The following is a 72,089-nucleotide window of genomic DNA, read 5'->3' on the forward strand; positions in this document are numbered from 1 at the left end:
TTTTTTTGCAAGTTGTTTTCTTGCTACTTCTTTTTATTCACTCTCTAATCCAGCCAAAATGAACAATTTGTTGTCCTCCGAATATGGACACCTTTTCATACTCCTGTTTTCCCCTGTTCCTGTTGGTTAGAGATGCAATGCAACTCCTTCTCTGTCCAAACATTTCACAAGCCACTTCAAACACAATCCCCTCTAAAGCCTCTAGTCCCTGTCCATGTAGAATTTCCTACTATGCCTGAGCCAGGGGAAATTATGAAGAGAGGTTAGACTAATGGTTCTTCCATGCCATGATTGGATGAAAGAGAGTGAACAGGAAGAAAATTCCTACAATCTCCCCTTTGACTTGTTTGATATAAACCATTTCTATGAACTGCCATCTTTCAAGTCAATTGATGTCATTAGAAATGGAAGAATTTATACCCACACCCAAGGGCACATCAACTTTCTAGGTTTTAGCACCTTCTACCTATAATACTATTTTTTAAGTTTATATTCCCAATTAGGCAGTAATGACATTAGTTTTCATGGAGTTGTTCATTTATTCATTTATTTGATGCTTACTATGTGCCAGTACATCTTTGTTTTTCAAGAGCTAAAAATATAGCCATTTATAAAAAGACCAATAAGTTTCCTTTAGTCTCATGCAGCTTGCACACAATGTTCACCAATGCTATGTGAACTTCATATGCTCAATAAGATTATATAGATGTGCAATTAAAGCCAAAGACTATTGACTTATGGATTAATGTGAATTTAGGAGAAGACTTTAAATAAGATTCCAGCTATTAGGGCATTGGTATTATACTAATGAGGGGAGTTTTAAGGTCCTACATATAGATTTTTTAAAAATCAGCAACTCAATTGGAGGCCTATTTAACAGCAGTACATGTCAATACATGTTACAACAAAAAGAAAAAGAAAGAAAGAGAGAGAGAAATCGAGGGAAAAAAAAACAAGACTTAGGGCTTATTTGATCTCTCTCTACTTGATTGTATGAGTCTACCAAGAAATGACTTCCCAAAAATATAATGTACAATTTAAAGTTCATTAGGTTAAGGAGTGTTCTACAGTGTAAGTAATGAACTTCATTATGAGCTGATCACACAGCATCAGAAGCAAAATATTCAACTTTGAATACTGCATTTTAAGTGGGATACTAAAACAATGGTTCATGGTCATAAAGAATTGAGTTGTCCAGCAGGGCACTGTGCTGCACTCCTGTAATCCCAGTGGCTCGGGAGGCTGAGGAAGGGGGATCACAAGTTCAAAGCCAGCCTCAGCAACTTAGTGAGGCCCTAAGCAACTCAGTGAAGCCCTGTCTCAGAATAAAATACAAAAAAAAAAAGGGCTGAGGATGTGACTCAGGGGTTAAGTGTCCCTGAGTTCAATCCTTAGCATGAAAATAATAATAATAATAATTGAGTTGTCCAAAAAATATTTCATTTGAGAAATGGTTGAAGGATGTATAAACTTTCTGCGAGAAGAACATGGATCTTAGAGAAATTATGCTATGTTTTGAAAAATCACCTTGTTAAAGAAGATTTCCATCTTTTATGCACAATGCCAAGATGCTAAACTTGAAGAAGCAAGCCGAAGTGATAGAAATAGCTCTGATCAATGCTAGTTAGAATTGGACAGAAATAGAGCTATTCAGAAAACCAAAGTGCTTCTGAGAATAATAATGCGCTGGGTAAAAAATGTCAGGGATATAATAGATTAGTAATGGGTCAGATAGAAAGATCTGTGCATTTTCTACAAAATATCAAAATTTTACAGTTCTAAGATGTAGACGACTTTATGAATGATGTAAATAAAAGCAGATAAGTTTGCCTTCTGTCGATATTAAAGTGCCATGTGTTTGCATCTCTTGCTTCCTCTCATATTTGCCCAAAGTAACTTTCCACATATTGGTTTAGTTCATCCACTCATTGTTCCCCTCTGCAACAAGTCAGGTGAAATCTACTGTGTTCCTCCACATGCTCCAAGAATCAACAGCAGTTGATAGCTAACTATATTTAGGAAAATACATGATAGTCAATTTGTTCATCTCAATAAATATTGGGCTTCTGGCCTACCTTCTTTAAGCTTTTGATGTGGGAATTGGACAGTAACGATTTGTAAATCTTCTAAAGAAAGGTGAAAATCAGAGAAGCAAGAATTCCTAAAGTCCTGATGTTTCACAGATTAGTAGCCTGCCATTAAGAAAGTGTGGGGCATCGGGTCAGTGAGCTGGAGCCATAAACATTATCAGGTAAAAGTGAGGTTTCCTGGGGCTGCAGAAAGAAATGAGCTTGTTACTACTTCTGGTATTAATCATAATAAGTGTTTTATCTAAGCCTGTCATGTTTAGTTTCTCCATGCAATTTACCTCTCAGGCACACTGTTCACCATATCAGTTGGCCTTATCTTTTAACTTATAGTCTTCAAGTGCCTAAATGTATTTCCTCCAAAGTTCCCACAGTTAACATGACAAAGTCAACATAAGTGCTATTTTAAGACAATGCTGCACCCACATTATGAAAGACAGAGTTCCTTATGCCTGATCACCCCTGCCATCTGTTGAAAAGCTTAACAGGCAGCGCCGAATCTTTACCTAATTGCAGTTTTGCTGGGAGATTAGCAAGATTTTAAATGTGGAGCTCAACTATGTACTTTAATGCATTCGTTTATTTCATGTGTTAACTTTGACAAAGAAATAAAATGAAGAGCTGCTTTTCCTATATCCTGCTCCTCTTTTCTCAACTGACATTCATTAGCCAATGCAGTCAAGTAGCTTTTGGGGGACCAAAGGATGAAGTTCGGTTTCCAAGGTCATCAACTACTAGCAGGAACCAAACCAACCAACTAAAAATTCCCACCAATAACAATGCAGAAACAGGCGTTTTGCTAAATATGTCTGGGGTGGGTAAAGCTCTCAGCCCTTTTAAACTGGTCCACAGTTCACAGAGAAGAAAGATGGCAACCTGTAAGGAAGATGTGACTTGAGGATTAGACAGCTAATAATATTCCACTCTGCACGACCCCATTTCATTGTAGTCCTCTTATGATCTGCTAATAATCCTTTATAATTAAGCTTCCCGTATAATATTAAAATGTAATCCACATGAACACCAATCGCAGTGTATTTCGAAGGCTGAAGTGGTTACCGCTTCCAGCCATGCATGACAATCACTGTGCAGCTTTAATTTCATATTTTTTAAATGGTTTGCCCCAAGATTTAAAGAAAAATTCTGATGCATTTCTATTCATAAGTACAGCAAAATAGGTCTCATTTAAACTTAAACCGTTAAAAGTTATGTCCAAGGTATTGGCCTTGCAAAGTTACGTTTTCCCCCTTTAGAATTAAAAATTTTGCAACATTCCTACAGAGGACAGGTTATCTTTCAAGGAACAACTTATGAAATGTTTACAGTACATGAAGCTGGTAGTACCAGACACTAAGAACAGATGTCACAGAGCAATTTAAAACAAATCTTGATTCTAAATTATACATAAAATTTGTTTAAACACATCTACCATATTCCTTATGATATTCTCTGTTTCTTCTATTTCAGTATATTGTCCTCATTATGTCTTGACAAGTTTAGTCTAATAATTTAAAAATAATTTAAACCCAATAATGATCATTAGAATTAACACATTCAAAATATATTAAATTTAACTGAAGTAGTTTTATATTCCAGTATAGCTATATTATAACCATACTTTATTTGGTAAACCCACTTCAGAGAACAATTATCATTAGAATATTGTAAATGTTGATGCTTTGGTTAGTAATTTTTTTCAAACAAATTATTAGAAACAATTTAACTGTATAATCTTTTCTAATTCTGCCCTTCACATAGATGCAAGGGACCTGGGGTGATACTAAGCTTTCAAATTAAAAACATAGGCTTTGTCTCCAAAAAAAGAGAAAAAGGTGACAGTTATTGCATAATCTTTTAAAAGATTGAACTTGATTTGTAATTCACAGATAACAAGTGGCATTAGTGCAGATTCCCTTCCAAGTGGAGTGTTAGTGTTGCTATAGATTAGGAAAATAACATGTTGTCAGATAGGAAATAATGACTCCTAGCCATTATGACTATATCTAGACTCATGAAGTGCTGTTAAAAAAAAAAAAAAAGATTGCTCCTCAAAGAGCTATTTGGTGAGATTACTATCAGACATTTGACTAAATTTAAACATTTTTGTTGAGGGAAAAGGATTTGTTTATGTGTTTTTAAACAAAAGCAATAGTACTAGTTCAAAGGGAATGATTTATAAGCATTATTTAAGACATCTAAAAATGGTTTATGTCAAGGTTAATGGTAATAATGCCCTTTCAAAATTTTCTTGGGAATATTTAATTAGAGCACTTCTATTTTTATGGAAGTTTGATATAATCCTAAGCATCAAGAAGAGCAAGTGAAGACGTTTAAAAAGTCACCTTTTATGTAATACTAACTATATGCCAGGCACTGGGGCATACAGTGATGGAAGTAAAAAAAAAAAAAAAAAAAAACTGTCTTCCAAGAGCTTTTATTCTAGAGGTGTTTGAGGGGAATGGGTGAAGGAGCACAAATACAGAGGAGAACTGAACACAGTTCTGAGGGTAAACTGAACACATGATTCAGAGCTCAGAAGCAAAACCTTTTAAGAGGACAGGCAGGAAATGGTAACTCGCGAACTAGTTAAGTGTTAAGACATTAGGAAATGGTAGAATCTCTAACTGTGGAGTTCATGCCCCATTCCACAACAGGCATCAAAAAAAGAAAAAATCATTGCACCAATAAATCAAAATGGCCAAATTTAGTCTGCAATTTGCAATCCTTGTTTTAAAAAAATATAAGACAAATTTTTGCATGATAACTTTCTAAGGGCACAAGCAAAGTTTACTGAGCACCTAAAAAACATAGTGAGCAAATCCAGGTGAAGGATTGGAGAAGTATTCAGAGGGAAAGTAAGGTTTCATTGAATCTTGACAAACGAACAGAACTCCACACACAGGGAATGTTGGAGGCCATAGGATATAGTTGCTAAGACCCTGAGATTTAGAAGAAGATGCCTGGATCCAAATGCTGGCTGTGGTGTTCACCAGTTCTATGATTCCAGCAAGTCACTTAAGCTCTATAAGCCTTAGTTTCTTCATATGTAAGATGGGTACTTACTCGATTGAGTTGTTCAAAAGACTCAATGACACAATGCTTGTACATTACTCGTTAAATTTTTCTACTTATATGCATAGCTATCCATGTCAACTATTTTTATTGATTCTTTCTAGAACTTAGCAAATCATCCTATGAAATTCCACCCCAGGTTTCACCATTCCTCACTATTATGTTGTAGGGCAACTGCCAAGAGTATGTTATCAGACCGTCATCCAGAGTCACCAACGAAAGGGCAAAGGAGATGAACATTGTTATCAACAAAAGTAAATGCTAAGTGATACGCCATGGCTTGTTAACACTTCAGAATATCTTGCTATTTTAGAAATTACAAGATGTGGCAAAATAATCTTGTACAATGATGAAATCATTCTTTGAAAATGCGTTAGTTAGAAATAGAAGGCTCTGATGACACAAAAATTGTATATCATTTGCTTCCTCATGTGCCATTTGGCTCTAAAGGTGACTTCAATATTGTGAATACATTCCATCTTCCCCACTTAGAACAAGAGGTGACAAAGAGATCTTAATGGGAACAAAGTTTTGGATTTCTTCCCTCTCTGGAGATTTATGTTGAAAAGGCAAAACATTAAATAAGCAAATAGAAAGAAAATAATTAAAAATAAAAATAAAGCAAGTTTCTTTATTTCATGCTTCCCACAAATACCTTTAAATCATTTTGTGTCATGTATCTATGCTCCTGACACTGATTCTTTTTTTTGTACACAAATGGAGCACAGTTTTACATTTCTCTTGTTGTACACGATGTAGTGTCGCATCATATGTGCAATCATACATGCACCTAGGATAATGATGTTCATCTCATTCCACTATCTTTCCTGCCACCACATCCCCTCCCCTTCCCTCCCTCCTCTTGGCCCAGTCAAAGTTCCTCCATTCTTCCCACACCCCGCCCCATTATGGATCAGCATCCACTTATCAGAAAGAACATTTGTCCTTCGGCTTTTGGGGATTGGCTTACTTAGCATGATATTCTCCAACTCCAGCTGTTTACCTGCAAATGCCATGATTTTATTCTTTTTTAATGCTGAGGAATATTCCATTATGTATATATACCACCTTTTCTTTATCCATTCATCTATTGAAGGGCATCTAGGTTGGTTCCACAGTTTAGCTGTTGTGAATTGAGCTGCTATGAACATCCATGGGGCTGCTGACACTGATTCTTAAGGCCTTTCTTAATCCGACCTCTCAGCTCTTCCCAGAAGCACATTCTGCTCCAGAAATAAGACAGTCTGATAATTGTGCCCTGCACAAGTCTTGCCAGCTGGAGTTCCCAGCTCCACGTCTCCTTACACTCACACTCCTGTCTGCTTGTCCTACTCTGAACAATCCAATCCTTCTCATAAAGCCCCATTTTACTGCTAATATGTTCCCAGGAACTGCTGCAATCCAAAATGAACTCTCCTTCCTTCAGATTCCCACTTCATTACATCTATTCACACCCTATTTATTCATATTAATTATATTTGTATCAACTATAGACATTCAACTCCAAGTTGGCTTCAATTGTTTCTAAAATTTGCTAGTCTTGTGCTTTCTCTTTCTCTCCATAATAAAAGTTTAGGAAGTATTCTATTCTACTTAATTTTAGATGTTTTTATATTTTTAAATTATGTGATTTGATGTTTGTTTTTTTAAATACAAGATATGAAATGCTGGCTTCAAATGGTCAACTAATACCAAGAAATCCTTCCCTTTATATTGCACCTTTAGCGTCTCCTGTAGCTCAACAAGTCTATGTCAGGACCCTTATACATCTATCTATCTGCCTATTCTTAACATCCTTATTGAAAACTTAAATTATTGAATCTGTGTTCAGTTTCATTTTTTCCAAATGTTCATTAATAATTTTTTCTTCTAGTTAAATTTTAGAACCATTTTGTATATTAAACAGATCTTAGGATTTTATGAGAATTATCTTTAACATAGCAATTAATTTGCCAAGGAGCATACAAACTACTGTTTATTGTAAGTAATATAACATTTAGGAACCTATTAAGTTCTTTTGACCATTCATGTTCAACTTCATTTTCTCAACATTATTATTTAAGGTTTGAGCAAACTAAGCTACTCCTCATTCTATGTATTAGATTAAGTCTAATACATAGCAGAGAACATATCTTCTTTGCAGTATGCCTATAAGTATTCATGAAATATTTATTAACCAATGATTGCATGTGAAATCACAAAGAAAATAAGAAAATCCCAAAAGTAAATTCCGTACACCATTTTCTTCAGCCACAATGTAACAAACTTAGAGATAAAAAACATTAATGATTAAAATACAAGAGGAATATTTGTAATACTTAGAAGAAATACATCTATCACATAAATATATTCTTATGTATAATAAAATAGAATATAGTTCCTATGCAAAGGAACTATATTTATAAATTCATAAAGGAACTATATTTCATAAATAAATAAGAAAAAGTTTTACAACTCAATTGAAAAGTGTACAACAGCAAATAGAGAAGTCAGAAAAAAAGTAGTAAAAGGCCAACAACCTGAAAAGTTGTTCACTATCATAACCAAACAAATGAAAATGCAAGCTTCAAATAAGATATTTTTATTGGTCAGTTCAGAAAGCAACAAAATGAATCCAAAAGAGTGTTGATGGAATGTGGAAGGCACTAATGATGGGAAAGAAAGTGAAAGTATAAAATGAAGCACTCTTTCTAAAAGGTAACAAATATATTTGAAGTTTTCAACATGAATACTATTTAACCCATTCATTTCATCTTTAAAAATTTATCCTAAGGAAAAAAAAAACACTGTGAGAGCAGACAAATATGTTGCATTCCATAATGATCAAAAAAGTGAAAACTTGAAAACAAACTTATTAAAGGGGAATATTGTTTGGCATGGTGGTGCACACCTGTAATCCCAGCAGCTCAGAAGAATGAGGCAGGGGGATCACAAGTTCAATGCCAGCCTCAGCAACTTAGCAAGATCCTGTCTACAAATGAAAAAACTGCGGATGTTGCTCAGTGGTTAAGCACCCCTGTGCTCCATTCCCAGTACCCAAATAAATAAATAAACAAAGACAATTAAAACTTATCCTGGGTATCATTACTTTCATAATCAAAGAGTAATAATATTCAGGTAAGTAATGACATTCAGAAGAAGTTTTTAGGAGCATTCGTAAGTCCTGAATGATCCCATTTAAAAAGTCAGAGTACATATGTATCAAACTAGTGGGCTTTGGTCAAGGATGAAGGAACCTATTAATTAAAGTTTCCCATTTATTTACTGACTCTATTTAATTTAAACCTTTCCCTCTTCTGTTTTTAATTTATGGCCACATTTTTATTTTTAAATGTGAACTTAGAATCCATTTAGTAAAGAGATTTATGTTTTCGCTCACTGAATAATATGTGTCCTAAGTGGTAGGCAAATTGTGTCTAAAAACCTCTAGACCACAAAACTTCATTAGTAATATTTCATTTCAAATTAGAACCATCTATGTTTTATTGAGACCTATTCAAGGGTCATCCTATTATCCCTTGGCAGAAAGAGGAGGCAAAATTCTAATAGAGATTGGGTTAGTTATGTTTTAACAAATAAATGAGCATAGTTTCCCCTTCTCTAAAAAAAAAAAAAAAAAACAATGACTTAAAATTTAAAGTTCAAATTCAATTTTCATCTGTTGATTTGAACATTCTTTATTTCTGGGATAAATTATACTCTTCAGTTTACTTTCTGGACTGTGAACATTTCAAATTTCACTGGACAGTGAGACACAGTTAAACACTTCCTTGAGTGTGATCAGTCTTCTTGTTTTACTGCCTTTTGAACCCAGATTTCAAAGGTCGATGAATTAGGCCAGTGTTGTTTAGATTATGTACCAACCGCAAACATACCATACTGTGCAGAGCAGATAAGAAACATGATCAATAATCAGATAGCACCTCACAGCCGGTGCTTTAGAAAGAGAAGATGATCAAAACCAACCCAACATTTTCAGCGCGTGTTTATACCATATGGATCAATTGTACAACAGTCAGTGTATTCTAAACAGCATGACTGCTCGCGCCGAAGTTCCCTTATATCATTACCAAAAAGCAACCCAAGTGTGACTACAGATATTTTGTATTTCTCTTTAATAGATAACCTTGTTGATGCGGGTTGCCACTTTTCTTGCAACCACCCTGTAAATAATGTGTTCTTCACTAAGTAAATATGTCAAATACAAACAAAAAGTAGGTCAGCTTAAGCCTTGAAATATCTCAGAGCAAAGGAGAGTATGAGTATTTTTAAATCAATTTACTCAATATCCCAAAGGATCAAAGCTCTGTTTTAAAGCTCTAAAGCCCTGGATATAATTCTGATACGGAGATTCTAAATATTCTTTCTAATATAAACCTTAAACAACTTGATACATTCCTTTAACAAACACCAACCTATGATTCCTGACTAAAGAGTTCTAACAGTGAAATTTAAATGAGGTTTAAGTGCACTTGTACTCCTTCTACACATCAGGCTCCACCCTAAGCATCACACAGACACTATTCCATGTAATACCCACCTCACCACCCTGTGGCAGGTGCTCTGTATCTTAAAGGGGAGGAGCATCAAAGCATAAAGAAACTGAATCTGCCTTAGTAACCCACCTAGCGGAAGGTAGATCTCAGTTTCAAACCTAGACAGACAGTCCAGCTCTGCAGTTCATGCTCCTAACTCTGTGCCATCATAGAATCGAGAAGTTTTTTCTTATATTTTGTTTGTAGGCATTAAGTTATGTATCTTTAAAATTCTTCATATATATATATATGTGCTGTAAACGAACACAATTTATTTATTTTTAATTGGTGCTGAGAATCAAACCCAGTGCCTCACACAAGCGCTCTACCACCAAGCCACAAGTTTTTTTTTGTTTGTTTGTTTGTTTTTTATTGGTTGTTCAAAACATTACAAAGCTCTTGACATATCATATTTCATACATTAGATTCAAGTGGGTTATGAACTCCCATTTTTACCCCAAATACAGATTGCAGAATCACATCGGTTACACATCCACATTTTTACATAATGCCATATTAGTAACTGTTGTATTCTGCTACCTTTCCTATCCTCTACTATCCCCCCTCCCCTCCCCTCCCATCTTCTCTCTCTACCCCATCTACTGTAATTCATTTCTCTCCTTGTTTTTCTTTTTCCCATTCCCCTCACAACCTCTTATACGTAATTTTGTATAACAATGAGGGTCTCCTTCCATTTCCATGCAATTTCCCTTTTCTCTCCCTTTCCCTCCCACCTCATGTCTCTGTTTAATGTTAATCTTTTCCTCCTGCTCTTCCTCCCTGCTCTGTTCTTGGTTGCTCTCATTATATCAAAGAAGACATTTGGCATTTGTTTTTTAGGGATTGGCTAGCTTCACTTAGCATAATCTGCTCTAATGTCATCCATTTCCCTGCAAATTCCATGATTTTTAAATGCAACACAAAGGTTGCATTAACTCGCCAAACTTTTTGAAAAGCTTTGTGATTATTTTCACTCATGTGTCATATTCGTATTTAAACCTATTGCCACACACTTTTTCTTTCTTCCTTTATCTCCTTTTGTTATCCATTTTCCTTCACCTCTCAACTTATTTACACTGATTCCTGAAGTTGCTTTTCTCCCAAAAGTTTCGCTCTATCTTCTCTCTGGAGCCACTGGGTTCCTCTGACCTCTACACCCTGCCCACCTCCCTTTGGCCACCTCCTTATTTCCTGGCCTGTTATCATCCATTGCCATTCTAACATATTAGCCACAGAGCATCTTACCATGAATGAATTTACAGTCATTGCTGTAATAAAGTTGTTTTTCAAATAATGAGCAATATAATCACAGGGAATCATTACAAATAATGAATAAAAATAATCTTACAGAAGACTTTAAAGACTCTTACTCTAATGGTTAAATTTTTAAAATCCATCTTGTCTTTCTGATTTTGAATTTTATTTTTAGAGTTCAGTTTAATAACTGCTTCATTATCAAACAGAATATACACAAATTGGTTTGCTTTAAAACAAGCTTTATCTTCTATAGTGTTGTTTGACAATTAACCCCTGTTCTCACCTTAACCATGGAAGTCTGATAACTCTGTGATAAATACTGGCTGGAGCCCTAGTGAACTTTAACACCAATAAAACAAATACTGTACGAATTAAAAGAAGTAAACAAGAGAACATGAACCAGAAAAAGAGCAAAAGGAATAGGTGAAAGGATGCTACCAAAAACAAAACAAGAAGAGTTTGAAAAAAAAAAAATCCCTCTTCAAGTAACTATAAATATTTATTACTTACCGAATAGGGAAAAAAAAGAGGCAAACATTTATTTAAAGATCTATTTACTTAAGAAGCCAAGTTCTTATTTTCATTTTTATTGAATAAAAAATTTAAGATATAACTTTTTGACACAAAAATGTATCCACCACCACAATAATTAAATTTGAGTAAAATTTTTCATTTCAAAACTGGTTAGGTCAGAAGCCATCAAGTGGGTGTAGGTGAGGGTGTTTATGTATGTATAAGTCTGCTGGCTGCACTGAGCCCACATAGGGTGTTTGCTTTGCATAATGAACATTCCTCATCTTTCATCTTCTGCTCTGTGGGAGGGAATTCGTAGGGAGGGGGTAAACTTGTCCTTCTTGCTCTTAAAGAAAAGCCTGCGATTAAATGGACGAAAACTAAAGATACTCATTAGAAGTCATAGTAGTGATTCTCACCACTTGTTTGTGGTGGAGCTCAGATTCCGTCCCCAGGGACTGATGGAAGCTCAGCTCCCCCTGTACTAACCTGGATATCGTACCTGCCTATCACTAAAGAGCTGAGTGACATTTCATTTCATTACATTTTGCAGGAGGCTAAACTTAGGGAACTTTAAAGTTTTTGCCTTGGAACGACGTGCTCATGCAAGGTTTTTCTGCTGTGGACTGTTGATGCTGCAGGAGCAGATAGACTGATGTGCCTTGAATTCCAACAAGGAGAAGGTAGTATGCTGTTCTTTTTGAATAAAGAGTGCATACCTTTGAGAGGCTTTTTACCTTACTGTGTTCCATTTTTATTCTTGATCAATTCGATGTGAGTCATTTAAATGCCAGGCAACATTAATTTATATTTACTCATTTGAAAACTTTGTCTCGTTATTTGCTCATATTGGAATCATTTGAGACCTATCTGTAAACAATATTCAAATTCACTGTCATGCAACGAGAATTAACGTGTGTGCATATACATGTATTGGGAGAGGTAGGGGATAAAGAGAAGGTAAATTATGGCAGTCGTATTAGGAATTAACAAAATGTGAGCCTTTATAATAACCAAATTGGGTTTTTTTCCCCCCTTTCGTCTTTTGTCCCTACGTTAGTTTTGACCTCTCCCTGACAATTAGGAAATATTCATTAGCAATGATGTGACTCAGGGAAGTAGTATATAATTTTTACCAGGCGACTTTAAAGGATTAAGACCTTTCAATGTATCTGATCCATCTGTTTCTTTAGGGCCCACATTTTGGAGGAAGTGCCATGTGATTTCACATAGGGATGTTCATGACCTGAGTTCTTAAAGCTGTGTATGAAACAGATTTTAAGGGATCCAGGCCTGATTAAAACAGTTAGCCTGTTCACATCCCCCCTATTTACTGTGGATTACTGGAAGGGAAGCAGGGGTTAAACCAGCAGGTCTTGCTGCTTCCCCAGAGGTTAACCTGGCAGCCGGTTTGGCACCCACAGGAGGGCTGACAGGTAGCAGGATTTGTCTAAGCAGGCTGCCTGAGAGCCAACAAGGAAAACTGAATGCTCTGGATTAGTTCTGGATTATGTTGTCAGAGTGAAGGCTGATGGACAAACTGCAGAGGAATAAAATGCAATCTGTTTGGGGAGAGAGGCAGCGTGCATAGCTTTCATTTTTCAAGAAATGACAAGAAAAATCATTAATAATTTGTAAATCCATGTCCATTAACTTTTTTCTTTGTTATCCCAAGACAGCATTTTTAACATGAGTTTGCCACTGTCCTATATCTCTTCTGCCTAGTGACAGATGGCAAGATAGATATGAAATTGGATTCATAAAATAATACCCCCACCTCCAAGAAAGATAGAGATGTTATTCTCCTAACGACGCTTGGCCTCCCCCACTCCCTCCCCCCATGATGAAAGAAAAAGGTTGACATTGGTGACATAGCCAAATACTTGTGTTCTCTCTCTGGCCTCCGTATTAAATTTTAATATGATGGTATTATGTAATGAAATTTAAGCTGAAATGAAGTAAATAATCATGATAATATTCATTCATTTGTTATTGTAACAAAATGTGGTACATGATCCTTCCTTCCGCCCTCCTGTCTTTCTTTCTTTTCATAAAAGCACTTGAACATCAGTTCCAGAAACTACCTGAGAGAGTTAAGAGGTGAGGATACACAGAAGGGATATTTCCTCAAAAATAAGAGTTACTAAAATTCTTAAAGAATGGTTGTGAAATAGTTTTGATGACAAAGTTTCCATTTACTCATATATCTTACCATCTAAAATAACTTAGGGCTTGTATTTTCTCTCAGCAAATTGTGCTTCATAAAGTGAAAAGTACCTCTCATCACGTGCTCTCAGATGAGACTAAGGAGAAACTAGGATATATTTTCTAAATAGTTCTAAAATATCAAAATTTAGAATATTCAGATATCTTCAGTTTTAGCTGAATTTTCCCTATAACTTTATAATAGTTTTTAAAATGGGGCTTTGACATTTAAGGGAGTTAACAATCACAGACTCTAAAAGTAAAATAGCAGCATGTTTATGTTCTGCTCGTTGATTTGAGAAACAAATTCTCTCATTTTCTAAGAAGAAGAGCTGTTTTCTCCTCAGGAAATAGTATGAATTAAGTCTCAATTCCTCAGGTATGGCACTTTACTATATATAATTAGGAGAGGAAGGAATTCTCAGTCCCAAATTAACATTTTGAGCCTGGGATGAATTCCATCTTGCCTACCCATTGCTCTGTCATCTCACTGTGTCTGGCCCATAGTAGGCACATGATAAATATGTGATGACAAGACAGATAAATCAGTAAAACATGTTTGACACAAAATGTATTGAATTTACTTTGTTCCACAAGAGGCTAAAAAAAAATTGCTTCTTAGAAATTTTATTTTTGACAACATTGCTCTATTGGGTAATCTTAACATATGGAGCATAAAGAGTAAGAATAATGAATAAAAAACATAGGTGCAATTGTTTATTTGGGATTAGAGCAAATAAAATTTCTTTGTCTTGAAGCGATGTGAGTCAATTAAGCCAATGTTATGGGTATGAACAAACTTTCAAATCTATGCTTACTTACAAACCAGTTTGACAATAGACCATCACTATAGATAATATTATTTTTTAAAAAAACTAACCAATTATATCATTATTCTCACTTTAAATAGTGAACTAAAAACTGCATATTTATATATTATATATACAGCTTTTTCTCACTAGTTAATAATCATTAAAGACCATTTGGGGATTTCTTAGTTTCTAATAAAATAATACTTATTTTATTGTATTTGTAATAATATAAACAACTACATAAATAAGCATCAGAGTGTTGATTTTCTACAATAATACCCTTAAGGATAAATTCTGCTTTACTGTGAAGTTGTACTTCCTGATTATTTTCATATTGTAATGTACAAAGGAAAGGATAGTACTTTCTTGGGCACTGGTTTGATAGACAAAACTGCTATTGTCTGGAGTCCACCCTACTTCCTGGAGCTATAGACCTCAATTTTTCTGAATACATTTAAACCACAGGGCAAGAAGCCACTGTGCATTGGCACTCTGAGTTCAAATTTCTAAGGTCCTAGACTCATTTTTTTAAAACCTTAGGACAAGCATGTCACAAATTTAGTTGTGAAAGAAGAGAAACATTGGTTTTTTTTTTCCTTGTTTCTGAAGCATATATGCACTAACAAATGATGGGAGTTAAAATATATTTCTTCATTTTAAATAGTGAAATAGCAATAAAAATAAAGTCATGAATAATACAACCACTTAGAAAACATTTTGAAATAAAAATGAAGCTTATGAAAAACATCATCCTCAAAGGATGTTTATAGAATAAGAGAACTTTATTTAACTGCCATTCATGTTATGTACATAGAAGAATCAGTGGAAAGACAAACAAATGGGCTATGGTTTGGAGTTATATAAAAACTCCAAATATTTACAATTTTAAATATGCTAAAAGATTGTCAGAGGAAGGAAAGGTTTTACAGATATTATATGGGTGGTAATTATTGAGTCACTTCAGTGAAACCACCTGCAGGGCAGGGTTCCAAGCAAGCCTCTATCCTTTCCCATTTTCTCAAAGATAAGAGACCACCAAGCTTTTTAGGACAAAGAATTTCTGTGTTTTTCATGACTGTGATAATTGATATGACACAAGTTTGAATAAACTATATGCACCAAATAAAGAAGGATGAAGGAATGGAAGGGAAATTAGAATTATTGTGCATTTAAAGACTCCTATGACACTTTCAACCAGAAGGCTGGCTTTCTTAATGGGATAAAACTATTGCATTACTTTATCGATCTTCTTTTCAAAAATGACAATAATCTCTACAAAACTTCTAAAGAGTCCAGGTTCAGATCGTTTCGTGGACTAATCAGTTTTGTAGTTTTTATTGTAGGTGAACTTATTGTTTTGCATCTTTGAAAGTCTTGTTTTTTATCCTTGAAAACATAAATAAGAACATCAAATTGTAGTAGATTGTTGTAGATTTGACAGTATAAAATAAAATCTCATTAAAAGTCAAATAATTCAACAACTATATAATGCCTGCATTTTTATGTTCAATGTCTGGTCCAGTAAAATGAGGATAAAAAGGGATGACTGAGTATGGAAAATTAAAATTATTAGTGTTAATTAAATTAAAACTAATGAAAGATGTTAAAATAAAGTCTTATGGAAAGAAATCATTTTAAGGAACTAATAAATGTAAATCAGTGTGAAGATTATTCTTTTGTAAAGTTTGGCTGAGAAGAAGGAAAGAAAAACAAAAGAATGATAATGAGGCAAAGTCAGAGTTAAGGAACATTTTATTAGAGTAAAAGAAATGAGCATCATTTTAGGTCCATGAGAAGGAGTCATCAAAGGCAGTGCATTTGAGGTGAGGTGAGAGCCTGAAAAGGGAAGTAAAATTTAGGAAAATAAGGAGACCATGAAACTACCCAATAGGTGAATGGATACATCTTCTATGGAATCACCCAATAGAGTGAATGGATACATTTTCCAAGTTTAGTGGGAAGACTTTGGTCTGGAGAGAGAGTTTATGATAGGTAACAATTATAATTAATTTGCAATGAAGTTATGATAGAGAAAATTTTCTGAATAAATACAGAGATCACTATTTCTTAGAAGGAAAAGTTTGAATAGGGCACATGAGAAAGATTGTAGAAGTTTATATCATTCATTGAAAAGATTGAAAGGAGTTGCTAAAAGAGGGAGTTAGTAGAATGAATGGCCAAATTGGAGACTACCTTTTTGTAATAGAATCTACAATTTTGTGTGATTATTCTTCTATAGGTTCAGCTGCCTGGATATGGAATTGGAGAAAATAAATTATGGCAATAATCCAGATTCAGGATTTGTTAGGTAGTAGATGAATAGACATACCCAAGAGTCAAGGATGTTGGTGACAGAGTAATTCAGGTGACCAGCCATGAGGTCCACTCAAGGTAGAGAAGAGGAGGAACCCAGTGACTAGGAAAAGGTACAAATCAAGGAAATTAGCACAATTAGCAAAAGTCAAAGAAACTATTTAAATTTAGATATATATGAGATGGCTTGTGGAATAGACAGGCTAAGGACAAAATGGGAATTCTAGAATTTGAAGGAACAAACAAGCACATTTTCTGTTCAATATGGAAGTATCAGAACAAATTTTTAAAATTTTCAATACAATTCTAAAAGGCAAAGTTTGGTGAACCCATCTAGAGAAACTCCCAAAAGTTTGGCCACAATTTGAAATAATTATATGGGAGAATCTAATTAACTTCAAAATAATTTTCTAATTCTATAAACAAAATTATTCAGCTTCTGAGCAAACTTTTAAGTTGATTCATGACTTCTAGGTTTATGTCATGACTTCATGAGGTCAAAATCAAAGCATATGCTGAAGGTAAAGTAATTTATTCTTTGAACAAAAGTGTTTTCAGAGTTTTCATGGAAATTTTCCACAAAATAAAAAAAAAATGTAAACGCCTGACCTCCAAAGTGACCCCCACAGCCACATTTGAAAGATCATGATTCCCGGAAGGCAAAGGATAATCTTCTGGACAGAGAGTGGACAATCCAGCCTCTCGTGTCTATAGGGACAGGTATGTTCATGAGCAGTGACAAATGAGCAAAAAGTAACCAACTTTCCAGGGGACATTTCTTTTAGCTTCCAAACCTCTGTAAGCTAGAACACTATGAAAGTACTACCTTGTATAATTATAATAATCTTAGGAAGAAAAGTATTACTGAAATCTCTTAATTAAAAAAAAATTATGAAATTCCAACCCTTCCTAGCATGTAGAATGAAACCTTCAAATTATGGATTCAGTTCAATTAAAAAAATATTTACTGAGGAAAAAACTTGTGTTTTATACACTGAAGAAAGTGTTAGGAGTCATACAAAGGAGAAAATTTTTATAGATTCAAACCATAATAAACCCAGGCTTTAATGTGCCACAGCAGGCCATAAATATCACAGAGAGTGAATCAGAAAGAAGAGGGCTGACTTAGGAAAATATACATACACAGTGCAAGGAAACCATATTTTCCCTCTTGCTAAAAGGCTCTTGGCAGAGCAATACAGTAACAGCTAAAGGAAGCTGGAGCAGATGCAATGCTTATGCAAATGTTGATGTGTGTGTTTTACCATTTTCAAAGACTTGTTTCCCAAAACTCAAGTGAAGAAAAGATGTGTGTGTGTGTGTGTGTGTGTGTGTGAGAGAGAGAGAGAGAGAGAGAGAGAGAGAGATTCCCTTAATGAGGTCCCAACTGAATAAGTATAGCAGCATATGTTGTACAGAGATAAGTTGCACAATCATGATGGTTTTCCTCCCTTTCTCAAATATCATCATCCATATTTAACAACACCACACACCACACACACACACACACATACACAAGTCACCTACTCCTGCTTTATTTTTCTTTATAGCCCTTATTATTTGGTAAGACAATTAATCTGATTTAGGTTTTATCATGAGTATTCTCACTATAATTTCTAAACCTTAGGTAATTTGCAAATCATATTAAAAATTTTAAATAATAGATAAGTAACTTGGAAGTATTTAACGCAATATATCTTAAGTGGGACATTAGAATGCACAAAGGGAGTCTAAAACCTCAGAAATGGAGAGATCTTCATAGATAATGATATATCCATGGGAATAACTTGGGACCCACTTCCAAGACCCTTGGAGCTATGCTATGACTGGGTATGTTGAGCTACATTTTGATTCAGAGGGACGAAAGGAAAATAACTGTTACTAACTGATGTGTTAAAAGAATTAGGGCCTGAGCCATTGATTTAAGCCATTCAAAGATGATATGAGAACACCATCATTATCTTTTATTTTAAAAGTCATAATTATTATTTGTTAAAAATTCAAATATTAAAGAGATTATATAAAGTCCCCTGTAATGGCATTCCTTGGAAAGAAACACTAGATTTCAGCAACCAAAATCCCCACATGTTCTATGTGAAATATGTGCACATATACAATCTCATACAATCTGATTTTCCCCAAGTTCTGCTTCATGCTCTGGGTTCTGCTTACAGGAGTTACTTCCAGACACAGAGAATTTTTACTCATTTATGACCAAACTAAGAAATTATTGTCAATATTTCTTAGAGGAAGTTTAAAATATTTTTTAAATTGTAGTAATGAATTTAGTTATTTTCTATGGAGATCAATACTTTAATGTATTTGAAATAAGAGAAATAATAAGACATATGAGCCAAAACATGTATTAATTTCCTACAGCTTTTTCCTAAGAATGGAATAAATTCTCATGGTTTAATTTAAGATCATTTTTCCTTTTATTATGGACTCCCTTATAGAAAGTCCTACTGAGGTATTCAATTTGCACCTGGAAAGCAACAAAGATGAATAGAAACAGAAGCCACAGCAAAACAACCCATCCAAATCCGTTATGTGTTCTGACTCATGGAATAGAGAGGCTAAGGACAAAATATGGGATCACCTGCTGTGGAGCAGGCACAGCATTAGGGACTGAGAATAAACAAACCAAAGAAAATGTAGTTTCTATTATTCATTCTTTTCACTTATATGCACAGAACATTTATTTGCTAATATTTCATGTTCATTATTTTCTCTTAATATATGTGCTAGCAAACATTGCAAAGCTTAAAATAATCATGTATATTTTGAAAACATTCTCAATTTAAATTTTCATAACATATAATTACAAGGTCTTACAATCATATTCCTCTATTCTTATGCCTGAACTCATATCTACAGAGAGAAACAAAAATGCCTTGAGATCAAGGACTGTGTAGTTGAAAGTGTGAATCGTGGTTTTTGATTGTTGGTAAAGGATGATGATAAGCACGGACATGGTGATGGGCTTGTGGGCTGTAAAACCTAAGAGTCCCATTGGCTAACAGAGTGTACCCATAAAACCTTGCTGTCTTTTCACAGTCAGACACTGCCCTGAAACAGGGAGATGTGGTAAAAGGGGAAATCTGTCCTGGTATCTATATCTCCAGTGAACAATTTTTCTGAGCCCAGCAAACATGACAAGTTGAAAATATCTAGATGGAATGCTGGGGGGAAGGCAAGCTTAATTATTGATGTTACAGACCTAAATTTGATAGGTGAAGTCAAGAGAATAAATGAGCTCACTAAGGGAGAGGTATAAAAGAAGTAAAAGAGAACAACTGAAAGAATACAAAAACAAAAAACTATGAACAGAAAGACTGGAGAAAATATCACCACAATACAAATAGAATAGGAACAATCACATCTCTGGAAGCTGAAGGAGAAGAATTCTAAGACAGAGGTATAAGTACAGAATCAGAAATAATTCACAATCAAAACTGTGGACATGGACAGAAAAGGTCAATGGGATTACTTTTCTCACAATTCTTTCTTGATCTTCATCATATGTAACTAATATAAACATCATGGACCACTTACCCAATAAATTCTGCTGAATTAAATAATATTAATAGTATAAAGGAACAAGTTCAGTCAGGAAAAACAAGTTTTCTGTTCTTTTCTTTGGCACGCACTATTAATTTTGTGCTTTGTACAAAAGTAGAACTTTGTACCAGGACAAATTACAACTTTGTGCTTGTCTGCTTTTTTTTTTTTTATAGCAAGCACTAATCATTTCATGAAGACAATTGCACACATTGACAGAAAGATTACAACCTCTTTTACCTTTTAATTTATTTTGGCCCTGCTGAAAGGCAAGAGTGGCTGAGAGTCTTTATCTATAAAAACATCTGAAGTCTAAGCTGCCATATACGCCACAGTCAATGGATTGGACTAATGGGAACTCTGACAAAATAGCACTTTCTTCTGTTATTTCTTCTTTGAATTTTGAGTTTCTATACTTGAAAAACAATGAAGACTGGCTCCATGTGCTAAACACTTGTGGAGATAAAATGGCAGAACTATGTAGACTTCAAAAAGATTTTGAGTTACTTTTGAATAAAAAACACTAAAAGACAAGGAGAGGAAATGAGTAATGTACAGAAAGAATGGCAGGCAAGAGACTGCTGAAAGAGTTGTCTCTGACCCTTCATTTAGAATGATCCAGAACCCCTGGTGATAATTTTTTCAAGTATTTTTGAATATGTATTGAATTACTGATGAAAGCCATTAAAAGTTGACATAAAATCCCATCATTTTTAACTATAAAATTGATAAATACTATGTGTGTGTGTGTGTGTGCACGTGCGCATTTAGTCATTGGTTCATTTTAAAAAAATAGATGTCTTTGTGCATCGTCAAAATGGAGGTGAGAGATGGGAGAAAATTTAAATTCATGAATTCATCAAGTATTTTTTGAGGTGAACTGTGTAGTAGATACATTCAAAAATTCTTAGCTCAGATACCAAGATTCTAGTTTTATAAATAATAGGAATAATATAAAGTGTTAAAATACCTTCCATTTATTAAGTACTTCATGTTTTTGAGGCACTGCAAAATGTACTTCATTACTGCCCAAACTTGGAATAATTTGACATTTATCTATCACAACGTTTTTTGTTTGTTTGTTTCCAGATGAGAAAATCCAGTCAGTAGAGAAGTCAGTTTTCTAGGACCACAAAATTTAGTTAAAACCCTAAAAGCAGAATCTATGCCTTTCTTCTTCACCATTATATCCTAGAAGAAAGAAAGGTGCAGCATCCTCACAGCCCCTGTGGGCCCAGGTAAAGTGTGTGGTTTCCATTTGGCATGCTTTCCACAATACCACGGTGCCATTTTAAATTGAAGATAGTTAAACTGCAGCAAATCAAAATGTATATTTTAAAACCAGTTTTAGCAGGCAAAAATAAAACATAAATGGATCATTATAATTGTCTTCTGAGACAGGTAGTAATCACATCCTTACTAACAACTGTGTGAAAATATTGAAATTTGCAGTCCCTTCAAAATACATAATTATGGAAATTGAACATTATTACTTAATAAGAAACACAACTCCTATGAATTATAAGAACTTTAACTCATATGAACAAAGAGTTATAATAAAAATGCAATAAGAAATCAAATGTTTCATTGTAGTTGTCCCATATATATACAGTTCTTTATTTTATAAGGTTTATTGTATTGTTTCTCTTGATCTGGAAAAAATTTTTATTCTATCTACTACCATGTGTTGACTCTCTTATCAAATAAAATAGGAACTATCAGAAACAATAAGTTAAAAGATATAAAAAGAAGAAAATGAAAGATTGCAGAAAAGCTAAAACCCCTGCCATCTACTAAGAAACACTATTGGGTATTTCGTGTGCTTCAGAGTTTAAATTAGGTGTGCTGGAATGTTATTTCTTGGTTCCTCAGAATTTCTAGGAACAGTTTTAGATAAATGAATAGAAAAGAAATGGACAAAATCATTATTTTATTAGAGATTTCACTCACGCAATCCATTGAATAAGATCTATTTGAGAGCTTCTATACTTCAGATATTTTTGTATATAAAAAGTCTCAGCTGCACTTGTTCAGCAGGGGGAAAGTAAATGGATGGAGTAAACGACATGGTGATCTTTCAGACACACCATGATCCAGTATTCTCATTTTAATTCCTCTTTAATTTTTGTGAACTTTAAAAATTTCTACAACATGTGTCTTTAAAACATTTTTAACATGTCAACTTCTTTTCAGTAAAGGCAGAGCACATTTTTGCTAGAACCTTCCAAAATATCTTTTTTCATTGTAGCCCCAACACCCAGCGTAGGATATAGTACATTATAGGAACTCAAAAGTCATTTCTCAAAGGAAGAAAGATGTGAAAAATCTATACATATCTTGACAGTTACCCAGCAAATTGACTAATTTCGAGGGCCATAGCTAAATATTACAAATGTCACTGTAAAGTAAAACAAACATGATGGGAGGTGTTATAAAATCAAATAATCATTACCTGAGACTTTTCAAATGCCTTCAAACCTAAAAGAAGGAGGCTTTCATGGCAGAAAGATTAGGAATCTGATCATGTGCTATTTTTTTATTTTTATTTTTAAAATTATTGGTGCCAGGGATTGAACCCAGGGCCACTTACCCACTGAACCACATTCCCTTTTTTATATTCATTTAGAGACAGGGTCTCACTGAGTTGCTTAGCACCTCACTTTTGCTGAGGCTGGCTTTGAACTTGCGATCCTCCTGTGTCAGTCTCCCAAGCTGTCAGGATTACAGGCGTGTGCCACCATGTCCATCTTCATTTTATTTTATGAAGGTTTGACCTATAATTTCTTCAAGGCTCACTATAAGCATCGTTGTCCCTATCTGCAAGATTGGCCCTGCCTAAGATATTCTTCTTTCACATACTTCTATATATGAAATTTTTCATTAATTTACAGGCTAACAGATTTAGGATTTTCCTAACTCTCTTCCATATAATTTACTGCACTTATACAGGCCGGGAAAATCCGATAATTCAAAATCCTATTAAAGGAAGATAGAGTCAATTCAAGAAAGCAAGGCTTGTTAGCCATTGTCTGTTTTAGTCAATAAGTGAAAGTTACATTAAGGCTGTTTTTCTTTCTCTTTCACAACTGTATTTGCATAAAATCTTTTCAAATCATTTATGCATTTCATTTGTCATGAAACCTCATTCCCAATTCCAAAGGGTAAAGGAGAGTTAACTGTAATGTATCATTCAGTTAGCCTAATGAGAAAAAGGAGTCAATTTTATCTGTCCACACTAATCAGTCAGTAAGAAGTCATTCCTAATTGTCAGAAAACTATAATCAAAATCAGAGAAAAAGAATTAAATATCAGAGTAAAATTTTTCTAGCTTCAGGGTTTTATATTTAATAACCAAATGATACTTGTAAGCAATTATACAATGTTTACAAAGGACATTTTTATACTTGTAATAAAAAATGTTTTAAGTACTTCCAGACAAGTTGTTTGACTAGGAAATTAAAATAGTCACTGGACAAGCAGAAGCTGGATTTCTAGACTACCTTCTAAATATTTTCCCTTTGTAGGATCCTGAACCATGAAGCCTGCTCAGCTGGCAGGGAAAACAGCATCTTGGGGCCTTTTGTGCCCCCATCATTGTAGGTCATCCAAACACTGCTCAAGTAGCTGCTCAGAAATGCCCCAATTGAAGAGGGCTTGGGAGGTTAATTCTGTCATTACTGCGTTGACATGAAGCATGTTGCAGCCTTCAGCACAAAATGTTACTGGTAATCTTTTAATCCCAAATTAGGTCAATATTTTATCAAGTTAATCTAGCATGAAGATTAATTGCATTAGTTACACACACATATACACATGCAGGTTATTTGCTCTAGAAATACTTTTAATCAAAGAGCAAACCCTTGGTTACAATAGGCAATTTTTTTTTTTTACTTCTGAAACTATTGCACACCTTTAAAAAATATTTCCCTTTCTCCAACAATATTTATCTTTATAAAAGAGACATTTATTCTTTTCATTGATCTTTAGTCAAGACTGATTTGGGATAAAGGATAATGGTCTTATAATTACTGAAACAATGACCATTTTGAAAAGCTGATTTAAGAGATGACTGCTGATTGAAATGGTTTTGATAGAGTATCTCATTCTCTGGCCTCTTACTTCAATTTAATTCTGCTTGTTCTCTTAAAATGGATAATTAGTCCTATAAGGACCATTAATATAGCTTCCTTTGTGTTTACCTCTTTTTATCTCTAAGTATGTTTTAAAATATTGTAACGAGAAGTAGAAATTAGAGTAGTTTTTAATGTTATCATCATTTTTTTCACTTATGAAAATTGGGATTGAGTTTGTCTTCTTCCACGACCCCCACCCCCCACCCTTTTGAATCTAAAAAGCAGAATTTAATGGGTGGGAAGGTGGAAATAAATTGATCCAAGTGACATAAATCTGCTAACAGAAGTCATTAGAGTGGACAAACACCTTTCTCTCTGAGTTTCTTAGATAAGAACTATCTGGTAGTTTAAAATTCCCAGGCATCATTCTGGGTAGTTTTACACTCCCACCCCCAAGACAGAGTTCATGCCCTGTTTCATCAAATATACAATGACATTCTCCAAGGGTCATGCTAATTATAGGAATTTCACAGACTATGTTTGAGAATATTATCTCAAAATTTTAGCTCTTGTCTTCAAATATTGGTTTTCTGGCATATAATATTAGTGAGAAATGATAAGTAAAAAGATCCAGAAATATTTTCATGACTCGTCTTCTGAATTATTTAAGACAAAAAAATCAAATCTTTATGTGAAGAATAAATCAACAATAATTTCAATATCAGCACTCTACAAAGAGTATGGTTGCCTGCATTTGAAGGTAGGGTTCACAATCCTGAGTGTCAACCTTACAGCTTCTATGAGGTTTAGACAAATTGTGTTGAAGAAACACACCATAGAATTCTTTAGTTTTCCAGTTATTACAGGGTTATGTTCTTCTCCCAGTAAAGGTAAGAAAAACTTGCATTAATTTTTTAAAAGTCAGCCAAGGGCATGATAAACATAAATGAAACAACTATTTCAGGAAAGGGCACTGTAAAGCTATCTCAACGATAAAACTAAGAGAATCCTTCTGTCTTGAGGTCTATGCTAAATGGGTGACCCTTGTGCTGATCCTGCAAAAAAAAATGGGTAGTATGTGAGATGCTGGATATGTTCATTCACTTCACTATGGTAATCTTTTTACTATTATGTATCCATATGTCATGTTGTATGGCTTTAATCCAAATAATAAAAGTCTATTTTTAAGAAAGTTTAAAAACTAAATTTCAACTTTTAATATTTCATTCTGAAATTCTAAAAAAGCTTGCATATACCTTGTATCAACTCAAATAATAGTTATAATAAATGATCTTCTTTCCCTTTAACCTTATACACCAGAAGTAATATTAAAAATTAATATTAAATTTTGGTGTATAGCTTTCACATTTTCTTCCATGCTAATTTAAATATTTATTGTAAGTATTTACATACATATTCATGGCTTTCTTTTAATTTTTAATTTAAAGTATATAAAAATAAGAGTGTCCTCAAGTTTTAAATACATAAAAGTACACATGGTTTTTATCACAGTATTTTTATATAGTACTATTTATTCTTTTTTTATTTATTCATTTGAATCAGTTCTACATAACAGCAGAATGTTCTTTGAATTATTATACACAAATGGAGTATTTTTTAAACTAATACAACCTATAAACTCTTTTCTCTTCAAGACATATAGATCTAACTCATTATGTTTAATAACACAATTAGAAACTACCTGCCCTAAGCAAATGCCTCTTTGTCTCTATTAATCAATAATTTCTCACTGAGAACTTATGTGCCCCTGTCAATTCCCAGGATCAGATTTGTGTGGTATTCAATGAGAAGTATAACATGAAAGTTCTTGATTATATATTTCAATTGTCAAGAGAAACAAAGACAAACAAAACAGAGGCAGCAGCACTGATGTCATGGTTTGGTAGTTAAGAGCTTGGATTCATGTGTGTCTAGATAATACCCCCTTAATTCTCTTTGGAAGTTTGGTATCCTCTCTATGCCTTGTTTTTCCTAATCCATAAAGCAAGAATAATGATAGCATCCTGTTGTAGGAATAAATGAGATAAGGTAAATAAAGCATTTGATGAAGTACTGATTCTAGCTAAGTGTTTAATAAGATCGAGCTAATATTATTGTCACCATATTTAGATCATCTGTGAGAGCTAAGTTGTGAGATAAAGGCAAGGGTTCTAAATATATGAACTGTAGTGTACAAACTAAAGACCTTTAGAAAAACTTCATAAAAGTAAGGTACTAGGTGAAATTTTCAGGATGGAGTGGATGAGTAGAGGGACAGGAAGGAATCCTTTTCAAGGTGGAGAACAAAAGCCAAAGGAACTATGGAGATGCCAGGAGAGGTAGATGTGGTCATGTCGTGAGGCTATGGGGAAGCATTGTCCAGAAAGAAAAATCTGTTAGACTAAAGCATCAGGTGATGCCAAACTGGAAAATCAAATTTTATCTAAAAAATTGCAGTAAATTAGACCCTTGAACACACCTTAAAAGTAGCTTGCACTGGATCCACCTGGGCAAGTGTCAGTAATAATTCAAATAATTAACTTCTCACTCAACGAAAGTTTTATGATCTCTGCAAAGAGGGAAGATAAGATTGTGTGGGTTGCTCAGGTAAGGCAGGGAGGCTGAGAATGGCAGCAGGGTTATACAAATCAAATTTGAATAAACTTATCTATGAGGCTAAAGATGTTTTTTTCCACAGGTATGTGGGATTGTAGAGTTGGAGGGGGTCTTGCGACTTAACCAGACTAATTCTGCCTAGAAGGAAATAGAAATTTGGAGAAAGACACATCCAAAGTCACTCAACTGATAAAGTCTGAACCAGGACCCCAGTCCAAGTCTCTGGCTCCCATTTTATCTCTCTCTAATCCATTCTACCTGCCAAATCAGGGATAATGTGATGACAGCAATGGTTCAGGAAGATTGATTGCACAGCCACATGCAGGCTGAATTGAAGGACGAGAGCCTTGGCGAGAGGGTGAGGATGAAGGCTAAAATAGTAATCCAATCACAAGGTGAGAAAGCCTCAGCGAAGGCACAGGAAGTAGTATGGAATATGAAGGAATACATCCAAAATGGTGCCAAAATCACAACATGGAAGCACCAGCCATTCTTCAAAATGATTCAGCGTTGGGGAATTAACATCATCTTCTATAACTTATGTTAACACAAAGTGAATAGCAGCATGAGGAACTTGAGCAAAGCTTTCAATGATGCCATTACTTTTCCATATCTTACTCCCATGCCCCAGCCCTACATACACACCATTACACCTCACATCAGAATTGCAGACTGAGGTATTTCTGCTTCATCCAGCATCTCCATCTCTGGCATCTCAATGAATATAACATTGAAAAAAATATATATGACAATTGGAAAACCTGAATTTCTACAGAATTCTTTTTCAGTTTTCCCCCCTTCTGAATAGGCATGTTAGTTACCTGTGTAATTGTAACTAGGAAAATATATTAAAACAAATTATTTTGCACTTTTTCCTTCAGAAAAAGAAGTAGCATTTCAACAGCTGACTCAAAATAAGGGAATGAAGTTGGAAAGGCCCAGCTATTGATCCACATTAGTAAATGAATTGAAGACAGTTTACAGGAAATTGACATCGTTCATATTCAAGACAGTTTAAGCAGTAAGATCTGTGGTTATCACAATTCTAATAAAAGCACTCCCCCAAGATTTTGACCTCTGGTATATACATAGTTTCTCCCAATTATTCAATCAAACACTAATCTAGACACTGCTGTGAAGAGATTTTTGCAGATGTAATTAAGGTACCAAATCAATTGACCTTGAAACAAAGAGATTATCTGGTTGGGCCTATCCTAATCACATGAGCCCTTTAAAAATAGGACATTTTCTCTAGTTGGTTGAGGAAAAAGGAAGTCAGAGGTTTGAAGATTCATGCTGCTGCAGAATTGCTGGCTCAGAATGAAGGTGGCACCCTAAGGAAGGTGGGCAGCCTCCTGGAGGTGAGAGCAGCCCCAGCTGACAACCAACAAGGAAACAGAGACCTTGGTCCTACCATTAAGAAGAACTGAACTCTTTCCATAGCTCCTGTACTTGGGAGATGATTCTGAGACCTGGATGAGAACCACGGTCCCAGGCAACCCTTGACTGCAGGCTGGTGACACCATGAGTAGAGTCCAGCTACTCCATAGCCAAGAACTACAGAACTGTGAGCTGGCAAGCAGCTGGCAAGTTGCTAAATTCTTGGTCATGTGTCACAGGGCCCTAGAACACTAATGCAAGTTACAATTTTTTGCTTTTATTTATTTTATTATTTTATTTATTTTTGGTATGAGGATTGAACCCACTGAGCCATATCCTTAGCCCTTTTTATTTTTATATTTTAAGAAAAGTTCTCACCAAGTTGCATAGGGCCTTGCTAAGTTGCTCTGGCTGGCTTTAAACTTGGTATCCTCCTGCTTCAGCCTCCTGACTCACTGGGATTACAAGTTCATGCCACTATGCACAGCTCCAACCATTGGTTTTTGAGATTTTCCAGGGTCCTAACATCACATTAATCAAATAACCAGCCCCAAGAATACCTGCATACTAATTTGAACAACATGTAGTCTTTGTAATGCTTTGTCCTCATAAATACATTTGGAAGCATAATTGGCTATTCTTAGTGGTCTGTAGTAATTAAGTTTCAGCAAGAGACGAGGGAAAATTGGCAGTTCCAAATTTTAAAATTTAAATTATAAGAAGGATCTTCCTTAAAGAGAATCTGTTAAAAAGAATATTAACCAGAAGGTAGAAAAACAATAAGGAATATACTGAAGTAAATTTGTAGTCCTTCTGCATGAGAAATTCACATAAATTATTCATATAGATACATGTCTCAATTATTTGGCCTATTTGACCTTAAGGACAAACCAAAATATGGCTGTATTGGTGTTCAGAGGTGACTTATGCAAAGATGTTTGCTCCTTCCATTGAAGACTATGGACAGTAACCTTCCTTCTAAAATAAACCCTACATTTTCCCGATTTGTCACTATTCTATGTTGCATGGGCTGCTTCCTGGGGGACTGAGAGTATGTGATAGGAGCAGGGAAGGGGTGGCAGAGCACCTCAGACAGGAATACTGCTGAGGGGAACAAGCCCAGTGGTGAACTATCACAAAATGTTCAGATGTAGAAGTAGAAACATAAAGAAAGCATAATGTCTCTCAGAAAAATTAACTAAATCAAAATAAAGACATACTCCAGGTTTTAAGTTTATTATAAAAGAAAATAATGTGTGTACTTCATAAACCTGAAGTTTTTAAAAATGTCCCTTTAAAAATATATAATATGGGTGCTAAAAGGGTATGTAGCTCAGCAATAGACTGCGCTTTGCATGCACAAGAGCCTGGGTTCAATCTCCAGCATTGCCAAAGAATTTCTTTTTTGTCAATTATATCTTAATAAAGCCGGATAAAATAAAGCATATTGGGATTAAAATAAGTCCCCCTCACCCTCGGGCTACTTGATAAGATCATTAGCAGAAAGATATTATAACCCTGAATTCCTCTCTTAGGTGGTAATACTTCGATTGATCCAAAGTAGGATCATGTTCTATTCCTCTTTATATTAAAATTCTATTTTTATGAAATTATGGTAAAGTTAGGTAAGAGCCTTATTTTTTCCCTCAAATTTTTGTTAAAATCCCACCTGACCCCCCCTCCAAAGTGGCTAACCACATGAGAGGCCCCCACATGAAATATGTATGTGGGTACTCTTTTGTGAAATCTCAAAACCTGGGAATGATTAGGCCAATAATTACTGTTTTGTCTAATAAAATGACCCAGTTCTTCCAGTTTTCCCCTAACTACTTTTTATAACTTCATTTACATACCTCCTTGTCCAGCTCACCATCATTTCTCCTGAGGTAAAGTGCTTATCCCTGGCAACCAGATTTACAAATAGTAACTAATGAAAGTCTACATGGTGGCCAAGAAAAGGTCAATATGTGTAAATTCTTTAGACAAGAATTATGTCAGAGAGTTATCTCTTGTCAAAGGAACTTTTTGCTGTATAAGATAGGGATACTTGTGGTATTAAAAATGACCCTTGGATCAGAAACTAAATGCAAAGAATTTGACTATGAAACTGAGTACAAATCCACCTTCTCATCAGGCCTTCCTGACAGAAGCCTTCTAAAACTAGAGTGTCCAATGTCTTGGCTTCCACTTCCTCAGGCATATTGTTACTACAGACCATGTAGAGCAAAGTGTGGGGAGGGGAAGGTATGTGCAGAGTGAATTGATAAAAATATGTAACGTTTTTAAAATTTGTTAAATGTTGTTTCAGTTAGTTTTTTCACCTCTGTAACCAAAAGACCTGACAAGAAAAAATTTAGAGGAGGAAGAAATTTATCTGGGGCTCATGGATTCAGAGGTCTCAGTCCATAGATGGCCAAGTCCATTGCTCCTGGTCCATTGCTTTGACTTTATAAATGGATGTGGTTGAGGAAGACAGTAGCTCCCAATAACGGACCACAGCCATCCATATCCTGCCATCCGGTTAATCCCTCTCAGGGGATAAATGCACTAAGTTAAGAGTTTCATTTGCCCAATAATTTCATCTCTAAACTTTCTCGCATTGTTTCACACATGAGCTTTAGGGATACACCTCATGTCTAAAACATAACAAATGTGTATATATAAAACAAATGACTTATATCTGTCTTTAAAATAGAATAATATGGAGAGACATTAAAGGTCATTGTTATTACTTAATGATTAACATTACAATTATAACATTTGAATTTAAACAGAGTAAATTAGTTCTCACACATAATCCTTATAAAAGTAAAAATGTTTCATTTTCATTGAAGCAAAAAGTTTAGCTGGGCTCTGTGTGTTTTCTCATGAAGTGATGTAGAAAAACAATTTTGCATTATTACTCCAAAATTATTGTTATTGGTATTATACCAAGAACATGAATCATTATCATATCTCAGTTCTAGGAATGACAGTATATAGAAGTAAATGTCCCACAATTTAAGTCTCTTAACATAGTAAAGGCAACAATAACTTAAAATGCTTCTTTTTAATAAATGTCATAAAATTTCAGAGAATATATTTGAAATATAGTTTGAATTCTTTTAACTTCAACAGTAATTTGATTTGTTTTGGATTCCTGCCAACCTTTGACTATTGTCCAAAATATCTTGGAAATTAAGTCCAAAATTTGCTCATAACTAATATAGTCTGTAGAACTATGATATGATTTGGGGGGAGGGCCCCAATAGACAATTAAAAACTATAAGTTAATGAATAACATGAGTGTTTTTCCAGCAACTTTTGGTTTAATATATATACACACACATACATACATATATACAAATGGAAGATAATATATATAGTTAATACATATATATATAGTTGCAATTATTATTATTATTTTGGATATAAGAATTATCTCTTTTGTGTGACCTAAAATTACCCTTTACCTTTCATTCATTTCACTTGCTTTGACTTTATAAATAAAACTGAAAAAAATGTTAATGCATAAACAGCAGTTTTGATAAACAAAGACAAGAACAGATAGCATTGTGATAAAACTAGTGGTAGCAGACCAATAGCACTCTTCATGCATCAAACTCCTAAAGCATTACTGTCCACATACATTCTTTAGTTGGCTGTGTTTCTGGGACAATCGATGTTTCTTGTCTACAATGCATACATGAATCACTCTTCTAAGCAGTGCACATATTGGTCAGAATCAGCTTCTCCACAGCTGCCACATTCTATGTATTCATTTAGATATGTCCACTTCTCCTTAGCAAATGCTCAGCAGTTAATTATTTTCACAAGTAAATGAGGTTTTCTTCAAGTCTTTATGGGTAATGTTATAAAATAATCATATGGAAAATGACCAGAAACTCAAGCACTGATCATTTGAATTAAGTTTATACTGTTTAGTTTGGTAGTATTTGAACACTTGAATGAGAATGTCAAGGTCATAATTCTGTTTTCCTATCATAGTAAAGTTATGTATATAGTGTTTTTTTTATTGGTTGTTCAAAACATTACAAAGCTCTTGACATATCATATTTCATACTTTAGATTCAAGTGGGTTATGAACTCTCATTTTTACCCCAAATACAGATTGCAGAATCACATCGGTTACACATCCACATTTTTACATAATGCCATATTAGTAATTGTTGTATTCTGCTACCTTTCCTATCTTCTACTATCCCCCCTCCCCTCCCCAAAAATCAATTTTGAATGAATACATGATAATGGGGTATTTATCCTTTAACACTTTGTTTTGAAACTCTTTAAACTTGCAGAACATTTCCAAGAGTAGGAAGTAAGCACCCATATAACATCATTGCCTGGATTTACCAATTGCCAACACTTTTTGGGGGGTCACATTTGCATAATCATGTATGTGTCTGCATGTGTCTGTTTTTATGTGTGTATATTCACATAGACAATATATACATGCATACATCGTCTGCAGCTATATATACATATATGTGCTTGTATGTATATGTTTATATATACATATATATTTATAATAGCCAGCACACGTACATGTACATTTATAGCTGAATCATTTGAGAATTAATGAGATGTACGTTCATAATCTTATTCCTAAGGCTAGGTCTTGTCTAGTGGCATGTGCAAAATAACATTTTTACTTATATTTTAATATTTAAATATATTGCTTTTCTCATGAAAGTTTTTAAAAGTTTGTACAATATAATATTTACAAATGAAAAGAAATTTTAACATCTTTTCCTTAATTACCACAAAGTCAAATCACATTTTAGTATTTTACTTAATCTAATGTCAATAATTGGCCTCCAGACAGTCATCTCTTCCCTCCCTTCCCCTGTTCCCCAACCCCAAACTTATTCTCTACTTGCAGCCAAAAATCAAGTAGAACTAGAATTGTCTGCTGAGAACACTCCATGATTTCCTATCTCACATAAGTGCTATACTGCTTTCTTAAACAGACTATCAGAAACTCCACTTATTCCTTGGACTCCTTTAGCATCATGTGCTGCTTACTATAGTGATGTAGCCATATGGATGTTTATAGCAGCTCAACTCACAATAGCCAAGCTATGGAAACAGCCTAGGTGTCCTTCAACAGATGAATGGATAAAGCAAATGAGGTATATATACACAATGGAATATTACTCAGCCACAAAGAAGAGTGAAAAGTATGGCATTTGAAGGTAAATAGATGGAACTGGAAAATATCATGTTAACTGAAGTAAGCAAATCCCCAAAACACCAAAGGCAAAATGTTCTCTCTTGATTTGTAGATGCTAACTCACAACAAGGGAGAATGGAGAGGGGATAAATAGAAACCACTGGATTACACAAAGGGAAATGAAGGGAAGGGAGGGAGGAAGGGAATAGAAAGACAGTAGAACTAATTGGTCATAACTTTTGGAGCCTTATATTTGTATACACAACCAGGGAAACTCCACATCATGTACGACCATGAGAGTGGGAACCTAAATAGAATAAGTTACACTCCGTGTATGGACATTCTACCAAAATACTTTCTACTATCATGTATTGCCGCAGTCTGGCTGGGCACAAATGCCGCAGTCTGGCTGGGCACACAATCACGAGCCACCACACAGCTTGTAGATTCAAACAGCAACTCTTTATTCCCGAACTCACACCAGCCGTCTACAAACACGTTCTGGGGAAATCCACGTTCTCTGCCCAAATCCACCTTCTCTGCCCAAATCCACCTCCACTGGGCTTCTATCTCCCAAAAAATACTGTCTGAATCCCGTGAGAACTCAAGGGGAACTCAGGCAGCAGGATACGCCCTATTCCCAGCAGGAATAATCTTAAACCTTAAACCTGGAACCTAAACTGGGAACGCCCTAAACACGATTATCTTAAACCGGGAACACCCTAATCCGCCTTGGTCCTTGAGCAAGGTCACCTACATTCAATGTCACTGCAACATGGGGTACGCTGGCAAGGAAATTGTCATACCTACTTGGCTAATGGCTCCCAGCAATATATTATATAACTAAAAATAAAAATACAAAATAAAAACTTTCCTTGCTGCTCCTCACAACCTTAGCCTTAGGGCATCTGCACCTCCTTTTGCCTCTGCTTGGGACATTTTTCCCTAGAATACTCAAGGCTTATCACCCTCTGCTTAGATCTTGATCTAAATACTATCTTCTCATGGAGTCTTTCCATAGTCAATCTGTTTTAAAAGTAAAAAAAAAAAAAAAAATGCAAGCAATCCCTATCCCTTACCTTGCTTAATTCTTCTCATGGGCACTTACCAGTATCTCATATACTATGTATTTTATTTATTTACCCACATCCAAGCTTTAAAAGGTCAATGCTTGCCTGTGTTGTGCCCTGCTAAATCACCAGTCCTGTAATGGTGCCTGGCATGTTGGAGGTACTCTCTAGATATTGCATACATATTTTACTTTGTGAAGCATTTTCATCTTTTAAAATTTTATCAGTGCATTATAATTATGCATAATAGTGTGATTCATTGTGACATTCATGTATGCACATAATATAATTTGGTCAACTTTAATTTTACAGTACCTTCTTTTTCTTCCCCCTCCTCCCTCCTCTGGTCCCCTTTCTTTACTAGACACCCTTTATTTTAATGATATTCCTTTTTCCCTTTTCCTTTTTAGCTTCCACATATAAGGAAAAACATATGACCCTTGACTTTGAGTGTATTGAGAGCATTTACAATAATGCCCTCAAGTTCCAAGTTCCAGCCATTGTCCTGAAAATGAAATTAAAACTCCATTGTGTACACATGCCACATTTTCTTTATCCATTCATTTGTTGACAGACAGCTAGGCTGGTTCCAAAACTTGGCTATTGTGATTTATGCTGCTATAGACATGGATATGCATGCATCTCTATAGTATGCTGACTTTAATTCTTCTGGATAAATACTGAGGTATTTTTAAAGTAAAGGAATCATACAAATACAAACAAGGCAGTGAAGTGATTATATTAAAAGTTTAAGTCTCTTTTTGCCTATATTACTTTAGGATAGCCATGAATAATATTAACTGCTCAATTTTGCAAGCATTCGTGCTCTTCCGGCATCTTCCATACCCACTAGCTTTTAAATGTACTAATTATTTGTTGCCACATAACAAGTTACTTCAAACTTAGTGGCTAAATGTAACAAATGTTTGGTATTCCAGACTCTATGATGAGGAATTAGAGTGCAACTTAGCTGGTACGTTGGTTCTACACCTCTTGCCACATCTCCCATGAGGGTGCAGTCAAACCCAGGGCTGGGTCTGCAGCCATCTAAGGCTCTCCTGGGTCTGAGGTATCTAGTTTCAGGTTCACTCATGTAGTTGCTGGCTGGCCTGGGTTCCTCATCACATGGGCTGCCTGAGTGTCCTTATGATGTGGTAATAGAAAGACCGTGGAATTAATTGGTCACAACTTTTGGAGCCATATAAATAGATAAAGAGAGCTAGAGAGAACTTCCAAGACAGAAGCCACCATCTTTTATAGACTAATCTCAGAAGTGGCATCTTAGTCCCTTTCGCATCCAAGGGGAGATTATGCAGGTGTGACTAGCAAGAGGCTAGGATCCCAGGAGGCCATCAGAGGCTGGCTAAAAGTACTGATTATTTTATAGATATAGGAGTTGAAACCTAAAGATGTCAATTTTTCCCAAGTTACATAGTCAAAGGGCAATAAAGAAATCCTGAATGCCTGCTCAGCATCTTTTCAGGATTATTGATAAAATTAAATTATAATAATTATTATTTTCAAAAACAAAAATCAAGAAATACATTTTTACCTCTCTAGATAACAGGCACAACTTAATCACTTTATGTAGGTTATCACATTTAATCCAGAAAACAATTCTATTCTTATGATACACATTTTACAGATAAGAAAAAATGAAATAAAGGTCACACAGCAAAAAAAGTGTCAGGGATGACCTTGCAAGTTATCAGTCTGGCTTGAGTGGTTGCTCTCAAAACCAGCACTCTCTACTGTATGTCTCTTAGACAGAAAAGGTGTACTCATTAACCCAGATACTCAGGAGACTGAGGCAGGAGAATCTCAAGTTTAAGGTCAGTCTCAGCAACTTAGCCAGACTCTGTCTCAAAATTCAAAAAGGACTGGGGTTGTAGGTCAGTGGTAGAGCACCCATGTGTTCAAATCCCCAGTTCCAGGGGGTGGAGGGAACTAAAGCCAAATGGTTTTCTTAAATTCATCAAAATTTATTTTAACTCATCAAAACTTGAAACAAGAGAGTTCTGGTGCTATTTTAAAGTTAATCTGTTCCCTCAACACGCAAGCAAAAACACTTCCTATTATAGATTATATTCATTGTGTATACTGTCCAGTAGTGAGAAACCAACAGAACAAGTGTGTGTCTGTAGTAAGATCTGGTCTGGGTGGAACATCTACATGCTATGATGTTCTCATTGCTCCCCTCTGGCAAAGGAATAAGAAAGCCACACACAGAATACCATCCAGTACTTGGGAAATACCTCTCCTCCTCTCTTTCTTCTTTCCAGTTTATAGAAGTTCCCCTTCCAAATGGCAATAAGTCACTCCAGAGAATGCATTTTCTAAAGGATGATTGCCCTTCTTGAGTAGTGACGCACTTAAGGCAGGCATGCAGTAATCCCCAGAAATGTACCGCCTGGAGTGTCTTATTGCTTAATTAGATCTGGCACTGCGCCACTTCTTCTTAGCCTTGAACCAGTGCAAGAGCCTTGGAAGGAGGCACGGGTATAAGAAGTGCTATTTCAGGGGGATATAAAGTGATGGCACAATGCCAGTCTGCAGAAAACAAAGCCAAGAGTTCCTGCTACGGCGATGAAATGTCAAAATGCCTGGCTTTATTGTAGTCAGAGATTAAACCCATCGCTGTACCATGGCTGGGGTTTAAACATGATCTCTGTTGTTCTAAAAGACTTTATAATCTTCACTCACAGGACCACAGGCCATAAAAGCACCCAGTAATTTGGAAAATATCACAAAAAGTTAATTGTAGGAGTGTAGAAGCTGTACGTTGAAGAAGCTTAGATAGAGATCACAGACTAGCCAATTATTACAACAATAAATGTAACTTTCCCCCAAAGTATTCATTGAACAGAAGGGAGAAGTCTTCATTTTAATTATGTAAACACAATCTCTTACTTCCTTCAACAGCCTATCATCTTTTATAAAAAATAATACAGTCATGTGTCACTTAACAACAGGGATATGTTCTAAGAACTGCGTCAATAGGCAATTTTGTTATCATAGGAACTTCATAGAGTATCCTTAAAAACCTAGATCAGTCACTAGAAATAGCCTCTTGAGACAATCTTCTGAAGCATAACACAGTCCACTCCTTTACAGTAACTTTCTTTAATAAGTAGGAGTAGACTTTAAAAATAACCATACAAGTATATACATGAGCCAATTGTATGTGCTATACCTTTGTACCACTGGCACTGCAGTAGATTTGTTTATACCAACATCACCATAGCAACATGAGAACTGTGTTGCACTGTCACATTCTGACAACCATGACATCACTAGGTGATAGGAATTTTTATAGACTTACGGGACCCTTATTTGCCATAATGCAGTATATTATGCAGCACATAATTGTATTACATTTTACCAAAGAGCAAATGTCTAGTCCTCTTCAGCTGCATTGTAAAACTCTGAGGCTCCAGGTGATGTCAACCCCAGCTTCTCTATCTGCTCAGAAGATTTCTAGAGAAGTTTTTTGAGCATCAGCAACACTATCCATTGTACAGACAAATTTTACCTTTACATAATCCCTGTATTTGTCACTTCCTTTTTCAGTTTTGAGACAGTCTACCTGGAGTCCTCATTAACTAGGTCCTTTGCTTCTTCCTCAGCAATTGGTTCTGCCTTGCCCAGAGAATCCATGGAGACTGAGTCAAACTCCTGTCACCAAAGGATATCAACTCTGTGCAATGACAGAATGATCCATAAGAACAAATCTTTGTTTTTACAATGAATGATGATGAAAAAATGTATATAATTATTCTTTATAAACAATCCTGTAAAATCATCAGACACCTATATTGTTTTTTCAAGATCTACACTATGTCTAAATCAACAATTTATTCAATACTTAGTATGTTTCCCTGAGCAATATAAACTAGTCCTCCTCACCAGTAACAATGTACCAGGAGCAGACGACGACATAGACTGAACTACCTCATACCTAATATCTGTCCAGTAACAATGTACCTGGAGGCTTAGAATCAGAAAGAAATTATTATTAGAAGTCAAGACTAGCAAAACAATACATGGGACTCAGGGCAACATGACAATTCTCGGTTCTGTCTCTAAAAATTATTGAGCATTATTAAGAATTTCAAGACAACAGTGGGCATAAAATAAACTAGGGGCCTCAATGAGTGCAGACTTTTGTGAAATGATATGTGTCACATCCATACAGCTGGCCACACCAGAAATCTAAAATGCAATATTAATATTAAATGAAAAGCATTTAAATATATATGCTCCATAGCATTGATAGATACACAAATTTTCATAAATCAAAGTAGCCTGTTTTCAGCCCTTCCTTGTCAAATCAGCAAATCAAACAGATCTTCACACCAAATTTACCAACCAAGAAACAAACAGCTTACAACAGAATTCATCTTCAGATAACTGATGTCCGTGCCCTGCTGGCAAGGCTGGTGAATATTCTGAAACTAAAATAAGAATTTTAAAAATATAATTATGAATGTGTTGTATTCTGTTAAAAAGAAGGAGCTGTGAATCTATTTTTTTTAAGTTTAAAAATGAAAAGCAGCAGTGAGACAAAAGAGCATACATGGGGCATGGGAGAAGATAATTTAACAGTGAATTATCTTCCTGGTTCCCACTGAGTCTTTCAGGACATCATGTTTTATAATTTAACTACAAGTTTGGAGTTCAGTGTTCATGGTGCCGATATCCAGTAATACTTCATAACTCCATAAGCATTTTTTTTTTGTCTTTCTTTAAACAGCATGTCTTTTTCCATCATGAGGAACTGGGAAAATAATTGACATCAGCCTTGACAGTGTTGGAGTGGTGGGTTACAAGGAGTCTCCTGGTGGAGAGAAACAAAGAGCAGATGACGACATAGACTGAGTTACCTCATACCTAATATCTGTCCAACAAGGACTGAAATTAGATTTATGTGCTGAGAAATCGAGTAATCATTGATGTTCCAGGCAAATGTCTCCAAAGTTTAGATTTTACTGGATCATATCAAATGAGGGAGAAGAAACAGATGTATTTTCCCAACTGGGAAAAAAAAAAAAAGACAGAGTTGTGGCTCAGAAAGAAACTATGTGTGATACATATGTGCCTGATTAATCTACAGTGCCTTTCCTTTCACATATATCTAGAATATGCAATTTATTTCGATGTTTATGTATCGTTTGATGTTCTATCGGCTTGAGAAAAAATGACTGCTCCTATAAATGTCATCATGGAGTAGAATTATAACTTGTTTGTTTAGATAACTTCTCTGTTTATCTCCTTGAGTTATTCTGATACCGGCAGTGACTCATACCACTCTCTTACCTCTCTCCAAACCATGTAGTTGGGAAAGTCTCTAAAGAAAGTCATTTTCTTTTTTATTTTAATACCATTTTCTCCTTTTGGCATGTTCTTTACGACCTTCCAATTTATATTTGTCTCTTATTTTGAGAGTATTTGAATGCCTTCAGACAATATTTTCCACTGAATAAGTGACCTATGAGCTTATAATATGAGAAAGTACTGTTATTGCTTCTTATGTTTAGTTGTAAGTTTAGAGTTTATCACTGACCTGCTGAATAAAAGTTTTTACACTTAAAAATAGGGTCAAAGATACCCAACAATATAAAATGAGAATATTATATCCTTGTCCCTGACCCTAGGATTGTGGTTTTCTTCATATTACAGACTGGGAAAGGATTGTGTGAATGTTTTTGTCCCATTTACCAACATTTCTAAGTAAGAAACTTCCCTCTAGTACATTCAGAAAGTTCCACACACTCTGTAAGTTTGGAGCAGACCATATATGTTCTATAAATTAAAATTTTAACACCTTTTTTCTAATATTGCAAACCTGATTCTCTTTTACTCCTACTAATTTCAAAGTTCATGTACACATACAAATTTTTTTCTACTTTTCTTTTTTCCCTCCCTCCTTTGATCTTTTCTTCTCTCTTCCCCCGCCCCTTTTTCCCCTTCATTTCTCCCTCCCTACCTTCCTTCCTTCATTCCTTCCTTATATCATGATATTTCCACATAAGTTCTTGTACAAATAAACTTCTCTAGAGATCACATGGCTTTCTGGGACCATTCTGACTTCTCCACTGGCATCTAGGAAGGTACCACTGAGATAAACGGGAGACTGGACATTATTTGCATTCCCCCTTGATTGATGGAGGTTACTGGGTTGTTTACATGATCTTTACTTCTTCAACATCCAAAGAGTGAACCACTATTACAAGAAATGTTTAATTAGATGTCAATGAAGTAAGCTGAATACATGCAGCCATAAAATTAACCTGGGAACTCTAACCTTAGCTTTTTTAAGTGGTTTATACAACTACTTTGTTCAGGCATGAAAGTTGTCAGTACATGTTCTGCCTTACATTACTACTACAGGAGGAAAATGAGTATAAATTTTGTTTGTTTTTTATTCCCCTATTGTGGCTATAAATTAATGCTGTTTTGTTTTTCCTTAAAAAGTGTATGGAAAAAAGAGTCTCAACATTCTGATTTATTTTTCTCTTTTAATACTCTCTCACACTGTTAAAAACTGATTGCTCAATATTTTTGTTTGTATAGAAGCACCAAATCCTCATTTTATTTCTCCAGCCCTTCTAACAGCTCGTGAGATGCTTCATCTACAAAACATACATGAAGTACATTTGGTTCTGTCTGTCTTCCTTCGTTTATACGTGCTACTAGATTTCTGGATTCCAGTTGGAACCACCGGAATAGAGGTATTCAAATACATCCAGTTTTTAAAAAGAGAAAAAATACTATCTCCATTCTGTCTGTCATCTTTTTCACAGTTGACATAAATTTAAAAAACCATATTAATTTTGGAAAACTGCAATCTCAACATTCGTGAGACCTAGATGAGTATTTTCTATTATACCTAAAGGTCTTAGTTATCGTACATCTGCTTTATTTCACATTACATCAATCTCAGCAATGATCTGTTATTACTTTTTTTTTTTCAGTGCTGGGAATTGAACTCAAGGCCTTACACACTCTAGGCAAGTGTCTATCACTGAGCTATGCCACCAGCTCCTGTTATTATTTTATGTAGATATTGTCAATTTCAGACACTTATCCTTATTTAAAATATATCATAACTAAATATTTAAAAGTATAGCAAGAATGACTACCTAATTTATGGGGCCAGTGCAAAACGAAAATGGAGGGCCTCTTGTTCAATGTTATTAAGAATTTTATAACAATTATAGCAGAGCATTAAGCCAAATTTTAAGTCCTTCTAAATGTGTGGCCCTATGCAACAGTCCAGGGCAGACATCTGCAGAAGTTGGCTCTGTTGCTAGTATATTTCAGCTTCTTCTAAGTCACAATTCTAGAACCACATTTCCTACCAATCTCAAAAATTTTGGGCCTCTTATTTCTATTTCCATATAACAAGTAAATACACATGTTCATTCCCAGATTACTTTAACAAGGAAACTTGGTTTTTGTTTGTTTGGTTGGTTGGTTGGTTTTTTTTAGATTTTTGTTTTGTTTTTACATTTCTTTAGTGTTTGGTTTTCTGCCAGGTTGGTTTAAACCTCAATGATATTATTTTAAAACAGAAGAATACTAGTTCCCCACGTGAACATATTGGGAATGGGGTTGAAGTAAAGCCTTCAGATTTGGAAGTTACTCATTCCATTTGGAATGCTTTCCCATCTGCAAGTTCACATGAACTACAGTATTTTTGCTGAGAAACAAACCAGGTTCACATAGTAACAAACTCTACTCTTACCCACAAGCCACTCAGCTGTTCTGTATCAGTTAGTCTTTAGTCAGCAGCCAACTCTTGGATTGTCCTCATGCAGCACCTTCTTGAAGAAGGTGATCAAGAAAAGAACAGGAGACAGTCCATAAGGCAAATGCTGCCATCTAGAGAGACGGAGAGGAGAACGTCACGAGAGGAGTAATTTTCCAAATAAAAATTGAAAAAATAAAACCCCTCAGCTGATGAGTGAGAAATTCTTCCAAGAAGATATCATTGTTCACAAGAAATCAGCATTTCACAAGAAGGTGGCAGGAAGAATTCATCTAATTTGAAAAGAAAGCTTATTTGATTAATGATTCTGTGGAATGGAGAACCTATGAAAGATCTTCTTCTTAAAATTGTACAGCAGCAAACTTCAAAGGTGATTTTCCTAAGGCTATGTAAAATAACTGCATCTCAACTAATTGTTTTACTTGTCTAAAATGTAAATAACATATAGCTTCATTTTAAAATTTCTCTTGTTTAAGCAAAGTCACAAAAGTTGGAATTATCTGTAGTAGATTGGTCAGTTTACCTTGTTTTCATGGCACATACAATATAAGGACATACTTGGGAACTCTGTGTAGATTTAAAACAGTATAAATTGAAAAAAAATCAAACAGACAAACACAAAGGAACTGCTAAAAATGCCTGAAAAACCAAGGGAAAAGGCAGGGATCTAACTTGTCTCTATATATTATATGTGCAATCATTTGAACAACTCATATTTCAAAAATGAATAGTGCACACTGAGATAGCATTACCCGAATCTATTCGGTTAGCTATGTTCCCAAAACACTTCTACTAACTCTTGTGGCCTACATTACTAGAAAACAATTAAATTCTTCTCTAAGAGAGATCCTAAATCATTTTACAATCCAAGCAGTAACAACTGAGGAGGATATACTCTTTTCCATTCAGCTACTCAGAATTTATTTCGGTGAAAGTTTTGAAATTTAATATTATATTGTAAATTCTAAATGATTCTGAGCTGTATATTTATGTGAGATATATGTTGATAATATATTCATATTATACATGTACATATAGTGATATTTTTCAAATCATAATGTGTATACATTGAGATCTGCCAGCTTTAATTTACTTAAATAGAAGGTCTAATGCCTCTGCTTATTGAATAATAAGAATAGCAACAATTATCTTGATTTAATATTACCAGCATTATCCATTCACTCAGGAAATACTTAGCAAGCACCTACTATAACCCAGAAATTACAATAAATGTGGGGGTACAGCAATGAATAAATATAGGTACACAACTCAATGTAAGCTTCATAATATCCCAAGGGCAGTAAGTGCTTCCCAATTTTGAAAAACTTGTCCAAGACCTTATTATGTACAAGTGAGGCAGTAGATTTTTATTTCAGTCACTGCTTATTTATAAATCACATTTTTAAGTCACATTGTATTGGCTCCCATTTAGTCAACCTTTCCTACTCTGATGAAAGCTTTAAGAAATAAATTTTGTTTTTCCAATGATTTGTGTAGCCATACGAGGTAAATATCAATATCATTCTTGGAAAGTTTTTGGAAAACACTTAAATCCTTCACAGGCAACATTACTAGTCATTAAGGGTTGCAAATCAAAACGATGATGAGATGCCATTTCATGTCCATTAGGATGGCTATATATAATTGGGTGGGAGGTGGAGAGAAAGGAAGAAAGGAAGGAAAGAGGAAGAGAGGACGGATGGAAAAGAAGGAAATGGAAAATGTTGATGAAGAGATGAAAAATTGGAGCCTTTGTTCAGTACTAATAAAAATGTAAAATGATGAAGTCACAATGGAAAACAATTTGGCATTTCTTCAAAAAGTTATGTGCATATAGAATCATCGTGTGATCCAGCAATTCTACTTCTAATACATATCTAAAAGATGTCAAAGCAGAGACCCAAACAAAAACATTTGAACCAATGTTTTATAGCAGCATTATTTACAATAGCCTAAAGTGAAAACAACTCAAAGATCCATCATCAGAAAAAATGGATAAACAATAAGGTATATCCATACAATGGAATATTATTCAGCCTTAAAAAGAATGATATTCTGATACATGCCAAAATATGGATGGCTTCAAAACATTATGTTAAGTGAAATAAACCAGGCACAAAAAGGTCCATATTGCATGATTGCAGGTAATTCAGAAAGTTCACAGAGACGGAAAATAAAATAGGAGTTACTGGAGTGTAAGGGGAAAGAAGAGTAGGGGAAATATTGTTTAGCGAGTACAAAGTTTCTGTATGGGATAATGAAAAAGTTTATATAGTGGCAATAGTCATATGACACTGTGAATATATGTGATATCACTGAATGGATAGTACACTAAAAAATTGTAAATTTTAATTTATGCATATTTTACCTAACTGGTACACTGAAAATTATAAATTTTAAGTTATGTAGACTTAAATTTTCCACAGGTATTAATGGAATTTTATGAATTCCAGTAACACTGGGAACCAGAAAGGGAGGCAAATGGTGTGAAAGGCGAATGAAGCTAAAGCACAGGGTCTCTTCTAACACTATTTTTTAAATAAATCAGCATATAAAAAGGTACTTGCCTATTTCAATTTAAATAAAATGCAACCTAAATACATACCATAAAATAAATTTCTTGCCTCTACCCATATTTTGTACTCAAAGAATTTTAAAACTTGAGGTGATATGCACTTGTATTCTTATAAAAATAATCATCAAATGCAAATTATGAACTACCCATGTCAGGGACTTCAAAAATCGTGAATCCATATATTTCTCAATGAAAAGCTATTAAATGAACATCTTAATATCTGAACTTAATTGGCCATCATGCCTGCCTACTGTTGATATCCATCTGGTTTTATATTAACCCAAAGAGTTCTGATGTAATTAAATGGTAATATCCTGTTATAAAATTTACAACTAAATTCACATTTTCTCTTCAACATCCTTTTTTATTTATGTTTAATATTTCTACACATATTGATTTAGGTTCAGAACGTGAAAGTCTAAAATAAATTATGCCAGATGAAAATAAACTTGAATTTCTGTTCAACTTAGAAGGACTCAATTGTTTTTCACAACTTTAAAATTCACCAGGATTAACATGTTATAATATATAAATGTTTTTATTATAACTCTAAAGAGCTAAAGAATATTATGAAAGTTTATAAATTTTTCTGAACCAATATATAATTATGAAGCCTCTACTTCTTAAGGAATATCCTAATATTTAATTCACACATAAAATAAAACAAAGGTAGAGTGGTTTACTGATTAAGATCTATGGAAGAACTGAAAAGAAATAATATTGAAGCAATATTTCCTGCGTATAAATCCTGGCTTTGCTATTTATTGTCTGATCTGTGGACAAGTTTATTTTTCTTGCCTCAGTATCTTCATCTTTAAATGGGAATAATAGTACACTGGCATCATAGGATTGTTCTGAAGAGTCAATAAAGAACTTAAGATAGCATTTGACACAGAAAAGGGGGTCAGTAAATATTTTATATTATTATTAGTCCCTGGTTCAAAAATAAGGAAATTTATGCTAAAAAAGGTCACGTTCCTTGCCAAAGTAATACATGTGATAAGATGTGAGATGGGACCCTAATTCTCCAAAAAGTTTGAGATTCTGGAAAAAAAAAATTTCCATTATTGGAAGATTATGATTATTGAAGTTATATCAACAGCATTTAATCTTAAAAATTATAATATCTATTGCTGCTACTTTGCATTATAATAACAAACTTTTATTGGGGAAAATTTTGATAAAATCAGGATGTGTTTTTTTTTTCCATGCAAAGCACAAAGGGACTATTTTTTGGTAATTATTCATAGATTTGAAGGTTTGTTCTTTTTTTTTTTCCTTTGTAATAATTCAGGCACTTTAACCAAAAGCCAATTTTATGGTAAATAAAAATAACCAGATGAAATTCTGGTTTGGTCTGTAAGATAGTTGTGGGTTAGTTTGCAAATGAAATCTTAGGAAAAATCTCCTCAGTTCTAAGACATTCAGGTTTGGATGGTAAAGAGCTGATGTCCTCTGCATATGAGAGTTTAGCATATAAAATATATCTTAAACCTTCAATAGTTACTCTATCCAAAAAAAAGTTTCAATTAAATATTACTGATTAAAATTTTTAAAAAATCCAGATAATTTCAGGGTGAAAGCTTGCAGAAAGTTAACAAGGATAAATTACCATAAAAAGAATGGTCAGCTTTTTACAAAGCGAAGCAAATTAGGCCTTACTCAAGACTCGTTTCATGACATTATTTTCTGTGACTGACCAAAGTTTTGTTTTGTTTGTTTCTGTGATATGTGAGTTTAATGTTTGTTTTCTATCCTGATTTTCTCCCTCCCAATTGATAAACTCTGCATTCTCCTAATATTATCAGCTATAAAAAATTAACCAAGCTAACTTTTATTGGCTTGTTTAATTAGACAACCAACATGGTGCTCCCCTGACCCACTGGACCATCAAGTTATGTTGCGTGACAGGAGTGACTGAAATCTGTGGAAAGGACTGCTCTCCAGGGATGGTTTAAGAAGTAAATGAGGAAACATCTCTCACCTATGATGATAGGGTAGTGAGTTATTCTATTGTTTAGAATCGGGGTTAACTGTTTTTGTTTTAAACTCTGCTAAGGTTATTTTTATAGTGATCTAAAATTAAAAATTTGTTGAGAAACTCAAGTAAGCTTTTATTTTATTTTTTCTCCATGTACTTTTCACTGTTTTTTTTTTAAACCAAATCTCCTTTTAAGGAAAAAGTTGATGATCTTTTCTATATTCAAATCAAGAATTTTTTAGACATCTGGGTTGGCAGTTGGTAAAGAGAGAAGGAAGAAAGTAGATACAATATTCCAGCTCCAAAAATCATCTAAACTGAGAGAAAGTAGCAACAGGAAATGAATACCAGGTTGTAAAGGGGAAAAATGCAAATATAACAAAGCTAACCTCGAGCCAGATGCTACTTATGAATGAACCTCTCTCCTAGGAAGTGCTGACCACTTTTGGATATCCACATGGCCCCAAAAGAGTTGATCCCCTTCCTAAAATCCCAGCCTGGAATTCATAGTGGCTGATTTATTCACAGAATTTGGCTTACAAAAATTTTAGACTTGCAAAAAAAAACCACCATGTTTCTGTTTTATATTTGTTGAAAGCAATGAAACTTCTTCCAATCAATAGATATCTCTTGGGAAATTTCAAGTTTGTCACTTTTCCATCATTGCCTTTTGCTTGTGTACAAAAATATTATTCTATAGCTCTCAATAGGACATAGCTTTATTGCAATGTGCTTTTCTTTCTTTTTTATTTGTTCTAATTAGTTATACTTCGCAGCAGAATGCATTTCAATTCATTGTACACAAATGGACCTCAATTTTTTATTTCTCTGGTTGTACACAATGTAGAGTTGAACCATATGTGCAGTCATACATATACCTAGGGTAATAATGTCTGTTTCATTCCACCATCTTTACAGCCCCCTCCTTCCCTTTTGCCCAAAGTTCCTCCATTCTTCCCACAGATACCAGCCCCCATTATGGATCAGAATCCACTTATCAGAAAGAACATTCAGCCTTTGGTTTTTTGGGATTTGGCTTACTTTGCTTAGCATGATATTCTCCAACTCCATCCATTTACCTGCAAATGCCATAATTACATTCTCTTTTAATGCTGAGGAATATTCCATTGTGTATATATACCACATTTTCTTTATTCATTCATTTATTGAAGGGCATCTAGGTTGCTTCCACAGTTTAGCTGTTGTGAATTGAGCTTCTATGAACATTGATGTGGCTGCATCACTATAGTATGCTGATTTTAAGTACTTTGGGTATTGACTGAGGAGTGGGATAGCTGGGTCAAATGGTGAGTCCATTCCAAGTTTTCTAAGAAATCTCCATATTGCTTTCCGGAGTGGTTGCACCAATTTGCACTGCCACCAGCAATGTATGAGTGTACCTTTTCCCCCACATTCTCACCAACACTTATTATTGCTTGTATTTTTGATAAGTGCCATTCTGACTGGAGTGACATGAACTTACAAGTAGAAGTTGAACATTTCTTCATATATTTGTTGATCAATTGCAATGTGCTTAAGTCAAAGACTTAATTATAATATTTAGAAACATGAATAATGTTACCATGTATCTGCCTGGCCAAATAGACTAAATCAGTTCTGAATACAGTTGTTCTACCTGAAGGAAAAATGTCAAAATCCACCTTAGGACCCTGTGAATCCACTCATTGTCTATTGTGATAATTTGGTGCTGAGACTATCTGATAAATGTAATCTAACTTCAGAAGCAATCGTAAAAACAGGATAACAAAAGAGAAGTTGATGAGTCTTTTGGGAACCCCCCATTATTGGAACACAATGTAATAAGGTTGATTTAAAATGCTTTATAGAAAGTTTGCCAGTCTAGCTGGACTGAAATGTAATCCAGTACTTTCAACAATATTAAATCATTAGCAAATTCCTTTGGTGAACTTTGTGACATGAACTATAAGAGAAGCCTGTTAAGGATTCACTGGCCTAAAAAGCATGTGGATACTTACATGTATTCAGCCAAGTTTATGAACAGCTCCCATCACATGTTTTCAAATACTATATACTAACCAACTCCTGAGGGCCAACGCCCAGACCAGACACATTTGATCTGTGTTCTGTCCTTCTCTGCCCCCTTTTAACATTTGAACGAGCACAGTACACAATTCAGCACAAAGTTGACCAACAGACCACATGCATCCCACTACACATAATATAATGTTGTTGTAAAATGCAGGTATTTTAAGTATTAAAGTGTACATCAAATTAAGATAAAAGAGAATAGGGGTAAAACAAATTTCTTCTCACTTAATCTGTCTGATACTGAGTGTGTAAAATAAATTATTCCAAGCAGAATACACATAGAACACAAATTTTTCTAACCATGGAAATGACAGATACTTTCAACTTCATGAAAGTAACTAAAGATAGATTACCAAAGACAGCTCATGCCTTTTTTATCAGCACTTCATCAAATACAGCACTTAGAATTTCTTAGAAAAGCATTGTGGTAAAACACTGCTCCAAAATGTTGCCAGTTAGAAAATGCATTTTATCTTTGGATGAGTCGACATTTCCCCAGCCTTCCTTCATCATTAAAAAAATATATCTGTAGTTTGATGCATTTTTCCAGAAAGCAATGAATAGGCTATATCAGCAACCGACTTTATCCACTGACATACAGACTGACTGATGGAAACTTCTAACAGACCTAAGACTTTAAGCCTTGGTACAAGGGTTTACATCAGACCCTTCACAGAAGAGGAAAGCCATTTAATCCTGGAAACTTACTAAACTTCCTACAAGACAACCAGAGATCTTTTTTATATTCTATTAATTCCAAAAGAACAGTAAAATAATACTTTAATATCTCTGTGTGTTCATATTTCTCTCTTTTTTTCTGTATAATTGTCTATCAGAAAAGATAAGTGCTTAAGATTGGTGGCAGGTGGCACCCCAATTTCACTCTGTACCATGTGTCATTCTTCTGAAGTGCTACTGCTTGCTTGGGTCCCTGACAATAATTGCTACCACTTCATCCCAAAATGACGTGCAGGTTTAAAAAAAAATAGAGAAAAAAATAATGCCAAAGGACATGGTGCTTATCCTCCTAAAAGCAAATTCTAAGGTTTCATAGTTTAAATAGAAAGTGACCGGAGCTCACATTTGCCCACGTGCCTTTTATTAAATTATCGAAAGCTTTTTCTATTTCTCTGCATTTTTAAATTCTCAACTCCATATTTTCTGTGTTTTTGTACCGAATGAGGAAAAACTCCCAAAAGATTGCATACAAAGAGCAGAGCCTCCTGTTCTCTGAGATTGATGTATGTTTATGAGGAAATCCAGCTTGCAATTTTCAAAACCTGCAGGTTCATTGTAAGTTAAACCATGTGGCCTCTACTCAAATCATTCCTTCCTTTCAAAATCACTCATCAGAGCTCCCAAATGCCCTCTTCCCTTGGATCTTTCTGCATGGATCTGTTCCTGCCAGGACTAGCTCTGTGCCAGCAGTTCTCATCCAGGGTGGTGGATTCCCACAGCATCTAGGTGGTTTCTTTCCTCCCTGAGACAGCACTACAAGGCAACCAACCCCCCACCAAAAAAAAAAAAAAAAGGTGTGCTTCATGCCTGACTTTTTTACTCTTTTAATTTTTGGGTGAGAAATTTACAAATTAAAAAGACACTTTCCTTAAGAAATATAGAACCTGCTTAAGTGTGCATTAGAATTACCTGGTAGGCATGATAAAAATACAGATTCCTGGCTTCATTCTTGAATTATTAAATCAGAACATGGGTAGGTTTATAAGGAATTTGCATTTCAAATTTGAGAACTTCTCATTGGAGCACTAATACTTTTATGGCATCGTGAGAGTGAGGAAAACACTCTCAAAAAGACACAGTCCTTTCCATAACAAAACATGTATATTTTGAAAAGTGTGCACTTCCTCAACTGCATGAACAAATTACAAGCAATGATATCCAGCCTCAAGCAGATTTTGAAATTCTGCAGGTTATACAATGCACCAAGAAATTTAATAGAAAATGTAGCTTTTCTTCTATTACCTGGTTCTTAAATTTAGTCATGTAGCATTGATGGGATAAATCTGAAGATTATACAACATTGTTAGAAGATGGCAACTGAACCTAATTCTCAGACAAAAGAAATAAAACGCAATTAGGTAGAGAATTTGTTCATTTTAAATCCTTTGTGTTGATTCATTTCACTCCCCCTGGGCCTCATTTACCTCGGGATTTGCACAGGATCCGGCTGGAGGGCCTCTGAGTTGTTAAGTGACTATCTAAAAGCTGATTTAGGATTAGCCAGCTTAACCAGGTGAACAGAGGGTTTCACTTTGGGGAGATCAAGACTGTGAGGCTGAAGGGCTGTCTGTGTCCTGAGAGCAGCGCATTCCGAATGGGTGCGGAGGGGTTGGCACTCATCAGGAGAGACTGACTGCTGCTCCTATGCCTGCTCTGCCACCCCAGTGTCCTCCTGCCAAGGAGGCAGGTGACCAACAACAGCAGTATAAATACTGGATGAGATGGTCCTGTGTTATTAATTAGCACTTTCTAGGGGAGACTGTCAGTAGCTATTGTGAGATAATCACTCCAAACTCCTTTCAAAGAAAGGCACGTGCTCACAAGAGTCCCAGAATTCAGGAGGTTTCTAATTTACAGAGCCTGCTAGAGTGCTCTGTACTTCATCTTGTGTCTTAAAGGCCAGTATTATTAGCTTTCGTCATCCTGAGTCTGCCATGTTTTTCCTAGGGGTAGAGAAAGAGAAGAACAGTTCATGGTAGATTTTGTAATGTTTTGAGAGAAAGTGTTATTTCTCTGTCCTAAGCCTGTATTCCAGTCTGTGCCAGTGTCCTCTGTGACTTATAGTGTTGCATGAGGCAGGGAGTCTCCATTTCCTTGGGTGTTTGAGGGGATATAAAGGGTGGTTCAAAGATATGTATTCTCCCAGGAAAATGGGGTTCAAAGGATTTCCTTCACAGGCATGAAAATGTGGCTTTTGAAAAGACATGTTCTGCCAATGAGAAGCTATCCGATTCATTTTTATTTCTGGAGACAATACCAGGAGAATAGAGACTGACCTGAAACAAACTGCATGAGGCAAATGGACAGGAAGAGTAAAACATCATCAAAAGTGGTAATGAGTAGGAAAAAATGGCTTATTACTGAAGTATCCAGGATCTGGAATCTAGAATCACCCCTACTCTAAAGTAGATCAGGGATAAGCATCATCAGTCTCACTTGTGTGTATGTGAGACTGCAATATCTTGGGCTTCAATCTAGATCTGCTGAAGGGGAATCTGCATTGTAACTAGATCCCCCAGTGATTCATGCACATTTTAACATTTGAGACGCCCTTCTCTAGAAAACTACAGTAGGTAAGTATAAGCTATAGAATATATAGATTATATGTTCTATAGCTTACACTATAGAACCATAAGCTATAGAACACAGTTCATATTCTATTTTGTAGATGAAGATAAAGACTTGAAACAGGGAAGTTACTTTAGAAAGAAGACTATAATACTGCAAATTAAAGAGTTACATATCTATCCATATATATTTGTATATACATACATGCACATATATACATGTGCATAGATACATATATCACAAAAACAATTAGAATCCTATTTAGTTGTTCACTTGAGAGTCATGAAGGATAAAGGATTTAAGAAGTTTTTAAATGTGTCATACTTAATCCCATATTTTCTTTTTTACTAATTCCTAAAGAGTATCAGGGCTCCCTGCTCTTAGTTTCCAGGAAGTAAAATGATCCCAGGAGTTAATTCTCAGGCAGCATTTTATCAAACAGTAATTCACTCCCCAGATGATGAGGTCACAAAACACATGTCGACCTAGTCACCACCTACAGAAACCTAATGCAGAATTGTGATAGCATCAGAGAAACAGGATGGAAAGAATTTTATTGGGAAGAATTTGCAAGAAAGATGAAGACAGAGAGAGAAAAAATATGAAAAAAAGAGGACCAGGAAACACAGGTATCCCCTATTATCCAAATTCTGCCTATCCAAATTCAGGAACTTGATAAGCTCTGATGGCAAAGGATGCTTGCACTATTCCAGACACTGGTAAGAGAGACAGTGGTGTGGGGAATCCAACCAGTCCAATTGCCTAAAGTTTATTGGTAGAGAATTGGTAGACTATCAAGCAGAGTATTTGCCCCCATCATTCCTGGTGCTAATGAAGCCTAATGATGATTTATTGTTATGGCACTGAGTTTGATCCAGTACTCGGGAGTGTGAGTTGCTGAGCTTTTTATCTGCAGCTTTGTTTCCTCTGTCCTGACCTCATGAGGATGTCCTCTCTTGGTTGGAATTCAGCACAGGAGAGCTTCCTGGTGAATGTAAGTCTGATCTGTGAAAGTAGATAGAGTTTGTGTGAGAAACCAGCCATCATGGACAGTTACCTATGCTAATGCCCCTTGTATCTTCCTGCCTCAACCAATATGCCACACTAATTCCTTCAACCTGACTGACTCAACGTGCAAGATTGGTACCCCCTGCAGACAATGAAAGCAGCTAGAAACATACTCAGTAACAGCTGTCTATATACCTTAGGCCTTCAGAGTTCCATAAGTCCACTTAACAGTGGTTCCCATAGAGGCCTCCTGAAGACACATTTCTCTGATGGTGGTGGACTCCAAGAGACAGTCTAGAAGGTCACTTAAGAAGCCATATCATCTAGGTAAGCTACATAGCACTTCTTTGGGCCTCAGTTCCCTTATATAATATGGCAATAACACTAATGACAATTCTTGTTAAAACTATTATGTGATGTGTGTGTGTATGTTATACATATGCACTTAAAGGACCTGACACATTTACATACTGTACTATGCAAATATAGTTGATATTATTGTTTAATGCCGGCCCCCCTAATATTACTAACCACCTGAAATGACCTGTTGCTTACTATGGTGAGGTCAAGTATATCCTGAACAAAAGAAAGCAAGGTCAACATTTTCAAGAACTGAAAGTTTGATTTATGATGGCTTTCTCTGTTAGGGACCTTGATTAGAATTAGGTGAAGATCATGTGTATTTGTACATCCCTAATTGCCATTTGGTGCTCGCCTTCAGAGCTGGTCGGTCTTTAGAGAAGTTCTTGTAATGAACAACCAAGCCACTTGCCTGAGCAAAATCATGAAATAGTGCTCAAGTCAATATAGACAGCAAATTTTGTTGGTGTGGAGGAGTAGGGGAGGGAGTAATGTCAAGCCATGCATTTCAGAAGATGGTTTAGTTGTCATTATTGTTTGTTTTATTCCTCTTCTTGGTATTGTTATAATTTTATTTCTCTAAATAGACCCAGGTTAGCTTACTATATATTAACCAGTTTACTAGGATAATCTATTTTTACCCATAGTCATCCAGGAGTTATCAAAACCTTAAGAAATCAGACAAAATAAAGGGAGTTCTTGGGATGTGAGATCTGAGTAAAGCAGTCATGGGGAGGATTCCCACAACACTGGAAAAAATTAGAAGCAGCAGCAAGATGATAACAGAAACAATCTGTCTATTGCGCCATGTTTTCTTCTAACAACAGCCTGCTCTTCCAACCTACTGTGTATGCTGGGTCTGATTCTTAGATGGCAGTAAGTATCAGGCATTGTAGTTGGTTTTGTTTTTCCCTTTGTAGCTGTTACATCCTTTCAGAAATGCATTTCCCATGGCTTTATTAGAAATAACAGTGACATTTGCAGAAACATGTAGATAGAGGTGTTAAAGGAAGGCTGGGTGGAAGGCTCAGCATAAAGGGTAAGCAGGGGCTTTGGTACAAGGTGAACTGGCCTTCAAAGTCTGTTTCTAGCACTCACTAGTTGTTTGGTCTTGCAGATGTCATTTAATCTGTCCTAACTTCACTTTCCTCACATATAAACTAAAATCATAATATCCGCCTACATAAATGCATTTAAAAAGGGATAAATATTGGCAAATAATATTTCTTTAAAAATTATAGCTATAATAGAGAGTGCAGATGTGCTTTGAATTTTACAGGTTCTCTCTATCTACAGATAACATATAATATGTATATTTATAATATGTAATATATAGTCTTATTTGTAATACATGAATCTATCATGACATAGTAGTTGTGATTTATATTACAAATTGCTAATTGAAATAGGTCATTTCATGTTTTAAATAAATCTGAAATCTCTTATTAATCATTATACATATACTAAATATTACAGAATTTAGTTCTGTTTTTTTGTTTCTTTTTTTTCCCCGTGGTACCAAAGACTGAATCCAGGCCTTGAACAAGCCAGGCAAGTACTCTACCACTGAGCCACATCCCCAGCCCTAGAATTAAGTTTTTATTGCAAAACATAACTGATAAATTATTGTACCTAAAATTTTGCCTACATAGCAAGTAATTATATTCTTATTTATACTTAGGGTACTTGATTTTAATATTAATTTTTGTTATTCATTTTCTCAGATATTTGCTTTTGAACTTTATTTTAATAACATTAATAACATTATAAACACTAGACTATCAAAAAATCTGAAATTATCCCAAATCTTTTTGAGTCACTATTTCAGCAATAACATTTTAAAACAAAAACATTTGGGGCTTATAATCTCTTTATTATAGCAAATAAATACCAGAGCCACATGCTAGACTAGGGGAATTGATAAAAGAGGTTTCAAAAGATCTAATAATAAAGTAATGAAAAGGAAAACTGTGATTCTACTTTCAGATTTACTTTACTTTTGGGAGGATGGGGGACCATCTTATGCTACTTAACAATATAGCTATGATTGTCATCTCTGATTTTTACTTAAGACAAATTTTCTCCCAAAGTGGTTTATAAGGAAAAGGATGAAATTGGCATCATAAAAAATAGCAACTTTGAACATGTGTAAATAGATTTCCCTTTAACACTCAGTTGAAACTGAATAGCAGAGTGTCTTTTCCTTTCTCTTCCTTTTGATGGAAGGTGCCAAAAGAGCCCATACATCCAGGTAGCCTTCAGATATAGTGTCAGAGAGCCCCCATTTCTGTCACTCCCTGATGATGAATGAGATTCTTTTTCTAAACAAATAAGCACTTCAGAGGGATCCCCTTGACAGGGTTGTTAATCCAAACAGCCTCTCTTATCGCTACAGAATTCAAGGGCTGAAGTTTTACAGGATCCCTGCACTGCCTGGCTCTTGGGCAGCTGTCTGGAAGCTGCAGGGCACATGACCATCCTTTTCCAAGAACAGACAGCCTCAGCCCTTCTCTTCCATGTTTCCAATGCTCCCAGATCTGGACTTCAGCTAACTGGAAACTTTATTCTTACAAAATTCAAATCACTGATATTACACAAGTTGCAATTATTGAATATCTACATTGGTTAGTTTTCATTTTCTCTCCAGAAAGCAATTTGCCAACATAAAAAAAATTTTCATTAGCACAAGAAAATAAAAAAGCACTTATATGACTGATCCTGGTTTTAAAGAGCAGAAGTAGAATCATCCCTTCTGGATTCCAGCACATGAAACACAGACAATCTGCACCTCTTATCAGCAATGTATAAATTTCCTATCCAAACTCTCTGACTCTTGACTCTGCTTCCATTGACATCTAGACTAAAGGTCGGAATTTCTTTTACATTCCAGAAGCTATTAGGAATCAGCTTCAACTTATATTCTTGTTAAGAATTGATGAGTTGACCTTAATTCAATGAGGGTTCAACAAATCTCTCAGTAGCATCTCCCAAAATATTGTGTCCAGATGATGGTTAAGAAATCAGGCATTCTTTAGCTAGCAGCTATTCTCTGGATATTTCTAAAGTATCAACATGTATTTTTTCAATAAAAGTAAAATGTTAAAAATCAGTTTGCCTCTGTAACTGATTAGCAGGCACTGGGATCTCCTTCTAACCTCCTCTGTTCTTCCATTCCCACAGTGTAGCAATGCAAAAGATATGGAGAAATAAAGAACGCAGATTTTTTATCCCAGTCACAAGCCTAATGTCTTAAAAGGTTTAGGAAAGGCATGTGACAAAGCCTGTTTAAAAAGCAGAGCATAATGTGTTTTCAGTTTATAAATTATAAAATATTCAAAAGCACAGGCTAACACCAAGGAATTGGTTACTGCTAGATATCTGGAACTGTTTTTTCTTCTCTCCTCTTATCTCCCCGCTTTCTCTTTTTTCCCATTAAGAACAAAATGCAAATCAAATGCAAATAAGATGCCATAGACCTGAGGAAATAAGAGAGAAAACAACTACTCTGAAAAATAAAAAGAATATGGGGGGCTGGGGCGTCCCTTTGAATAGTTACCAAATGAATTGTTTAATCACGGTATTTTTTGATTGACTCTTTCCTGGATGTTGTTTTCTGATTTGCATGTTGCTTGAAGATTAAATCTTACAATGATACAATTAAGCAAAACAGACATACTATTTTGTATTTTCAATTTCCCAAAGAGTCTAAAATATAAAACTTATAAATATTGCTGCTCAGTGTAAAAAGTTTGCTATATTGTTTCAATTCAGAATTGCTGCCTAGTAGATATTGCACAAAATGAGAAATCAGCTTTCAATATCCTGTTAGATTATGTCATTGCCTTTTTTAAGAAGGAAAAGCCAGAATATGCTCTATCACAATGACAATATTGAGCTTCCTAATACTCAAAACAGCATGGGCAGCAATTGAAACCTTAAATAGGGATCTACAGGCCTTTCTGAAGATGCAATAGAAATGGAAGATTAAATGAGTCATATGAAAATCACTCAAGAATAGTCAGAATATTAGGAGAGCCCAGTGATCTCAAGTTTCATACAAATTTATATGCATGCACATCAGAGCTAATGAAAAGTTTGAAACCTTGGGTAGGATCTATTCTATTGCAGGGTTCACAAAGAAGGTTTTATGATTCACATGAAGTTCTGGGGCATGTGACTGTAATCCCAGTGGCTCAGGCATCTGAGGCAGAAGAATTCCCAAGTTCAAAACCAGCCTCAACAACTTAGTGAGGCAACTTAATAAGACCCTGTCTCAAAACCAAAACATGAAAAGGGCTGGGATGTGGCTCAGTGGTTGAGAGCCCCTGGATTCAATTTCTGGTACCAAAGGAGTGGGGGAAGGTTCACCTTTCATTAAATTCCCTGGCCAGTTTTTTACAATTATTTATCATTATTGTGAACTTGTAAAGGGGGAAATATTATTATGACTCTCAACATAATTAAATCAGTGAAATGTTACAAGCAAGAGTTAGGCACATGCTCCAATCTCTCATAAGCCCCACTCCTCCACATTTTATTTTGTGGATATTTTCCTTAGATCTTCAATCTTTGTAGCAAAGAAAAATGTTTCCTTCTTGTCAAAAACTATTCAAGAATGCAGTTATGACAATCATGTATCCCAAAAAGCAGTTAAGCATCTTTTTGATCAATTGTGGGATTCGATTCAAAGCAACACCATGGTTGGGTCATTACATTTATATGTATATTTTATTGATATTCAAATAGATGAACATATGTTTCCTTACTTCTGTCACATATAGAAATTATAATACAGTAGATTTATTAAATAAAGGAGAAAGAATTTATACATAGATTTTGATCAATGCCCCTTGTATTAAGTTGAGTAAAATGTTGCCGAAAGATACAGGCAAGTGTCCCTGAGTTAAATATACAATAGAAAATACAATAAGGCATTACATGAATGAGGGATAATCCAAAAGGAAAGCAAAAAAATGAATTAGAGCATCTTTCCAGATTCAAAAACATGGGCTTTAGAGACTAAAACAAGAGCTGACTATCTTTTTTTTTTAATATTTAGTTTTTAGTTGTAGTTCGACATAATACCTTTATTTAATTTATTTATTTATATGTGGTGCTGAGGATGGAACCCAGGGTCTCACACATGCCAGGCAAGCACTCTACTGTTGAGCCACAACCTCAGCCCCTGACTATCATTTTTTAAAAGTGGTGGGGAGTATGGAGTAAATGGATGAAGACAATTACTTCCAGAAGTAGATGATTTAAAAACTGAAAAGTAGAAAAAATAAAAATTAAATGAACAAACCTTTTTATATATTAGGCAAAAGATTTCAAAACAATGCTGAAAACAAATCAAAGTCACCTTAGAAGTAACCTTAGAGACTTCAAGTTTTGTTATGAAAATAGAATAATACTAAGACACTTATCTTCACTTTTAAATATCTTTCTATAGTCTTAACTCTGTTTTGTTAGATAAGCCAAATCTTTAAAGAAATCTCTTAAAAGATTCTTAAAAGAATCACTGTCTATCTTAAATAAGTTTACCGCATGGTCCCTTATCTCTGAGTAAATAAATGATTGGATAGTTATATGGTCATCAATGACATTTTCCTGAGAAATTAACTAGAGATAGGGCGTATTGAGATGTTAGGATAAAGGAGAATCCTTCAGGCGTTTCGTAGAGGTGTATTCTTTCCAATAATCAGTCAGATGCTCATCTCAATTGCTCTTTACTTTTGCATATCTATTGACCAGGACATTCTGCTAAGGAACAAACAGCAGCATCCATGAGAGGGCTATCAAGTGTGATGCAACTGTTCCATAGAGAGATACTGTCCCTCGGTTTTCCTCTGTTATCTCACTGCACAAATCTATCCAGACTTTAATTGCAGGGTTGACTATGCAATAATTAACAGTTTGGGTTTGGGGCAGGGTCTTTTTTAAAAAAAAATCACTATGTAATAGATTAGATATTTTAAACTTATATCTCAATCCAAGTATGGAATTGATTTGTAAAATAGAAATTGCTTGGCAACTGTCATTTAATGGTCCACTTGGACCTTGCCGGAAAGCATTTAGATTGATTGTCCTTTAAGATGAATGCATGAATTTGATTTAATTGATATCAGAGCCACTCTGGACATTTATCATTAGATACAAGATGTGAAGCTAGATAGCACATTATCGTCTTTTTTTGCAAAAGATCAACTGAAGTGAAAGAGTTTCTTCCTTTGTAGTTTCCCCCAAAATAAACATTAACTCCTGCATCAGAGACAGTAGGAGGAGGGAAGGCTCCCAACACAGTTTATAGTGTACATGAGGTGGAGACAGCTACTGGGAAGCTCAGATTAGAAAATTCCCTTTAATAATGAAGTCAAATAAACCCCAGATGAGATAATTCACTTGGCTTTCATCAGTTACACTCACGTCCCATGAGATTTTATTACAGGACAAAGTAAAGTAGTGAATCAAACAAAGACGTTCTTCAAAATCAAATGAGGTCTGACTTTATAATACAGTCCTGACAGACCTCGTATAAATGCTTAGGGAATTAAAAAAAAAAAAAAACCTATTCAATGTTAGAAAATAATTTAGCAAGAGTGATGGGACAAAATAATAGTTTTCTTAATGAACACTTTTAAAAGATGTGGTGATAATATCATAGAATGTTTATTCCAAAGAATACCTGGTTGGTTGAAGGTTTATTTTCACAAGGACAGGCTTCATAAAGTAATATCTCTTCATATGCATGAAAACCTTATACTTAATTCAGATACACTTCAGATTATAAAATAGAAGTTTGTTTTTAACATAATATGTAATTTTTAACATTGAACTTATTCCTAGCTTTGTGTGCACGTGTGTGCACAAGTGCACACATTGGTTGATGGACTTTGGAGAACATAATCTTTGGGTTCTACTTAGCAAAACAATCTGAGAATAATTTTTTCTTCATCCCATCTAAAACAAGATATGATCTTTTCATCCATTTTGGCCTTGCTTAAATAAACACCCAGGACCTAGGGCAAGTGGTTTGGGCATTGGGTACAATGAGAACAAAAGATACCTCTCCTTATGGACTTACTCTGATGATCATTTGAACCACCATTGGTTTCAAGGACCATATGAACCTAGGGTTTCAGAATTTAAAAACAAAGTACTGTGTACTAAAAACACAATTTAGTAGGCATTCTCAGGACTGGCTACATAATCTTCAGGACCCAGTGTGTAATGAAAATGCAGGGCAACAATGAACATGAGACCAAGGACTGAGGCATCTAACTCAGGGCCTGGTGTGATACCACTGGTCACACCACACACCTATAAAGCCAGCCCTAGGTGTGCTAAAACTTCTAAGTGAGGAATAGCTGAATTTAGTATAAGTGACTTCCCCATGCTTCCTATTACACTGCACCAAATAGTCTCAAAGCAAAAATCTACATCTGCATTGATTGGATATCCAGTCAGAGACCTTTTACCTGGCCTCTGTTTGTGTGGCTTCATATCTTTATGACATGGAATGAACAGCTTGGCGCCACGTTGCTGTTATCCATTAACCATTCCTGTTTTCCTAATCATCGTTGACTCCATCTTTCTCTGTCCTATCTGTTATTGTCTTCCGAAAAGAGATGTGAGGTTTCCTTAGCCTGTTCTGGTTTACATGACATGATTTGTGTATCTGCCTACAAGAGTTTCTCAAATGAACCCTGTGCATTATCTTCCCCCAACCCCTCCTCCTCCAGAGAAAGAAGAAAAAGGTCATACATCTGTAAAATGACAGCACTTATGAAAAATGAGTGTTTGGCCCACATGGCTCTCATCAGACACAGACTCATCTGCTGTGCCACAGACTCTCCTCATTTCCTTCAGAATCAGACTGCAGTTAAAAACAGGAAACACCTAATAAATTGCCTGGTCTCTCAAATTAACAAAGCATAAAGAAACTTTCTAGGTAATCGATGAGTATTGCTTAAGAAAACGCAAGTGTCAAACACCAGGAACCGAGAAAAGTGATTGTATTTTCCTCGATAAAACTATTTAAGATGTCAACGCAACTAAATTTAGAAATAAAAAAAAGATGACTCAGAGGACCGGTGGAAAATGGGCCTTCCTAATTTTCTCTCACAGAGGGACATAAAGCATTGCAAAAGCAATATCAAATTTTATCATATAATCATTGCATTATTATATAAGAAGCACATACTTTTTAAATTAAAAAGCTAGATATATGATAATCAGACAAATATCTGAATTTCCAAGTTGGCTTTCTGGGTGAAGTTAATCTGTCCCATTTTTTAATGGGGAAAGAATCATCTCAGTATTATTAAAAGAGTGTATCTCAGCAGTATCTAATTGCCAAGAGCTGCTTATTTTCCTGTATTCTTGCCTACAGTGAAATCAGTTATAAACCATGAAGGAAGAGGATACTTTCTTGAGCTGTATTTTGGATTAGAAAAAAACAACTGAATTTGAGTTTTGAAAATAATATGCCTTTTCCTAGCCTACTCTTTAATAAAAAAGGATCCTTTCTCTAGGATAAAAAATATAGAGGAAAAAAATCTGACAAGACATTTCCCTCATCCTTATTTCCATCAAAAATATTTGAAAAAAATGTAATCTCTCTAATGCTTATGTGCTCCAGGCTTCATTCTTATCCTTAGAATAAGCTTCTAGAAAAATGTCAAAGAATTAAAAACTTTTCAAAAATGATTTTTCAAATTTCCTTAAATTCCCAAGTCTGAACATATTCATTAGGAAAAACAACATTTATTTCAAGACAGAATTCAACTGCTCTGTCCAAATTCTAGATGCTAGGGAGAGAATGTTACTTGTCCTGTGCATGAGTGACCCCTTCAGGTGCTACATTGAAAGAACTATTCTATGTACCAAGAGGAAAGGGTCTGCCTGACATAATATGTAAATGCTAAGAGTTTTCAAAAAAAAAAAAAAATTAAGAAATATATTCAGAAGTCCCTGATAATAATAATCATGACTTTTTACAATCACAAATGCTTTTTCATCCAATGCATGTCATATATCATTCATATATATTAACCAAGAAATATGTTTTGAATATTACATGCAAGAAACTATGCTACATACAGAGTAATCACAATAGTCAGAATACAAGGTAAAATTTTATTTCAAATAATCCATACTCTGACCCTATAAAGAAAATTGAATTTATCAAATCATGTATCTGGACCTTTTCTAGAAAATTTGGCTACTACCATAATGATAGTTAGAGCAATGTATACTTTTCACTCTTTAGGAGATTGGAATAAATTACAAACTGAATGAAAAAATAATTTAATAATTACTCTATACTTGTGAAGGAAGATATAATAATGTCATAATTTTCAGAGTCTCTTGGGGCTGGGGATGTGGCTCAAGCGGTAGTGCGCTCGCCTGGCATGCGTGCGGCCCGGATTCGATCCTCAGCACCACATACAAACAAAGATGTTGTGTCCGCCGAAAACTAGAAAATAAATATTAAAAAAAAAATTCTCTCTCTCTCTCTCTCTCTCTCTCTCTCTCTCTCTCTCTCTCTTTAAAAAAAAAAAAATTCAGAGTCTCAGACAAAATGTCTGAAGCTACCTGACAGGAAAAAGCAAGTATTTGGAACTAGGATTATACTGACTCAGTTAAAAGGTTTTAGGATGGGACCCAAATGAAATTACCAAGAATCCAACCTTAGTACCTTAGGGAAAGATTATGAACTGGGTCCCATTCAAGCTTTTAATCCTCTGTGTCTCACATTCTATAAGATGGGGTCATTATGATGTGAATCTGGAAAGTGGTCACACCTGCCCATAGTTATCTTGAACCTGAGATAGCAGTAAAAGATAGACTGAAGCAATGCCTCAACCAGAGTGAGTGGAAGTTAAATATAGAATTCAGCTTTTCAGAAAAAAAGGAGACAGTAGGACCCAAATCAGCCTGGTGTTCAGAATAGGATCTCACTCTCGATGGTATCTGGAATATAAGCTATTGATCGTGGGATTCATGTGGAGATGGCTGGAGAAAAGGCAAGCTGAGGCTTTATAAGGAGTCACCCAAAAACAACAGACTCAAAGTTGAGGGCAGCACAGTGAATTCTTATCCCTTTGTTGTGGCAAGATTTAAAGGTTTCTAATAGGGAGTGAGAGCTGACATTCATTGTCTCAGCAAGTAAGCCAAATATTGGACCAACTGGGCAAGCAGAAGTGGACATATAGAAAACATTCAATTTGACCCTTTGAGTGAGAGCAAGATTTTGAAAAGATAGCAGAGGAATATGGAGTTTATTGGGGAGAAGGTGATATTTCTTGCTGTATTATGATGGAAAGTCTGGTGATTAGGTTATTAGTGTTTTGCCAATCACCAACCTCACTAATCAATACCTTTATACATAAATTGTATAAGAATCAGTGATATATAAATAATAAAGATCTTCAACAACTTCCTGAATAATTTTAAATAATATTTAAAAAATAAATCTGTCTTAAAATATAGTTTTTATATTAAATAAAATTAGAGATTGCTTAAATTATTTGAATAGATCTCAAATCTATGTTATTTAATTTGCTCACCATATTATGGGCTTGACTCTATCCTGCTAGCACTTTGCACATACATGTACATATGTGTGTGTGTGGGTGCATGTCTGTGTGCGTGTCTGTGTGCTATATGTTAGTGATTAAACTCAGGACCTCATGTGTGCTAGGTAAGTACTCCACTACTGAACTCTAACCCCAGACCTCCTGCTGGCATTTTTAATAATTATCTTTTGAAAATGTAATTGATTCCCCACTGGAACAAAATTTTGAATGACACAAAACTAGTCAGACTAGATTATAGGCTGGATAGTCAAAACAAGATTAAAAGTGATAGGCATACAAGTGAGCCCAAACCACAAATATAAAATTGAATATTACCAGTTTTAATGTACTTACTTCTAGTTACAAAATGAATCACCATCCTTATATGAAAACTTCAAAATTATATGAATCTATTTCTTCTGTCCTTACTTGTATATTTAAGGCTAATTAAATAAATAAAAATAAAGTGTGTGGTGGAAGTGATAGAATATGACAGTTACAGTAACACACATTTGACCACATACAGATTTGATTCTCTGTAATGAAAGACACTATAAACTTGGCTGAAAGACGAAAAGAAAACAGTAAGAAAAACTGTGCAAAAGATTTGTAAAGGGTTAACATTCTTAACAAAAAGATCTTATAAAATAAGTAATACCAATATAGTACATGAATATAGTACATAAGTAAGCAAAAGACAAGAAAGGGCAATTCACAGAAAAAGAAACAAATAAAATCAACAATCATGCTTAACTGAGAAATAAGAAATGAAAAATTTTAAAAGGTATTCCTCATTTGCCAAGTTAGCAAAGGTCAAAACTGTAATAGCACAGTGCAATAGAAATTTCCAAGATGATGGAAATATTCCATATAGACTGTCTACTATGATAGCAGCTAGCCACAGGTAGCTACCAAGCGCTTGAAAGATGACTCGTGAGAATGAAAAACTTTTTAACTTTGTTTAATTTTAATTAATTTAAATCATCACACATTTTGATAGTGACTTCATTTTGAAAAACAGCTATAATGGATAATAACCAGTGTTTGAGGATCTAGAGGAATGGTAACAATGGTACCCTGATGGTCTGAGTGAGAAGTGATAGGTTTTTAAAGGATATTTGCTAAATAAAAGCTTTAATATTTTTAATATCAGTATATTAGCATTCTCTCTGGTCTAGAAATTCCATTACTAAACATTTGTCCTTTGAAATACTCTTACAAGTATATAAAGGTGTAACTACAAATAGGTTTAATATAGCACTAAAATAACCATTTTGTCCATCAATATAGTATTGATAAAACTAATATATTTAGGCAATAAAACAGAATACAACTTTAAATAAATGAGGTTAATGAACATTTATGGACATAGAAAAATGTCCATAAGGTGTAGTTAAATGAAAAAGCAAATTAATCAATATGTAATTTACCTCATAACTTTCTATTAACTGAAATATCACCAATTAAAGAGCTATACTAAAATTTCAAAATAGAAATTATACTATACTACTGTCCTGTCATTTAAAGAGTAAAACTATACAATAAATATCCCATATCAATAATAACATGCTACTTCAAGGTTCCATCTTGCTTGTTAGAATAATTTATTGAACCAAGAGATACTAATGATTTTCTGATTTTCTACTATTAATATGCACATTAAGACGATTACCCCTATAGTCAAGTTTGTGTGTATGATACTCATGGTTTAGGGATAAATTCTTAGAAATCAAAAAAGTCTATCATTAGCTCAATGACTAACTCTCTTCTTAAGGCAAGGTTAAACAATGAATTATTCTTTGCCACTATATTCCCTCTAATAGAACAATGTATTATTTAAAGGAGTAAAACTCTTTTAAAAATACTACTGGATATTGACGTTCTGAGTCACTCATTCTACTGTTAGGAACTAATTCTCCCCTAGAAGCCTCAAGGAAATATTTGAGACATTCTGCAACTAAAACAATTGACTTTATGACCCTGCGGAATTCCCTCTTTTTCTTGTTCTATGACTTTTTCAAGAAAAAAAAAAGTATCATTTACTATAAAAAAAAAAAAAACTAGATCTACAACATTCTGAGTTCTTGCCACCACTATAGTAGAGTTCTAAAAAGAAAATACAATTATATCTCAAAGAAGTATCCATAGCAACACAGGAGATGTTTCACAGAAAGCACATGTCATCAGAGCAAATATTATGGTCTAGCATTTGCATAGATCTAGAGGATAATGGGAAGAAAAAAAGAGAAACTTAATGACAAAAATTTGATCACTACCAGGAAAAGAAACTGATAATTCTTGATTGTCTGTATAAAATCCACATCCCAATGCCAGATCCATAATAAAAAGACAATACCACTAGTCACATCTGGCCAAGAGTTCCACCCATTTTTAATGAGGAAGGAGCATTTTAAACACCTGATTAGTTGTATTAATTTTGTGGACTATATGGTCATATTAGCTGCAATTAACCATGTACATTTTTCAATCATCAAACAGTTTCAATTACTTCTTAACTAATCTTTCATAAGCTATAATAAATTCCCAAGAAGAAATATATTTCTAATGAAATCAGAAAAAGTGTGTTATAGCTTAGATATGAGGTATCCCTAAAATCTCATATGCAAGATCATGCAAAAATAATATAGAGGTGAAAGGATTGGGTTTTGAGAGCCTTAACTTAATCAGTGCATTAATCCACTGATATGGATTAACTGGGTGGTAACTGCAGGCAAGTAGGTGAGACTGGAGGAGGTGGGTCACTGGGGGCATGACTTTGGGGTATATATTTTTGTCCCTAGTGAGCAGAGCTTTCTCTCTGCTTCCTGATTGCTGTGTCCTGAGCTGCTTTCCTCTGTCACACCCTTCTGTCCTGTTCCATCTCATCTTGGGCACAGAGCAATGGAATCCACTGTCTGTGGACTGAGACTTCTGACACTCTGAGTGCCAAATAAACTTTTCTTTCTTGGGTCTTTTGGTCAGAGTGGTGGAAAAAGCTGACTAAAACAAATTAAAAATTATATTACTATTCAAATCAAGATATGTTTAAAAATAAGATAACATGGGGCTGGGGTTGTGGCTCAGTGGTAGAGCGCTCGTCTCGCATGCGCAGGACCCTGGGTTCGATCCTCGTCACCACATAAAAAATAAATGAGTGAAATAAAGGTATTGTGTCCAACTATAACTATAAAATAAATATTTAAAAAAATAAGATAACAAAGCCTGCAAAGATCAAGGAGGTATTACCCTTTATAGAATGCTCCCTAAGAAAAATGGTTTCTATCAGCAAATGTTATACATTGCAAAATATATTGTAAAAATGCTTTATCTATTTCTGTCATTTTCTCCAGTTAATCTAACTTCTGTTCTTTAATTGCAGCCCAGAGCTCATGGGGTCATTGTGATAACATCAAAATCCACTAAACTATTGAAGTTAAATAATTTCAGGTTGCTTCAGGTGCATGAATAAATGCAGGTGAACGTGCTCAGGGTGCCAGCAAGCGCGCACACACACACAAACACACACACACACACAGAGTCACTGCATCAAACTAACAGGAAAACTGGAAGAGCTATGTTAATAATTTAGTTCAATCTACTTATATTTTTGAACAAAGCAAGCCAAAACATACCATGCTCATGTGTTTTCCTTATATAAACATACCTGATTTTTCACTATAGGTTAGAGAAATACCAATGTGAAGTAGTAAATAATTTGAATTATAAAATACCTCAAAGAAATGTAGGTTTGTTTCTATGGGTACATAGAGTAGTAATAAGAAAATATGTTTTGTTTGGAATTTTAGGAGTCTAACTTAAATGAACCAAGGGTCAGGACTTGCTATGAGTATGACAATTGTTTGTCTTGCCTGTGTATATCCTAATATTTTCGAAGTGTGAGCCTTTAGTAGCAAGCAAACTTGGATACACAATTAGCTTAAATTAACCTAGCAGGGAAATACCTTAAATCTTTGGAGGTACTTGCCAATCACTACATCTATTCTTTTAAGATTTAAGTATTGAATGTGTATATGTGTGTGCAAAATTACTTTTCTTTTCTATTTCCAGCTACATTTGACAATAACTATACCAATGGACTTAATGGAATTTCAAAGATCTCCGTATACCTACAAGTGCAGCAAACATGTAAATGTTTATTTATAACTTAGATGAAAAATTTACCACTTTAATTTGCAAAAGCTAGCTCTTTGGTTTTTTGGAACTTTCTTCAGACACAAGCACTTAATTTTTTGAAGTTTCCAACCCCTTGAACTCATCCAAGCTTTAGAGTGTTACAAAGAGAAGCTGCATTTAGCAGATGTTCAAGAAGTTTCAGAACACTGTAAATTATGATAAATTAATTTGCTCATTTTGGAGTTTGACAAGGCAGCTCTCAGAGCCTGGTCTGGTCTGGGCTAGAGGAAGGGAAGAGTAAAAACGCAGCAGGTCTGGGACCCAGGACAAAGTGTCTCCTGAGTTTCAGTAAGTGTCTCTGTCACATAAAACTTATGTCGGCTGTTAAGTGGCCCAGCCAGCTGCATCCCATGTGCCACAAATGTTCTGGCCTCTTATTTCTCGAGTTCGGTTATTGTGTCTATAAATTCAGTGGGCCACCTGTGCAATGTGCTCATCAGAAGAGCCCCAGAGGAAGCGTTAACATATCAAGGCTCATAAAGCACAAATCCTTAAATGTAAAAACCGACACTTTCATCCTCTCCAGGCTACATCTATATAGATTTCTTTTTAATGAAAAAGAAAAGGCTTATTTTTCTTCCCATAATAAAATGCTTGTGCGTGGTATTACACAGTTCATGATTATACTTTTTAATTTCTACTATTGTGAAACTGCCTAATTTTATTCTCCTCTGAAATTATACATTAGTCCAAAATTCAAACACATCTCTTCAATGTCAAACCATTCATTTTAATCAGGAAAATGACCCATGCCAAGTTCCTGACAGGTGTCAATTTTTGGGACCAAAAGAAAAAGAAAATGGGTAAGTTTTACAAAAAAAAAAGTAACTGAATACTTCTTTTTCTTCCTTCAGTTATCTTTTAAATTATCTTTGCTGAAAATCTGTTACCTACTGGAAAAATCTAGTAGAGAATCTGTTCCTCTACCTTGCTTCCTCTACCCAACAACGTTAGCCAAACACTTGAATGTATTTAGCAGCATTTTGAATATTCCTCTATTAATATTTCAGCCAGAGAGTTATAATTATTTATTCATCTCTGTGTCCTTTATATCATAAACTTCTAATAGTAGCTCTTAACAGTAGGTGCTCAGAACATAACAGGTCATTGAGGGACTTCTTTGTATGTATGCATTCACCTTTCCAGTACTTACTGCCACTCTGAAACTACAACAGAACACAAGGAGGAGAGCAGAGAGTAAAGGGAGGTCATGTGTATTTTTACAACATTCCTGTAAGGTGACGATATATGCCATGCATATTGTGTGTGCATCAGTACCTGACACATAGCAGAAGATGAATAAACTCTGAATAAATAAGTGGAGCACAGCAAAGTAAAAATTTTCCATTCAAATAAGCCAGGACTAATAGTTTCAAGTTGTTTATCAAGCCTATGTTAGCAAAGGAAAGATGGATGGATGGATGGATGGATGGATGGATGGACAGACAGATAGATAAGATAGGATAGATAGTTATTTTCCAATCAACATTTGTACCCTCCACCTATATTTCATTGGCAGATAAAAAAAAAAAAGATGGATGATAGTTACAAAAGAGAAGAAACAGTTGAGGCAGAAGCGAGCCAGTGCAATATATACGACAAGGAGAAGCTCTGCAGTTTAATGGCTGTGTTGGGCCACAGATTCCTGCATGAGAAACAGAACATGTACCTTTGGGTATGTATTTAAAAGCTGATCCAAAGCTGCCACTTAGTTCCATTATGCCACTACTGATAAAACATTGGAAATTAACATCAAAATGTGATAAGTCCTTAGGAAGAGACAGTTAAAACACATTTTGTGACATTCTTTGGGGTGACTGTATGCATACCAAGTCACCTCCTTACCAGTGAGTGTAGAAAAGAAATGGATCAGAAAGTCAGTACGTTAAGCTAGTTAAATCTCAGAATATGTAGAAAAGATGTACTATTACCCAAAGTAAGATCTGTCCTTTGTCCTTGTCTCCTGAGAGGTGATCTCTAGAAAGAGTGTCTTTGTTAACCTGGGAGCTTGGGGCCGCACCAGAAATTCTAACAATGTGACTCGTCATGGGGGCTTTGGTCCACATAGTATCACCTCCAGAAGACCTGGAGACTGAAGGAATCTGCTTGACTTCAGAATGAACTGGAGGTTAAAGGTCAGATAGTCAGGTGTCAAGTATATGATTATGCCCTGATAAAAAGTATGAGCCCAAGGTTCAGATGAACTTCCCTAGTTGTACTGTCATTCATCATTGCCAGAAAAGTCATGCTGTACCTGACTCCATGAGGACAGGATAGGTGGAAGCTTCATCTAGCCCCTTGTCTAGAACTTTCCATCCCACAAATCTCTTCCTTTGGGTGATTTTTATTGTATCGTTTCCTTGTAATGAAATATAATGTGAATAAAATGGTTTTCAGTAAGTTCTGAGTCCTTCTAGTGAAACTGCAAAGGTCTTGGGAACCCCCAAGCCTGGCAAATGGTGTCAGAAGTGAATGCAGTCTTAGAGACTGTGTGAGCATGTGTATGTGTGTGTGTGTGTGTGTGTATACTTATATATTATATATATATATATATAGCATCACAGGCTCAGCAACATAAAAATTAAATTAGCAACAGAACTGCCCTAAATTAGATGGTTCCTATGTTTCCAGTCTGGGGCTACAAAGAATGCATGTTGATTTCCAGAATTATTGACTTACTGTCAGCAGTGGCTCCAGTGGTAACAGCAAACCAGGGCTTCATAACTTTAGAAAACCGATATTGGGACTATTTTTCATTTATTTGGAAAGTTTACATAGTGATTTTTTAATTATCTGCTGAAGGCTAGAAGTACTACTTTGTTGCCTAATTTTCTTCTCATCCATAGCAGACAACCACATCTGAGCACTATTTTAATATTTAGATAGTATTTTATACCATCTCACTTAATGCAGTCTTAAAGATTTGATAATAATACACTGATAATCGTAATCACATACAGATAGTGTTTTCTATGTGCCAGAGACTATTCTGAGCACTATAAATAAATTTTCAATCCTCAAAATCATTTTAACCCCTATTGTGATTGATGTTCACCCAGTGATAAAGTTTTTACATTTAGAAGAAAAATAAGCTTTCAAATCAACTAAACTTCTTAGTTGATTGATTTAAGTAATTTGGTGGCATTTAGAAAGTCCCCTTTTAGTTCAGTAGGTTGTCTTAGTCCAATTTGGGTCAAAGCTGCATCAAGGATTTTTAGCACTGATCTGATCTTCTACAAAGAACTTTATGGGATTAGTTGTATTCTTGGAAACACCATTTTAAACCTGATTATAAACAAGGACTTACAGGAAATCCAAAAGGGCTGTGGGTACTAGAATTGGGACTTTGAGCTGTGGAGCTAGTAAAGATCTTTAAGATGTTCTTGGGCATTGTTGCACAGAATTAAAAAAGGATCAGAGAGGGCAATTTCTCCTTATATTGTCTAGTGTATAATTTTGTATGAATTTTAGATATTTAGGAGGCCAAGTTTTCAGAAATATATTGTATATGTGCAACAGATCCTTTCTTTACTCTATGCATAGTAATCAAAATAGTATCGTAATGGCATAAAACAGA

The 72,089-nt window shown here is 34.9% G+C and overlaps 1 long non-coding RNA gene across 1 annotated transcript; it reads left to right on the forward strand.

Moving 5' to 3' along the window:
• Positions 1 to 11,862: 11,862 nt before the first annotated feature.
• On the forward strand, positions 11,863 to 47,119 carry LOC125619828. Its single transcript, XR_007351430.1, has 2 exons — positions 11,863 to 12,147; positions 46,868 to 47,119. It is a non-coding gene; the product is annotated as an uncharacterized LOC125619828 (long non-coding RNA).
• The last annotated feature ends 24,970 nt before the right edge of the window (positions 47,120 to 72,089 follow it).

The sequence above is a fragment of the Marmota marmota genome, unplaced genomic scaffold (genome assembly GCF_001458135.2).
Source record: "Marmota marmota marmota unplaced genomic scaffold, marMar, whole genome shotgun sequence".
NCBI classification, from domain to species: Eukaryota; Metazoa; Chordata; class Mammalia; order Rodentia; family Sciuridae; genus Marmota; species Marmota marmota.